The 68,196-nt window shown below is 34.7% G+C and overlaps 1 protein-coding gene across 4 annotated transcripts; it reads right to left on the reverse strand.

Annotated features, from left to right (window-relative positions):
* Nucleotides 1-1,739: 1,739 nt before the first annotated feature.
* On the reverse strand, nt 1,740-59,555 carry LOC110463600 (serine/arginine repetitive matrix protein 2-like). Of its 4 annotated transcripts, none has more exons than XM_021518339.1 (5): nt 59,494-59,555; nt 22,518-22,687; nt 13,545-13,712; nt 5,522-5,575; nt 1,740-4,760 (listed from the first exon to the last, which is right to left on the reverse strand). In XM_021518339.1, the coding sequence occupies exons 1-5, from the start codon at nt 59,528-59,530 to the stop codon at nt 2,790-2,792; spliced, it is 2,400 nt and encodes a 799-aa protein (XP_021374014.1). In that variant the 5' UTR covers nt 59,531-59,555; the 3' UTR covers nt 1,740-2,789. The 4 variants fall into 4 exon arrangements, with proteins under 4 accessions (XP_021374014.1, XP_021374015.1, XP_021374016.1 ...); XM_021518340.1 differs by lacking the exon at nt 59,494-59,555 and adding an exon at nt 41,577-41,926; XM_021518341.1 differs by lacking the exon at nt 59,494-59,555 and adding an exon at nt 35,888-35,949.
* Between the last annotated feature and the right edge of the window lie 8,641 nt (nt 59,556-68,196).

Below are 68,196 nucleotides of genomic sequence, written 5' to 3' on the forward strand. Positions count from 1 at the left end.
ATTCGTGTAAATTCGTGCAATTCGACGCGTGAAATGATGCAGTTCCATGGTTAAATCAATAAAGAAATTGTCTGTGGTCGATGATCAGCAAAATATATTTGTTATTTCATAGCCACATTGTTTGGGTCTGGTATTCCCAGTTTGCTACACCACCTGAAAAGTATCAACTAAGCCAAATGAACATACTTCGCTGATCTTCAACCACAAATAATTTCTTTAAACGAACTTCAAATTTCCGTAGTTTTATACCGGCATCGCAGACACTATACTTTGATAGTAACCGGAGACGACGAAAATTTTGTGCTCAACATTTGGCAAAGCAGACTGCTCATCCAAGCCGTGTATAATGTGTATCATGCAACAGCAACGAGTGAAAAACATAGACACTTTTACATATAAAATGTTTATAAAGAATTCATCTATTCGCTTGAATAATTTTGATTTATAAAAGAAATAGTCGAAAAAATAACAATGTATGTTTTCTTACAGCTTTGAAAAAAAAATCAAAATTTGGTCTACTGTCAAGTAACAACACAATAAGTCAACAATAATACCTGTTTTAACTTTCAAATCGCCTTATGTCGAAGTCTTACATGCAAACATATTTCGAAATAAAGAGTTTTTTTTCTAAATATTGGGACTAAAAACAGCGATTACCCTTCTATTAAGGGACTAGATACCGACTTCGCTTAAACTGGCTGATAGACAGTCGATCTCGTGATAACGAAGTTCGACTTAGTAATATAAGAAAGACACAAGATATATATAACTCTTGCACACACAAATTCAATGCATATCAATCGCGATAAATATTACAATAACAAGTGTGAATGTAAAACCGTCTCTTGTGTGTTTTGAAACAGTAATAATTTGTTTTGCAGTGCAAATATATTTTTCGTTTTAAAGATACTTAGACATATAAAAATAATTCAGCTTTGTACCCCCACCCACTCCACCAAACTGGGTAATTGTAGTGTCCGTATTAGAGCTGTTTTGCCGAGTAACATGAATCACCAAATGTTGACTCCGCCAGCAAAACGGTCGACTAGAGTATAATATAGACTATATATAAATACCGACAGATCTAAAATCAAACCTTATTGTATAATATCACAGAAGCATCGAACTTCATCATTTCCACAAAACTACATTTTCTCTATCAGTAAACACAAACACAATATTTACTATAGCTAAAATTCTGAAGTTTTTATCAATTGAAAGCTGAACAGCTCATCAGTACGTAATTGCGCCGTGAAAAAATATCAGTACGAACATATTATGACATTCCGTATAGTATTACAGTAGACCAAATAAACAGTAGTCACAGCAATGTTATAGTATTGATTGTATCATGTAAGTACATATATTCATTAATTCAAAACACTCAACCCTTTCATATTTAATTTACTTAAAAATACCTCCCCCCCCCCCCCCCCTGATAAAATAAAATAAAATAAAATAAGATACACGTGTAATATATACCATTGTGACGTCAAAATGATAAGGTAAACGAAAACAATACAGTGTTTTCCCTTGATTTTTCCACTCTAAATATTAACAAAGGGTGCAATTGTAATGATTTTGGTAAAATATATCATAAAATAATCTCTCAAAGTTTTTTCTCATAATAAAAATCACAATTCTAGCGTCACGTTTGAGATCATGTACACAACTATTTCTATGATAAAATATTAATACATTTACAAGTACCACTTATATATCTATAATATATTCATCTTATAAACAGTTATATCTCATATTTCATTTTATTACAGGACTGCTCCAGATACTGTATAAATAATCAAATTTTTTTATGATCGCACACACGTCTAAGTAGATAATGTTATTTAAGCAAATTGCGTAATTGTTTGATACGATCACAACAAACCACCACCATTATGACGTCATCATATAATACTGCAGTTTTGTCACGCTAGAACTAGAAAGTACTAGAGTGTACTGACTTCTATAACACTGTAGACTTGTCTTCTTTGATATGTAATGTTTGAAACATGTCAAACTAAATTTCTGTTCCAATTTTTTTTAGCCATTACTCTGCCCATTTATGGCCATTCTGCAGACTTTTACATAAACGTATTACTAAAATCCACACTGTAATACACTTTGTAACATGCTAATACAATGTCAGTCATACAATTTACATAAGAACGAATTTCTGTCACTTTCATTTACGACGTAATATCCAATCGAGTTACCGTGAAAATAGCAATCTCACAAAAGGTAAGTGGATTTCATTATCCACCTTTAAATATTACACCATTTCCAAAGCAAATAATCACAAATTTAATCCTGTTACTTAGACCATTGTTTGTATCACACATATAAGTAATTGTTTGTTTTTGACATCATCGCGAACACAACAAATTGAAGTTTGACCGTATATCACAACGGCAGGGCGACGTCATTTGATCGTAAATACTAGTTTATGTTCATCCAATGATACATCAGTGAGGAAAACTGACCAACCGTCACTTGAAGAGTCAGCTTCATATTTACAGAGAAATTATCGTTTTAAATTGACACGTGCAGTCAACAACTAGTGCATAATTTCAGAAGAATTCCTGGCACTGATCAAAATATTTAAAATCGGGCAAAACCAGATAGCTGATAGCTTTGCTGTTGAATTCATTCATCTATAACACCTGTCATCTACCGACATCACAGCTTCAAGCATATTCAACGCTGATTGGGTAGCCCATTCCCCCGAACCTACGACGACAGAGTCTATAATTTAGAAATACACATGCAGTTAACACGATCTCCTAAACTCATGACGTCAGAAACGCATTAAGATCTTTCTGAAAGTCTGGATCGTTCATTTTGTCAAGATATTTCTTGTCTACCTCTGGTGCCTCAGCCTCTCCGCCGTTCCCAGACAGGTTTTTGAGGTTAAAGTCTGTTAATTTGTCCAGTTGTGCTATCATATTTTCCATATCATCTTTGCCTTTGGATTTTTTAGGCGGCGCTTTCTCTTTCTTTGGTTTAGGTGTCTGTTGCATGCTTGTTGAAGGAGGAGGTGAACCCACATCACTCGGGGATTTACCCGATAAAGATTCAGGTAAATCATTTTCCTTTTTATCCGACGGTGGACGTTTTGACGGAGGGCGGGACCGAGAAGGTGCAGCTTCTGCAGCAGCCGCGACAGCCGCCTTCACTGGACCAGCGGGAGAGTCTGCCTTGTCAGGTTTTGCTGCCGGCGGTGGGGCTGGAGAAGGTTTAGGTGTCTTGCTTTTTCTTGGGCTTTCTTTTGGAGATGATCGCCTGGGATCCGGAGAATCTGGTGGTGTTGGCGACCTGTTTTTGGGACTAGACCGTCTGCTCGACTTTCTTGATTCTCTTTCTGGTGACCTATTGTTAGCAGATGCAGCAACTGCAGTTGCTGCTGATACGGCTATATCTGGTGACCGTGTTTTAGCTGGACGTGCAGCCGGGGGTGGTTTTGGTGTTTTACTCTTTCGCTCTGGTGTTCGAGATCGACTTTTAGGGGTTGGTGATCGAATTTTCTTTGGACTAGATCGCCTACTTGACTTTCTTGATTGTCGTTCCGGGGTTCGAGATCGACTTTTAGGGGTTGGTGATCGATTTTTCTTTGGACTAGATCGCCTACTTGACTTTCTTGATTGTCGTTCCGGGGTTCGAGATCTACTTTTCTTCGGACTCGACCGTCTACTAGACCGCGTAGGAGTTGGACTCTTCCGTCGTTTTTTCTCCGGCGTCCTCGAGCGATCTCTTCTTGATGATGGAGCAGCAACCAACGTAACACTTAAACTACGAGATCTTGACCTTGAACGTGACCGGGACTTCTTTCGTGACCTTGAATGAGACCTATGATGCCTGCTCTTAGACCTGCTCCTTGACTTACGTTTTGGAGTCCTTGAACGAGATCTCGGCCTTGATCGTTCAGTGGGAGCAGCAACTACCACTACTTTCGATCGTGAATGTGACCTTTTTCGTGATCGTGACCTTGACGGACTCTTATGTTTATTTTTAGAACGACCTCTGGAGGGACTTCTTCTTCTGTCATGAGAGCGAGAGCGACTTTTTCTGCCTCGCGAATTACTCTGTGCCATGACGACATGCACATCTCGTGATCTTGATCGAGATTTTCGCCGTCTTGATCTTGACCTTGACCTCGATCTTGACCGTGATCTCCTTCTAGGGGACCTAGTGCGACTTCTTGACCTCGACTTGTCACGAACATTGTGAATAATGACGTTCTTATTTCGCGATCTGGATCTGGATCTTGATTTTGACCTTCGGGATCTACTATGAGACCTTCTCCGTTTATCATCAACAGGTTTTCTCCTTTCCCGGGAATCAGAACTGTGATGTCGTACGTGGTTTATCACGTGCACGTCTACGTTACTTCGTCGTCTAGAATGTGACCTTGATCTCCTTCTTGGACTTGGCGACCTTGATTTTCGCCTCCTTTCTGTGTGAGCTGGAGGTGGAGTGTTACTCTTCAACCTCTCATTTCCGACAACCATCACACCAACTCCAACATCCGGGTCAAAATTACTTGTGTCACGAGGTGGTGTTATGCCATCACGTGACTGATCGTCATAGTCCCGTTGTATCGAACCCTGTGATTTTATTGGGGGAAGGACGGTGCGTGGTTGCTGTTTCTGTTCCGACGACTGGGATCGTCTTCGGGATGACTTCGGGGTCATTGACCTGATCGGTGGTAAGGGTGGTGTTGATGAAACTGAGTGTCTAGAATCTGTTCTTGTTGGCTTTCTCTGAAATACAAACGGAAAACGGTTATATTTTACGTGTTAATATTCTGTTTTGAATTGCCAAGAATGACGTCCCCTAGTAACTAATACAACTTAATTACACCGGAAGAGACCTACCATAAGACGCATACATCAATGTCTGCCTGTGGACATAGCAATGTACGATTTTCCCTTAACGTTGTGTAATTCTCATTATTTCTACGTCAGAAGAATTTCTGACAATAGCTATGACGTCATGTCATTATGGTGTCTCATAAAACAATATATATATCATTGAATATTGCTAAATGAAAAACTTTATCATGGTAAGAGAAAAACAGATCACCTTTCAAATATTCACAAACATATTTAGGAGTGATATAAAAGAGATGAATTTTAAATTTGGTTTCCATTGTATTTGGTATTGATGAAACTCATTCAATCAGTTTTTTAAGATAGGCACTGCCTGGCTAACAGAAAAAAATCTTGACTATAGACACGTTTCAGAAATTTTATATAAAACAAAAACTTTTAAGGATATTTGAGACATTTTAGCGGGGTCTATGTGCAGTTTCACCCAATTGGTTATGTGTTGCATAACCATGCAACGTCTTCATAGTCAAAGAGCTATAAACGTGATGTTTTTTGCTAGTATATTCACTCATCCTGTGTGGAATTATAAACGTCAAAATACTATAGCAGTAAGTATATGTAACGAAGTTAGAGGGCATGTGATGGTTTTACAATATAATGTTCAAAAATTATTCTTCAATAGTAAAACTTACCCTATTTTTTGGCGTCCCCTCCATGTCCTGTTGACGGGATGTCGAGGGAGAGGCCTATAAAAGAAAAATAGAAAACACATAACATTTAAAAGACGTGCATTAACTAGTAGGGTTGTTCGGTTAGGGGTTTGCATCCCCCAACAGCTATCGTCGCAAAGACAACGGGACCATCCAACGGCAAATTTCAAATGACATCTCACTGAACTGTCATAACATCGACACGGTAGCATGATACTGCATCCGTTCACTATAATGTCATATCATGGACAATATGTAGCATGACACTGCAACCGGTCACTAAAATATCATATAATGACCAATGTAGCATGACACTTCACCCGGTCATTCAAAAGACATAATCTGGACACGGTAGTATGACACTCGACCAAGTAACTGGACACTTATTACACTGCAACCGGTCACATTATTCTACTATATGCTTGACAGATGTGCGTAGGGAGACAGCGCTGAGAACAAAGAGTAGATGAAAATGATAAGAAATGATATAGGCTCTAAGTGTTGAAATAATGTAAGCAGATTAGTTTTCCTCTTTTGTGTTCCAAAGAATTAGAAACAAAAATGATTTTACTTAACTCCAATTACTCACACGGTCATGCAATGGGATAAACTGTATCAAATATTTTCTGATGTCACTGATTCTGTTGGGCCTGATAAGCTCCTTTTTTTGTTTCATGCAAATGTTTCATTGAAGCATTTTCTCGTAAGTACTAGAAACGTGAACGTTAAAACCATTTGTTCACTGACTATTGTACACATTAATGAGCGAACACGTCCTTTTACAATTTGTTACAAAGGTTCTGAAATTGATACATTTGATACAACGCGTTCGGTTCTACTACAACGTTTATTAAGGGGATGTATGCATTGTTTTCAGAATATGTTATCAGAAAAGACCGTGCCTGTATCAATCAAAATAACACTAAGTTTTAAATTTCTATCACCTGAATTAGTGAATATTTTATTCCTTATCTATATCACATAAACTATTTTCATGCTTGAGAACAAAATGTCAGTGTCATGTAGTCGTATTAAAACCAGCTAAATTCTTTATACACCTAAATACTCTCTCACACACACATATATACACACATATACATATAAATATCTATATAATACACATCAGTGATAACATTTTAAAGAGCTATGCTAACAATAAACATCAATAATATAATGTTGCAGAGCTGCCTTGATTATAAAAGGTCTATAACTCTATTGGTTTATTATGGCCGAGTAAGTCTAGAGGACTGTATCAGAATACCTCTCTGGATTTTTAAGCAGTCTCGGAAACTGCCGTGGGCAACGTACGTCAGTTCAATGGCGCGTTACGGAGAATGAGAATAATGGTCCCGACTTATTGATCTAACTGTACTTAATTTACACTGCCATCAAACAATTGGCATATACATACATCTGTATTCTGTGAAAAACAAAGGGTTCATTACTGTTTGTATTCCTTTTGTTTATTTAATGGTAGCGAATACGAATTCTATTATTAAATATAAAGTTTCTGTCATGGAAATACATTTATATTTTATCACCAAAGTGAAAAGTTTTTTTTTTTTTTTTTGGAAAGGTAGACTACATTCTAATAACTCTCATATTAACAGGGTGTTATAAACAGATTTATAGATTAACAACACCGTCATATACTCTGGATACTATACAATTTTACAACACCGTCATATACTCTGGATACTATACAATTTTACAACATCGTCATATACTCAGGATACTATACAATTTTACAACACCGTCATATATACTGATACTATACAATTTTACAACACCGTCATATACTCTGGATACTATACAATTTTGCAACACCGTCATATACTCTGGATACTATACAATTTTGCAACACCGTCATATACTCTGGATACTATACAATTTTACAACGCCGTCATATACTCTGGATACTATACAATTTTACAACGCCGTCATATACTCTGGATACTATACAATTTTACAACATGGTCATATACTCAGGATATTATACAATTTTACAACACCGTCATACACTCAGGATACTATACAGTTTTACAACACCGTCATATAGTCAAGATACTATACAATTTTACAACATCGTCATATACTCAGGATACTATACAATTTTACAACACCGTCATATACTCAGGATACTATACACTTTTACAACACCGTCATATACTCTGGATACTATACAATTTTGCAACACCGTCATATACTCTGGATACTATACAATTTTGCAACACCGTCATATACTCTGGATACTATACAGTTTTACAACACCGTCATATAGTCAAGAAACTATACAATTTTACAACATCGTCATATACTCAGGATACTATAAAATTTTACAACACCGTCATATACTCAGGATACTATACAATTTTACAACACCGTCATACACTCAGGATACTATACAGTTTTACAACATCGTCATATACTCAGGATACTATACAATTTTACAACACCGTCATATACTCTGGATACTATACAGTTTTACAACACCGTCATACAATTAGGGTGTTATACAAAGTGATAATGCAATATATGTATTCAATTATGAAAATGCAATATCTATTATATCACCCGCTGTAAAGTTTCGGGGGTAAAAAAAAGATGCCGTTACAAATTCATGGTGAGAGTAAAACTGATAGTGTTGTCCCATTTTGCTGAATTGCCTTTGATATTTATTCCAAATAAAATAACAACAATCACTGAAGCTCATTTCCTGAAACTGAAATTGGTCCTCCGGGTATGCAAATTTTCATATTTTATTTATTTTGATGTTCCAGGGTAAACATTCTGATGACAAAATAATCTTATTATAATTCATAAATTACTCTTCACAAAAACAATTGATGTCCAAACAATCAAGAGCATATCAGTAATAGGCTTGACTTCCTTTCATTGAGATAATTAATTGATGATTTTAATGGAATCTGGCATTCATTGAATGGGAAGATTGACGTCAAATTAATATCTTAATGATAATTAGATTACATTTTATTCATGAATATTATGTCATCACTACAATAAAACACCACGAACCGAGGAGACACCAAACCAAAGTCGTTATGAACGCCCTTAAACCAGAAGAAACAAGGAACTCATAACGGGAAGCCATAACGGGAAGACATTTCATGCGCTACATGTGGCATGTGGCATATTTACTGCCAAATACAGGAAAATATAAATGTATTTAAGGAATGACCAAGATTTTGTCTTGGTATCACCGGTATATACCGAAAACAAATTGTGCACTTTGCATAAATCCGCGAAGCGGTTTATGCAAAAAAGTGCACATTTTTTTCCGGTATATACCGTATATACCAAAACAAAATCTTGGGCATTCTTTATAATTTAATTTAAAAAAGTAGACAAACACGTTGTAAATGCACAGTTAAAGATTTATTTAATTTTAACGTAAACTAAACAATTGCTCTAAAAAAAAAGCTGCGTTGTAATTTTGTATTCTGAAGTGTAAAAAGTAGTTCCGTCATCAGTTGTTTTTCTTTTTAGGTATATACGATATATACCAAAAAACATATTATGGGGGAGATAGGCAAAATTAAATTATTAAAAAATCTGAGGCAAAGTGAACAGTTCTTTGAATACAACTGTAAAATATCATAGGCGTAAATTGGAGGGAATTGATGACCGTATATTTTAATTAATCTTGATTAAAACCTTTCACATAACGTGGCGAAGAAAACTAGAGAAATATGTATCCTATAATTTATTTCTAAGATGCTTAAACTATTTTCTTCAACATGGTTCCGTATATTCTTTAGTAAATATTATATATTGATTGGCGAATTTCAATATTTACAAATTAAGATCGTGAATGTGACGAACAATTGTTTTTTTTTATATATGCAAAATAGTATTTAGATAGAAGTCGTTGGGAAACAAAAGATGTATACAATAAAACCTAGGAAAATAAGTGTGAGTAGATACATAACATGACATGACAGTTTCGCATGGCAATAAACAATAAACTTAAAATTTGTTTTGCCTTCGTGTACATCATATTAAACAAAAATTAAAGTGTCAAATCCGATGACATTTACATTGATATTATACTTGTCAACACGTCACATTAAACATCAATACATAAGCAACATACATGGATTGTAAATAAATATGAACTTAACTTCAGTGTAATATATAACGATTGTAAAACAGTATTTTTTCCCCTTGTTTATTCAACAGAGAAAAACCACACTGACTTTCCTATGTTAACTGACGAAGAACATCGACATACACTTAGTTCAATGTATTTAACTCGATATCACTTTCTTTGAAAAAGACTGTTTCTTTCGTGTTCATTTCATAGGCTACTAGGGAAATTCCCAAAGGCTTGTCAAAAGTGAAATGCTGAATATTTTTAAATTATATATTCGTGTTATTCTAAAGCAACATCCTGCAAACCCAAATACGTTACTACAACAGAAGAACACAATTCTTAATTAACTTATTGCTAAAGTATAACCATGTATACTCTTAATATAGTATTTTATATGAGCAATATGGACTACAACAAATACAGATGTTCTGTAGTGAAACATGCTATACTCTTCATCGTCCCTTACCGCCATAAATGACCAAATCACACTCTACCCAAACACTATACCATAGACGGTCTTCGTCCTCTGTTCAGAAAGTAGGAGATCTACAAACATCACAGACACCACATTGAAACCCATTACCGGTGATAAACCAGTATATAGTAAAAACCCATGCATTTTAACGGAAATATGTTCATACCCATGGCTTGTAAACACTTACCTAAGCTGTGTGTGTGTTCCTCTATAAGGTTCCAATATTTCAGTCAAACGTACCCACTACCTAACCAACATCGAGTGGTCGGTCGGTTTTGTCTAACTTGTCATTATTGAATGATCAGGATTCCCTTGATGTTCATATCTCCGGTACGGATCAATAAGGAATATCAGATACTGTGTAACGGCAAATTCTCGCCCAATTAAACTTCATATGAAAGTGTCGTATTCGCCCACTGTTATTTTCTTTCTCCACATGTATGTTTTATAATCTAGTATAATGAATATTAATATTCGCTCTCATGATAAAAAAAAAAAAAAGTCAAAATGTGGCAAACATGTCCGGTCCACAGAGATTCTCGTACTGGTTGTGTTTATAAGGAGATAAACGTGGAAAATTAACACATAGCATTATTTCAATTTCACGAAGACAACTACATCTTAGCGACTATAACGTATCTCTATTTTATGTTTAACAGCAAACACAAGGATTTTGGTTTGTGTGTTCAAAATATATATCTATGTATAAATTCTATTTTTAAATGCGTTTAATCCCTCAAATATATTTTTCTGTATCGGATATCACGAGAATGGTTGTCTATATCGAATTTCCCGGACATTTTTACCTATATCGAATTTCCCGTACACGTTTTTACTTGGCGAGGGGCATGAACATGTTCGTGTGGTATAGGTTCTGAACAATGCTATATATTTATGTTCATTTGTCTCGATAGCTCGGTACTTTAATCACTCATTATATGTGTACATAGTTATACAGCGAAAGTCCATCAACATTATTTGAAGCAGTTCGATCTGATAAGTATTGATATCATAGCGTCGGTGAGGCAATCGATGTAAACTTGGAGAGTGTAAGATATAACTGGCCACGCTTGTGTGTATATATATTGAATGCAATGAGGAGAATGAAAGATATAACTGGACACGTGTGTGTACTACAGTTTGTATACGTATCCTGTTTGTTATGGGTATGTATTTTAAATCGGTTATATACTATTTTTGTACTTGTTATAGTACCATACGACGTAACTACTACACCATAGATGTGAATGAATTATATTCAGTGAGTTCTGTATTATCGCTTTCATTTGAGACCAATATATCCTATATTCAGATATCATACTCAGACAAAAATATTAGAAAACAAATCGTTTATTTTGTTTTTATGATCTCAAAGAAACCAGGTTTGTTTAACGACAAAAAAAGCAACAGCTAGGGCCAAATGTAGACGGTATGCTTAACATTCATTTGTGACTTGAAATTATCTCGTCAGTTTTATTAAGAAATAACCTATTTGCTATGATTAAACAACCTTTTTGCCGCGTCCTATCTGATCTTAAAGAAATTACTGAACATTCAAGGGATAGCATACACTCAATGCAATGAGGAGAGTGTAAGCTTTTACTAGCCACGTGTGTGTACTACAGTTTGTATACGTATCCTGTTTGTTATGGGTCTGTATTTTCAATGGATTATATACTATTTATATACTTTTATAGTACCATACGGCTTAACTACTACAGCATAGAAAATGTTATACCGACCTAGATCATATAATTCTCCATATCAGGTAGTTGCACTTGGGCATTAAGGTGAACTTTTCAAATACACAACACCATATCCGAGTCTTCAGAATGACTGCGGTAAATAGGTTGATGCAACTGAGATACACAACCTTTTGTATATCTCTGTTTCCGCGCTCTCTTTACTGTACTGAATAGCTATTGTATTTTGACTTTTTTTTTTTATTATATTCTATATTCCTGCTACAGGAAATGTGTTGTTAATAGTAGTATAATGTAGTTTATCGTACGATATATATACTGCTGACAAATTCACAGTAATATTTATCAAGGGTTCGAAAATCATATCACGTGGTCTATTTTTGTGCAACACACCTAGACAAATTAGAATTTATCGACTGTAATTGTAGAGTTTTGTAAATTCTCAATAATTTAAATTGTGTAGCTTACTTCCTCTACGAAATGAATCAGTAGTTGAAATAAATACTTGGAAAACAAAGCCAACGTGATGTATGGCGCTTTAAGTGTTACAGTTCACCTATTCGTGGGGTAATGAATTCTTTTGTCATTATGTGTCAACAATGTTTAGAATTGGGTTTGGTTTTATGAATGAATAATTAAACAGATATTTAATATTGTGCAATTGAAATAAAAACTTTCGATATTTTTTACATGATTTAGACAGTTGAATTCATCGATTTAGCATACGTTGCTTCATGAACTGTTTTCAGCTTGTTGATAACAACACCACTCATGTCTACCCTTTAGCTTGACAATGTGAAAAGGTGTTAAGGAAATATCACCCAAAATAGTTTTATGATGTTTGTGTATAAAATAAACACCACGTTTGTCTCCTCAGTGGTATATTGTTGTTTTGATACGTCCGGAGTATTATACTTTGCTGTCTTCTGACAAGTTTTTCTGTTTAAATTGACACGGACCAAATGTGTTTGGTGTAATGGGTTCTTCTACATGACTTAAACTATGTTGGACTGAGCCGTTTTCATGTGAGAATTGTGTTTGATGAAGTCTTCCAATACACTTACACTTTACATTTGTTCTGCATCCTTCCATTGTGATGCACTGAGAAGGCAAATGTTGTTATGAGACTATAACAACATTTGATATTGTAACGTCATCAATCTCTAGTGTGACGTGATTCATATCATTGTTGTCAAGACTTAATTTGCTGTTCAAAGAACTGTTCGAAATAACTAAATAAAGCGTAACTACTCTATCAAAATGTAAACATAAATAATGATTTTTTCGCAAATATTGTTATGATCCCATAAAACATATTTCTATTGCTGACAAACGTACATAAAGCACTGCCGAGCTGTATTAAGTTTGTCATCAAATGCAAATATAGTTTCACTAGTCTCTGTATTTGATCTGGCGTCTTTTCATCTCTTGTTGGTGTATTTCTACTTCGACTTTCAAGCTTGCTATAGCATTTTCTCGTAAAGCACTTAATCATTTGTCGATTGACAATAGTGACGCTGACTGTTTTAGAACAAATGTCATGCAGTTTTTCTTATTTATTCAGTTCAAAATACCAAAGATATTTTCTATGAGCTCTTTATAACCATTGGTCAAGAACACCGATAAATCACAAATATCCCGCTTCCTATGTAACAACAGCGAGTTAATTTCATGGTAAATTAACTAAACTATTTTAATATTCCCACGACTCACCTTGTGGTGGCTAGCCGGTCGTCGTTGGGGTGCTGTGGGTTCCGGCGTTGGGGTTCTCTTTCCGTCGTCGATATCAGCATAATCCGCTATATCTACACTGGAGAAGGAGCTATCGTTTCTCTCACTATAGTTAGCATCACCATTGCCGTACGAGTCATCACTACCACTCTGAAAAAAGGGAAATTCGTATATCAGAACTCGGTCACATTGTCCATTGAAGTTTGGAGAAAATGCTATGTAAGTACTACAGTTAATTGCTAGTGTCACTTAGGAGACTAGTATTGAACCACTCTTCTTCGATGCTACTTTGACGACAGCATATACAATGATATTAATGTTTTGTTGTTGATTTATAAGTTATTTTGATGGAGAGATAACGAACCAGCTTGTACACGTTTCACTACACATCTTCCTCTCGTCCCTGAAATATTTATCATGGCTTATCCTGTCGGTGAAATTACATGGCGGATTTACTTCATTTGAGGAAAACATACATAACATCGCATATATTCAGAATGGATTTATTCCGCTCGGCATGCTTATTGATCCGCATCACGTGTTAAACTGAAAATCATTGGATGATGCTGACCCGATAACGATTCGTTATCCAAATAGAATTTTAACGGGCGTTCCGTCCGCGATATATTGATTTGCCACATTCTCTTGTAATAAATACCTGTGTTTTTGCTAATGTGGAAAATCATGTCAATAAGTATATTTACAATTATTTCTTACGTGTTTACACATCAAGCTGATTTATTATGAAATTGTAATGATAAAATTGTTAATATATGATTTAATTTCTTATATTGACAATATAATTATTTTTTGTTAATTTATTCATAACTGATCTGTCATAGTTATAAAAAAAAAGTATGAAGCATTAAGATATATGATACTACAATTGATTTTGTTCTGGTTGGTGATATAAATAATTCATGTCACGTGGTCCAAAAACAATGCGCCAATGTTTCAAAAAATATTGATCGTCGTCAAAACACTTTAATAAACAAATATTGCACGTGTATCAGAAAAAATAACGTATCCTGTATTGGATTATATTTCTATGTCATTTTTTTATATATACTGTTGAATAATTGAAGGTTTGTAAGTAATGTGCCCCATTGATGTTAAAACGAGTGCTTTTCTGTAAACCCATGAAAAAAACTGCCGTTTCCATTATACAAGAAAACATTTGAACGCACCGAGAATTTATTTTACTCTTTGTTCTACTAAACCATCCATTCAGTTGAGAGAATTTTGCAAATTATTTATTCGGATTTGTATTATTTCTTAAAAGTCACTCGATATTAATTAGTTCTGAACGGTGACTTTTCTTTAATTTTTAATTTTTATAAATTAGCTTATACACCGTGAAAAGTGATTGATTCTTGTTTCAAATATGGCGCTGTTCACGGTTCAGCGAGATTATTGTTCGATGACAGCCATTGATTGGTTTCTTCAACATTTGGGGACATAGAATATATTTGGGATCCATTAAGTCTAATTGCATAGCAAAGGGATGCTTCTTCTTTGACGGTTAAGTGAACAATGGCGGCTTCGTTCCGGAATATGAGAACGCGTCACTATAAGAGCAGTGTGTCAATTCGCGTACATAACGATCGTTACGTTATAAATGAATAAAGGCGTGCTAAGGTCTACTCAGATTAACTATGAAAAGAAGACAAACAGTGTTGTTCACTGTGTATTTTTCTAAATTTAGTCGTTGCTTACTGCATTCATACTACCGTATACGCCATCAAAATGAAGGCCAATCCTTATATGAACACAATATATTCACCAACGGTTGGGCCCTCACGCTAGGTCCAAATTAGTGTTCAACACACAATTAAATGTCGTAACTTCGACATGGCTACGCAGTAACTGAAAACGGACTTACATGTACCAGGTACACCTCCTATAAATCCGAGACAGATATTCATTCACTTAAAAGCAAAAACAAATTCCCAGAAAAACAGGTATACCCTTTCAAAAAATCTGTATCATTTTGTATTCATTTCAAAGATCATCGAAAAGAAGTGATACATAAGCAACGATATCATCACAGGAACCACAAGAAAAAGATAATCAAGAGTAAATAAGTACGAGTATAAAATGCTTAAATGGGACTCAGCACCACTTTCAGGTAATATGGGCTTGATGTACTAGGAATATGATAAGAGGCGAGGTGGGTCATTTATGGAACATATTTTCCTTATGACCTAGGTTTTTTAAAACTATTCAACTACCATAAAATGAATATAGGCAAACACTTTGATAAAGACTGCTCGCCTACTGTTAGTTGTTCACGATAAGGTTTGGTTTTGTACACCGTAAACCGTATTTATGCTGGTATAGTTAACCTTTACGCATATAAGGTAACATCAATTAATTGAAAAACAAGTTAAACAAAAGCAAATCCAGATACCCTCGAAACATGTATTGAAATAACCAACAACAAGACAGAGAAAAGTAATATAAAAATGAATATCATGATAAACCTTTATCTGAATAACTTAAAAATCAATATGTTTGCCTATTTGCCCCCAACATGAAGGCGATTCAGTGCCGACTACGTAATGTTTTAGCCATTTTAGTTACCGTGCCCTTTCTGTTCTTATTAGATAACGTAATACCACATGTCAATGTATTTTCTTTTAGAACATTTCTCCACCATTACCTTGTTACAATGTCATTAGCTGATAGACACTTTTAAATATCAAAATATATGTACAAATAGACAAAGTAATAAAAAACACTTTTGGAAATCTCCTGATATAAACACTTTCACAACAAAACATATAACAACATTGCAAATATAATTACCGCCATTTCGGTTTCCTTGTTAAATTGAGTAATCCTCAGGCGTCCAGCGTTGTTAATACTGTGCCCAGAACAAGTTTCTTCCACACGAGTTTTTTTTTTACCTCATATAGATGGCACGTCGTCTAGTTTTATATCAAGCTTATGTCGAGCTATATATAGAATCTTTATTGTGTATTTGAAAGTTAAGCTAGTCGGTGTTATTTCAAAGCTCATGTATTTTCTATCAAATCCCAAACGGGACCATTTTGTGTTGAAAAATTGATGGCATCGTCATGGTTTTATGGCCGGTGCCTGGGTCACGCTTCACTGGACACATCTAACATGTGAACGGTATACAGTAGGATTGTCACATGCTGCCATTGTGTATGAGAAAAATATCTGCATGTAAGGTCTCAATACATTTATTTATTCTACCCATGTTCAGCCTCAAAATCAATGAGTAATATTATATCACACAAATACAAAGGGACTGCATGAATATGCTATTATTTTGTTTAATGATCGCTGCCTCAATGGTTATGGATTTTATGAAGATGGTGTTAGTGGTTTTATGTTTGATAGTGATGTTGTAAGTGGTTGTATGTTTGAAAGTGATGTTGTGAGTGGTTGTGGGTTTGATAGTGGTGTTGTGAGTGGTTGTAGGTTTGATAGTGATGTTGTGAGTGGTTGTATGTTTGATAGTGGTGTTGTAAGTGGTTGAATGTTTGAAAGTGGTGTTGTGAGTGGTTGTAGGTTTGATAGTAGTGTTGTGAGTGGTTGTTTGTTTGATAGTGATGTTGTGAGTGGTTGTATGTTTGATAGTGATGTTGTGAGTGGTTGTATATATGATAGTGATGTTGTGAGTGCTTGTTTGTTTGATAGTGATGTTGTGAGTGGTAGTATGTTTGATAGTGGTGTTATGAGTGGTTGTATGTTTGATAGTGGTGTTGTGAGTGGTTGTAGGTTTGTTAGTGGTGCTGTAAGTGGTTGTAGGTTTGATAGTGATGGTGTGAGTGGTTGTAGGTTTGATGGTGGTGTTGTGAGTGGTTGTTTGTTTGATAGTGGTGTTGTGAGTGGTTACAGGTTTGATAGTGATGGTGTGAGGGGTTGTAGGTTTGATAGTGGTGTTGTGAGTGGTTACAGGTTTGATAGTGACGGTGTGAGTGGTTGTAGGTTTGATAGTGGTGTTGTTAGTGGTTGTAGGTTTGATGGTAGTGTTGTGAGTTGTTGTTTGTTTGATGGTGGTGTTGTGAGTGGTTACAGGGTTGATAGTGATGGTGTGAGTGGTTGTAGGTTTGATGGTGGTGTTGTGAGTGGTTGTTTGTTTGATAGTGGTGTTGTTAGTGGTTGTAGGTTTGATGGTAGTGTTGTGAGTTGTTGTTTGTTTGATGGTGGTGTTGTGAGTTGTTGTTTGTTTGATGGAGGTGTTGTGAGTGGTTACAGGTTTGATAGTGATGGTGTGAGGGGTTGTAGGTTTGATAGTGGTGTTGTGAGTGGTTGTTTGTTTGATAGTGGTGTTGTGAGTGGTTGTTTGTTTGATAGTGGTGTTGTTAGTGGTTGTAGGTTTGATGGTAGTGTTGTGAGTTGTTGTTTGTTTGATGGTGGTGTTGTGAGTGGTTGTTTGTTTGATAGTGGTGTTGTTAGTGGTTGTAGGTTTGATGGTAGTGTTGTGAGTTGTTGTTTGTTTGATGGTGGTGTTGTGAGTGGTTACAGGTTTGATAGTGACGGTGTGAGTGGTTGTAGGTTTGATAGTGGTGTTGTGGGTGGTTGTAGGTTTGATAGTGGGGTTGTGAGTGGTTGAAGGTTTGATGGTGGCGGTGTTAGTGGTTGTAGGTTTGATGGTGGTGTTGTGAGTGGTTGTTTGTTTGATAGTGGTGTTGTTAGTGGTTGTAGGTTTGATAGTGGTGTTGTTAGTGGTTGTAGGTTTGATGGTAGTGTTGTGAGTTGTTGTTTGTTTGATGGTGGTGTTGTGAGTGGTTACAGGTTCGATAGTGATGGTGTGAGTGGTTGTATGTTTGATAGTGGTGTTGTGGGTGGTTGTTTGTTTGATAGTGATGTTGTGAGTGGTTGTAGGTTTGATAGTGGTGTTGTGAGTGGTTGAAGGTTTGATGGTGGCGGTGTGATTGGTTGTCGGTTCGATAGTGGTGCTGTAAGTGGTTGTATGTTTAATAGTGGTGTTGTGAGTGGTTGTAGGTTCGGTTGTGTTGGTGTAGGTGGTTGTAGGTTTGATGGTGGTGGTGTAAGTGGTTGTAGGTTTGATGGTGGTGTTGTGAGTGGTTGTCAGTGTGCTTGTGGTTGTGTTAGCGGTTTGATGGTAATTTGATGGTAGTGGTGGTGGTGTTGTTAGTGGTTGTAGCTTTGATAGTGATGTTGTGAGTGGTTGTATATATGATAGTGATGTTGTTAGTGGTTTTAGGTTTGATAGTGATGTTGTGAGTGGTTGTAGGTTTGATAATGTTGTTGTGAGTGGTTGTAGAATTGATGGTGGTGGTTTAAGAGGTGGTAGGTTTGATGGTGTCGTTGTGAGTGGTTGTAGGTTTGGTAGTGTTAGTGTAAGTGGTTGTCAGTGTGCTTGTGGTTGTGTTAGCGTTTTGATGGTAATTTGATGGTAGTGGTGGTGGTGGCGTTAGCGGTTGTAGGTTTGGTAGTGTTGGTGTAAGTGGTTGTTAGTGTGATGGTGTTAGTGGTGGTAGTTGTGAATGTGGTTTGATACTGGTGCTGCTGGTGTTAGCAGTTGGATGGTTGTGGTGATGTTGACTAGATGATTGAGATGCAGAGTGGTTGTAGGTTTGGGGTATTGTGGTCGTGATGATGTTAGTGGCTCAGGTGTGCAATTGATAGTTGTACAGTTGTGTTGCACCTGGTAAGAGTCAGCAGTCAGACATCTTTTGTTTATTATACTCTTCCATATATTGTTTTGATATTGCGATCAATGAAATGTTTATTTTGTTATTTTATTTTTAAATTTCACATCATTATATCACATAAGCTTCTGATAACCTGCCTCACATAATCAATACACGTTTCGCTTAGTAATCGATCCGTTAGAAACTTAATCCAATGAAACAGGTTTACAATTCTTCGCACATAATAATTCAATATCAAAGAATTCATTAATATTGAATTGAAACTTTCAGTGCAATAAACACAATAAGGCTGGTGAATCGATGTCCTATATTGCTGTTTGGGTGTACTTGATTGTACACCATTGCTATTATATCGCTATGCTTTACACGAGCCTGGCATTTTTTTACACGGCGTAATGTAATCCCCTTATGAACAGAATTGAGGATTATTGGAATAACCTTTGTATTTATGGATGAAAGCTCCACAAGACACGCGTACACATATTCAGCTAAGTGATTACCGTAGAACATGGTGATATGATATTTTCGCGCTGAGAGCAGATAAGTGTCATTCTCGCATTTTAAACTTTGCGGTATCACGACAGGTAAAATGATATATCAAATATCATTCTTGACCATACAAATTCCAAAGATTAATTAGAAACTTGCCCGGAAATTTTGGCTTTGCGGCTTCTATCTGACGCGAAATCGGCAAAATAAAAAAAGTAGATAAATCGTTATACCACATCTAGATAAGGAGAATATGGTAGATCATATTTTTCTAAACGTTTAAAATATGCTATGTAAAATTAATGCGGTTGGTGAATAAAGAAAATTATTGGTTTTGGTCAAAAATGGTTTAAGATAATGATGATTTTGTTTTCAACTCCACAACTCTACAAACTACAAGAAAACATAATCATTGTTTTTTTTTCAAAATAAGTTATAAAATGGACAAAATGTCTCTATGACGCCAAATAATCAAATGTTTCTTTTTGACAAAGTTTGATTCAACTTTAATTCCGACAAAATTTTATACTATGTATTTACCTTGTTGCATATCTGGTTTTGGGGAAATGTTTGAAATGATCGGATTCTGAATATAAAATCTGCCTCGTCAGAAATGATTTTTAAACAAAAGAGAGAAGAGGTTCGTTTACGTCACGTTGTTCTTCAAAACGTTATCTCACACAAATCAAGCATGGAAATAGGAAATAGGAAAGAAAGAAGTCTAGTTTTAAATGATATCTCATAACATACAATACGATTTACATAATCTATTACATCATAATTATTTCTGCTGTTAAAATATCACTTTTCTTTTTGTACTTAGTGGATTGAGCCTCAAAGGGAATCCAAGAGGCTATAAATTTAAAAAAATTACCCGTTGGAAATATGGACTTTTTTGGGATTTGGAAAATATGTATAAAGGATAGAATGTATGAATTATGTTTTCTTCGTTTTCTCCTGCATAAGAGTAAAAAACTCATTTATTACAATAATTCCATTATTCTGTATCTGACGTGGTTATACAGAATACCATGAGAGAGCTTATTTATTATTCTTTTAGATACTGTATATTGCTGTTACTTAAACATCAATGTTATCTCTCTAATTGAACAAAAAACCAATAAAAAAACACGCAACTAACTGTTCACAGAACTGTTTGAGAGAATATGTATTGTGGCAACCCGACAAAGTAGGTCAAAGTGTCAATACCAAATACATAACATCAAGGACAGTCATTTTTTCACACGATAAATATTTTGTTTGCATAATTTTTGTTCATATTTATTTTTCGGTTTTTATATATTGATATACTTCTGTCATTTGTATCTCTATTTCAGTGAAGAAATATTCATCTGAATGATGATGCTTTGTTTAATAACTTTGAAAAAAAATTGGTTCTGTTACGAGTATAACTTGCTGTTGTGGTTTTTTTTCATCTTAGTTTATTAATGAATCACACCGGACAGTAAACGCTAGGCTGGTGATGTACGAGTTATCTTTCTTTTGCTACGTGACCAACAGTTACACAAGAAAAATCTTAAAAAAAAATCCACCGAAAAAGAAGATTATTAAGACTTTTATAATCATCCCCATCATTACGATGCGGAGAAAAATGTTGCTGGTGGTATTTTGATCTCTTAAGATAAATGCTGATATACAATTGAATTCAGTTAAGCTTCGACTGGATGTTTGATCATTCTTTTGTGATATTGATTAATGTATTGTGGTCGTGTTTCCTCGTACAGAGGATGAAACACAGCCAGTTGTACGTTACATGGGTGTACTGTAGGAGTTCAGAACGTCTCCTAAAGACCACGTGTCTATGCTACTATATGTCTTATAACGACTGACTTCACTTTCTTGACTGGATAGCCTTCTTTCATATAGGTTCAATTATAAATGCAACAGATGCATTTGGAAGTACATAGTTTTATCAACCTAGGTAAGCAATATTACCCGAGGACGCAGTCCGAGGTTAATATTGCTAACCTAGGTCGATAAAACCAGGTATCGACCGAAATCACAATGATACAATAGTTTTATTTTTTTAATTGATTTTTTCAAAATTGAAGAGAAAAAAAAGAAAAAAATATATTTTTTTTCCATTTTTTTTCTAGGATCTATTGATAGCAGGTTAATAACACTTTTTTCTACCAACCTTTTTGAACACCTGTTCCATAATCTATTTATAGCAGGTAAATAACACTTGGTCTACCAACTTTTTTTAACACCTGCAAACCACTCAGGTTTATAACTACTTTTACAGGTGGTCACATGATGTTGTTTCAGCCAATCAGAGTCAGCTCAAAATCAATTAAAATAATAATAATGTATTTTTTTCCCTACATCCTCGTTGGCTGGATAACCATCACGTGTTACGTTATTTTTGTTATATTAACTCGGTGTTACTATAAACATCAGGTCAATATTCGCTTTATGACGTCACTTCAAATGTAAACTTACAATGTTCTCTGCCAAATGTAGCATTGATTGCTTGGCGATTGTTATATCTAATATTACAATGAAGGACTTTTATTTCGGTGAATATGTGCTTTATGAACCTGAAAAGTGATATTGACTTCGACTTCATCTCGGTTAATATCACTTTTTCATGTCTATATAACCACATATTCACCTCAACATTTCATAATTGATTTTTTTTTTTTTTTTTTTTTACATTATCATTTAGACATCCATTAACAGGTACACAAGGTTTTGTATTAATTGTCTAAACACTTAGACACTAAAAATGTTCTTTTTATCTATATACTTACGGAATTTTCACGGAGCAAAGACAAGAATAGAAACATACCTGGCTGCCATATCGTCTGTTCTTGATCCTCTCTGCCAACGTGAGTCCGTCATTAGGGTTATGGCGACGGTATTTGTTGTTGAGGACCCGGCGAGCGTTCATATACTGCATTCCGTACACCTGATTAAACACCTCGTACAATGTATTTCCGTCCACTGGTCGCCGACCGTCTGTAACAGAAAACACTCTATATGTCATCAAACAGCATTAACATTATAACGGCCATCTACTAGTTGAAGGAATTACGTATAATTTCCCTACTATATCCGCCAATCTAATTAATTGAACAAACAAACAAGAAAAATTATCCGAACTCCAGTATTTTCGGCAATACCCAACAATAAACAAACGAGAAAATTGTCTGAACTCAAATTCTATTTGGTTTTCGCACAAACACTGTGCATTGTATCTAAAACTGCATAATATTGATATTTTCGTTAAGAATAATATAGCGATGTTCTGACTTTGGAGTGTTCAGTCCGTACAACTGGACAGAGGTGCCACACAGCTGTTTGTGACTGCCTTTCAAAAACTTTTATCGAAACAAATTAAGTGTAAACTGAAAAGTTGATATACAAAACAAGTTTTATAATGGTTTTATTCATAAAAAATAAGCTGTGCCTTGGTTGGGGCATTCTAATAATCGTTACATTTGAGAATATATATATATAAAAAAAGTAAATGGCCGTTTTCGGATATACACTTTTATTACTCTCCTTTTAGCATTGTATTCAGTTTCAGAAACTCACAAGTCTTTCCAAAATTTTGGCGCCAATTTATTGTGACGTCATCTTTTGACGCTTTGAGATGGACACCATGTTGGTTCAATCAACATTTCTGATTTGATAAAAAAAATGTGTGAATCTATTACTGCTACTGTATGAGCGTTGGAAAAGTTGTTTAATATCCCATAACCCCGCAAAAAGTTCAACCCTAACTCTAAACCCTAAACTTCAAACCCGTAACCCCTACGAACATAAAACCTGACCCTGACGCTAAACTAAACCAAATTCTAAGTTGCTTGTGATGGAACTACTTTTCCATATACTATACACCAGACTCAACCACTTTTGATTATATGTTATAAATTTAGAGCTCTTGAAGTTTGTGTATTCGCATGGGAAAAGTTCAGATTATCAAATGATCATTTACGTCCCTTAATGGAAAGAAATGACTTAACTTTGAAAGGCGCAAGTAAAGGAACTCCTTTAAACTAAGGTATATTCGCGACACTAGGACATGTAAGTGCAAACTTAGCACTGAAATACGGCTGTGTGCCTAGTGACATCATGTGCTTTTAAAAGAAAAACAATATTTTGAATTACATTTCAAAATTGGATTTACTGTTGGTAAGTAAGAAAAATACATTTTCCACAAAGATTCGTAGAATATTTTGACCTATAGGATTTAAAATCATTTGATTTCAGCTCATCCAAACACAGTCTAATTCAAATCAAAACTTCATTGTGTCTTCGAACATGTTTTTGTCTCTCGGTTTCTCCGATGTTCATCTAGTCTAGATTCAAAGCTCATGGCAGTTTGTACCTCTATCACGTAAGCTGAAAGTGTGTAATCCGGAATTTCTAATGTGCATTTTGCAAAAAAAAGTAATCTCTGGTAGATGAGCCCTTACTTAATTGGATAACATTGCATTATTTGTGTCGTTATCCCCGGTAGTAATCGTATAACGTTTTATCTTGTCCCAACTTGATCTTTGAACTTCTATACGCAAAACTACGATCAAATCATTTTTTTAGACATTTTTTTCGTACGATAATGTTGGACAACTCTGTCTTTTGTGTTGCTTTGTGTTTTGCGTATTCAGTTGCTTCGATTTGTTTGACTATATGAAAGCACCGCACTTGTTCCGCGTATTCAACTTAAGGTTTTACTAAAGAATGAATGGTGTTCGGTCCAGTCCATTGTTTCCGATTTAACAAAATTTAAAGTAGTTGGATTTTTATTTCTTTAGTTGATATGAGCTCTTATCTGCTTTAGAATGGCCAATTATCACCATTTTGCTTTTAGTCTGATGATATACAAGTCACCAAGTTTTCGGTTATTTCTGACGAAAATGTATATCTCTTCGTAAAAATTAACAAAAAAAGTTCTTTTAAAAATTTCTCTGAATGCTTTTGTAGCGCAAGCAAAGAGAAGAGTTTTGATTTTGAACAATTAGCTTCAGGCATACATATGATAGAAGAAACACAAGCTGCCCTAGCACAGAACCTTGGGGTATCCCACTCTTCATTTTTATTTATCATCTATTACGACTCGTTGTTTGCTACCGATCAAGAAAGCTTTCATATAAGTTGTATTGTTTGTCTGGCAGAGGTAATTCAAACAAACACGAGAAGTTTTTAAGGAAAAAATAAATTTAAATTTCAACCCTCCCGACATAACATAACAAAATATTACCACATTGTCAATATTCAGGGCAAGTTCGATAATTGATACAAACTACAAAAACAGAGATTCTGAAAAAGGTGGAAGACGAAATAAGATGATAATATGATAAAAAAAAAATTAACGGAAAAAGGGGAAAATGAGCGTATTTTTTAAATATTGATGTTATGAAATAATGCGGTGTTTGTGGTACTTTTTAAACACGTGACTTGAACATGAATTTCTGTTAATATCAAACTGTCGCGAAAGAACAGAGAGTACAGTAAAGTAAACTGATCTGTACCAGTATGACTTATTTCTAAAAATCTAAGGATATATAGGATCTTACATGAGTTTCCATTTCATATGAGATTTATGAATTGAGTCTAAGCATTTTTCAATTTAGCGAAAAATTCGTGACGAGTTTCATAAAGTTCATATGAAACGAAAACTAGTGTATTATCATTTTTATCACATACTCAAGATTTTTGGCATTTATTCGTGTAAAACGACAGTTTTCATGCAACCTTGAAACGTAAAAAGCCGCCATTTTGACCCCAGTGCGTGAGTCTGTGACGTCATGTCCTTGTCCTTGTCCCGTTTTTGAAATCAATTATTTTCATGAAACTATTTTTCACAATAAATTTTGATGGAACCACCATTAATACGTGTTTCAGGAATGAGGTCATTGCTCGCCATTGTAACACGGACTGGAGCATTGTATGAGTACAATACAATCTATCGATGTTTCAGGCTTAGAAACACAGAGCTTGTTTATCCCAATCTTTCTAGCTGGGTAACCTACAAGTGCTGTATGGGAGGTGAAGCATCTAGCGCGCCAACACGTTTATAGTTAGCTTGGCACTCTATTCGAGAAATCATTTGTCACTGATTAAAAAATTGCCTTAAATTGATCAATGAAACACATTTTATGTAAGTAATTACGTAATCAACAGTGATATTACATACATAGCTGATTTTGATATCGATATTAAAACAACATAAATATAAACTATTTTATTTGTCGTACACTGACCCAAGCTTTAAAACCTTACATACCTCCCAGCTACCTGGCCGTCATCATACGGCCCGATCCTAAGGTATATCATTGATTTTATCTTAAATCGTTGTCATTGTGTTTTCTGTGTGAATAGTCTTAACAAAAACGTCAGCATTTCCCTGAATGTTTCAATTCCATTTACCATCATTGATTTCAGCTAGACACTAATGAGCCACTCAATGTGATCCCCGCAATCTCTCAACACAACAGGCCAATAACACAAAAATATGTCCTTTCAACCACACAAAGCCAAAAAGCTTAGCGCCTAGATAGTCCAAACACCGCCTTGTTCCAACGTCATCCCTCAGGAATCTGACGCAAAACAAGAACTTGTCTTCTGCATCCATTGTAATACTCGGGACCCTGTATCTTTTTCTCTTTACACCCTTTTGAAATCTGCAACAATTTTTTGCTTTATGTGTCTCTCTTAGTAAGCTTTTTGAAACAATGTTGTTGTACAAGGCTTCTCTATTACCTGCACGCATGGATGTTCGTTCTAGATTAATATAATCTTCCTCTACCTTGAGAGTGTGATAGGGAAATCTCCAACCCGAGGAGTGATGCTTTTTGTTTGTCTAACCCGAGGCTCTGCCGAGGGTTAGACAACCAAGAATATCACCCCGAGCGTTATAGATTTCTCTGTCACACCCTCAACGTAGGGGATGATTGTTTATCTCCCATCCCATTATTTCAGTCACAACTCCACCGACAGTAGTGTAAACAAAAACACATGTGGGGTATGAATATCGTCATTCACTTTTGATGACGTCACAATTAACGGTGACACATTTCAATGACGTCACAATTGAACACGTGCTAATCGGCACGAGACTATCTCCCCCTAGGGGGTGACAAGCTGATCTTTCCCGGCTAAAACGGTATACACACCTGTGAAAGGTGGGAGAAAGTTATCACCCTTCGGTTGAGAACGTTGCAGGTTTGGGAATGCTATTAAAATATTAGTCACTGCATAATTGTAGGAGACAACCAAAGTTGGAGGTCCAGCACGGTCAGTTATCTCCTTCTCCGTCCTCTGTTTTGGGAACACAGATGAAATTGAAGAATTTGTCTGCATCAATACTTGGGTGCTATTTTCGCCTTTTACCATTCACTTTCACTTCTCCCTTTGCAAACCTATCCTAACATAATATTATTGTCATGATGATGATGATGAAGATGACGCTGTAATGTTCTTCAGGATAAATATTAAGCACTGACTTTACAAACAGTATTTGTGTTCGTTTTCATTCACCAAATATACATTTTACCACGTTAAAAAACACACAGCTACAACAGTGCAAGCATGTCTTTCACAGAGAAAATAGAAAATGGTATTTTCGTTTAATACCCGAGTCTTTCGTACATACACATGGAAAACTCAAATAGCAAATATCTGTCCAAACGAATGCTGAAAGATGATCATATCAACATTCCATAGGAAACTTTTCTATAGATCTGTTGGATGATTTGCTAGTCTTATCCAAATATGTATTTGAAAAAAACAATAAGAAAAAATGGCGAGAAACGTCTAAAAATAGCAACACCTAGGTCTATAGCCAGCTCGGCTACGAGGCACAATTTTGTAGGTTTATTAACCAATCATGGCATAATGATGTGTGACGCTGTTAGTCCCTGCCCAAAGAGACAGGGATCATCTAATGTACTCTCAAGTATGACAATTTGTGTACAACCAACAGCTTCCTGAGTGTGTTATGCTGGTTCATGATGATTTGATTCCCAAACAACTTGGAAGATATATTTACTCCTGCTTTTCTTCGCACCAATTTTATTATAATGCATTTCTCGGTTGTGATTCACGAGATTTTTCACAGCAAATTACATCCCATAAAAAAATCCTGAAGTTGCAAAGGCGTGAAGTGGGTAAAATACTAAATATTAAATGACGAATATGAGTTATTCACTTTGCTTCCAAAACCTGTATTGGTTTGATGGAAACAAACGAACACATTTCATAAAACACGAAGCTCTTAAAAATAATCAATGATACAAGCGAACAGTATTAACAACAAAACTTCACCTAATGCTGTATAACCATACACAAGTTATTTATCTCTATATATTCAAGCATGGGAACGCTGTGCTAAACTCCACAATTTCCTGTCATTTTTCATAATCAATTTAAACATCAAAAGTGTTTGAAGCCCAGGTCAGTCGTGAAGTTTAGAACGTTTAACAGCCCCAGAGGACAGTGAGGCCTGGAGAGTTTAACAGTCCTGGACAACAATATAGAGTGTCAAACAGTACCGGTCGGTCGTGAAGTCTTAAGCGTTTGACATACATGGAGGGCAGTGAAATCTGCAGAGTTTAACAGCCATTGGCAACAGTAAGGTTTAGAGTGTCAAACAGCACAAGTTGGTCGTGCAATCTTAAGCAATTGACAGGCGCGTATGGAAGTCTAGATATTGTGTCTTGAGTCTTGGTCTTGCTTTTCTGACATTGTTGAAATCCTGGGGTACAGGCAGATACGGATTCGTCTGCTGACGAGGGAGCCAATTTCAGACAGACCTACCACAGTACTGGGTCTTAAAATGATAGCGAATATTTTATCTACCCATTGATTGTCGACATCATTTGGTGTTATATATTTGTATGCACAACAAATGTTCTATTCAGTTGCATATGTTTTATTTGAAATAAATCAAAATTAAGAGCACTCGGACAGATACCTTCGGTAATGTGCTTAAAAATTCATCAAGTTGATTTGACCTATTTACCTCATATGATTCTTATGTCAGTATTGCAGCCTGATATCAATGTCATATATTTTTCCATATTTCAGTCATAATTCCTTGGGTGCCACCAAACAGTGATTATGTAGAAAAAAATTACCAGGACGATAATTGAACCGGTTTCCATAGACATATAAGGTAATTACACCTAAGTAGAAAATAACATGCGTGCATGCCAGGTAGACCAATATTTGTACAACCATATCAAGAGGCAATGATTTCCGTAATTTTCCAATGAACCGATCTGCCAGACGATAAGAGGAATGCAGGGTGTTTCGTTACCGGATACATCAGTGGATAGCTCTGATAGCGGGGACCATTACAGGGTGGCACGAACGTCTGTTGAGTGTTAGAGATCTGTTGATTGGGTTACGACATGTTTATGACTTGATGAAGCAGCCGATAGATTGTGAGTTGACACTGACTAATCAGTTAAATGAGTTATTAAATGCCAAATTATTTCAGAATATATGAATGAATATGAACGTTGACCCAGTTAGGGCTCTATATTGAATTGATATAATATTTACAGGCATATAATACGTTAGCCGAGTAAAAAACATATCTCATGTTCGCAGAAAAGGCAGGCAGAAAGTACACAAGATAAGACCGTGGATATATATACTTACAGGCAACAAAGAAAAGAAATTTTCTAAATGTCTACAGGAAGGGTCAGACTTACAGACATTTAAAATGTCAGTGGAGACAAAAGTGCCAAATATCTGCAAAAACGGAACAGAAATACACAGAATACTAACAGGCATAGTAAACCCCAACGGAGAAAAACAGCATTGTCTAATGTCTACAGGAATGGCTAGAAATACACTAGGGAACAGAATGAAGCATTACAGCCATATAAAACGTCAGAGGAGAAATCAAAATCTTGCCAAATGTGCACAAAAAGGGCCAGAAATACACTTACAGAAAAATAGTTACAGGTATTAAAAACAAGATATACATAAGGTGACATAATGAAACATTGCAGCCAAGTAAAAGGTTAGCAGAGAAGGAAAATCTCGACAAATGTCCACAGGAAAGCCCAGAAATACACTTATAGAAAGAATACTTTCAGGCATCTAAAACATAAGCGGTGAAGAAAAACTTTTTCGAAATAAATTCAGGCATATAAAAAAGAAAACCTTATCAAAAGATGACGGAAAGGTTCATAAAACACTAAGTTGACCTCAAATAAATATTTTACTCACTGGCATACAAAACGTCAGCAGATGGGAAAAAACCCGTATTATATATGTTGACAGGATAGGCTATTAATACACAGATATATTTAGATATTACGTAAAACGTGAAATAATGAATGGTGCTTTTTTGGATGGTAGGAAAAATCCATTTAAATGTGTTGACTGTGTTGAGCATGAATGAGCTTTAACCTCATTGAAGTAAAATATGAAGTAGCATAATTTCAGAATGGCGTCATCATTGACGACAATATCGAAAAAAATATGTACACAAAAATAGAAATGTAGCTAAGGCAATTTCATAATCGCTGCTTTTTCTATATAGGGATCGTTTACAAAAGGTGTATTAGGATGTTGAATACTGCAGCAAATGATATGTCGTTGAATCGAACAAATGGTGAATAATATTTTAAAGTTATGAACATTTTTGTATGCCTTATTTTCAGCTGATTTATTTTGAATTCCCATATATTACGAGTTAGCTTTTCATTTTTCTAATACAAATTACTTCCTAGTAGATGCGTAAAATTGTCCTTAATCATATTGAACGGGTATTGAACAACTGTGTCTTGTTATCATTTTAAAGCCCATTACATATCAATGTGTAATTTATCTACCTGACAGTATACAAGAAAAAACATAATCAATATTAAAAACTGACGTTTTGTTATGTTTCCATTGTAAATTAAATAATTAACAAAACATTCTCATTTTAGTCAAAGAATCTATCGCAGGCCTTAAACCATCTCTGAGTCATCGTATATCCATATTGATAACATATATCACTTTTCACGTTTTTGTTTAACATCTCTAAATAATAGCATGAAAACAAATATTGATCAAAAACGTTCTGGAATAAATTATTGATTTTATAGTTCAGCTCATTGTATACTTCATTTGCTAAAGAATTCACGTCGCTAGCACTTGGTGACCACATAAACATAAGCTAACGGTGCATCGCATGAATTGTCACGAATTTCCTGAAAACCATATTGAGAAGGCCTCAGGGACCTGGAGATGAATGGCAGTATACTTAACATACACATGTAAGTAATCAATCGTCACGAATACCCTGATAAATAATGTACACATGACTCCAACAAGATCTACTAATTTGTAAGTGTACTCGGTAGATATTCTATACGGTGGTTAAGTAACAGATCAGATATGAGTACCTTCATACATAATAAACGGGAAAAAACAGTAACATTTTACCAATGTTTAATTATTTTTCTGATATCTTCTCCTTTAGAGATAAGGAATGTTCCGCATTATCATGCCATTTAATACCGATATACATGTATGTTATGAGAATGTGTCTTGAATATTTTTCCCAAGGGGATTGATTGTTGAGATAAAACACGAGGAAGAAAAAAACATTCTATCCACCTATTATAACATTTGAAGAAGTTTTTCTTTCTTTCTTTCTTTCTTTCTTTCCTTCTTTCTTTCTTTCTTTTCTTTCTTTCTTTCTTTCTTTCTTTCTTTCTTTCTTTCTTTCTTTCAACTCTCAAAAACAAAACAAAAATAGTTTCTTCAACACTACCCAGCGGTCGCCATCTTACAATATCTTTAAAAAGAATTTCTTAAATTTTGTTTACTTATATAAGAATCTTTTTCAACATAAATACAAAAATACAAACATAAATTGGAATGAAAGACTTGTGACATATGGAGATGAGAGAAATAGGGTGTATTATTGTAAACAAAATAAGGTATGGTGAAAGAAAAAAGAAATATAAGACGGGAAGGTATAGGATGTAACGTTGGTATGAGAGCGGTATGGAGTATACAATACCTCTTACGTGAGGACAATAGATTGTAGGGGAAGCTGAATGAACGGTCTCTCAACCCTAGCAGTTTCCATATATACATATATACATCCATACAGACTGAGTGAATACACATTGTGTCGTTAAAAACTTTCTGAGGTGATTTTTCAAGTAAGTTAATCTACGAATTTACTCTGAACTCCTTGAAACTTTTACATTTGTACTCGTAAAAAACAGATCCTTTATATGAAATCTCAGGGTTTTTTAGTGATTCGTCACGCTGTATATGGACGTCTAATTTGATTGATGTGCAGACGAATATAGTTCCTTTGTACATGTACTCTATAATTCAATATAACCATTTTTGTCAAATTATTCTCTAATTCTGAAATCGTGTTCACATCTACATGAATGAATAGTCCTCCACCGAAACCATAATAAATATCTTTTTACATTATGTTTTAACTCATTTGCCTATCATTAATATTTTTTATCTTTACGTGTTTGAAATCCTTAAGCTTTAAAAACAGGTTTTCAGATTGTACAGAAACATAACAATGCCTATATGTTACCCATAAATTCATAGTACATATTACACCTAGTGTGATGGGGATATTGATTTCGCTACTTAAGTATCTTACAGAGTTATTGTCGAATCGATGTGACAAGCCCGGCCGTAATAATTAACAATTAGCGAATGACAAACGATGTTAATAACCCTGCTCGATATTAAGCGCTCGTTGTAAAATTGTCGAGACAAATTTACTTAACATGAAAAAATGTGGAAATATTTGGGTTGTCCGTCCTATTAACAGCTATGGTCATTTGATGACGTGCCAGGTTTTAGAGGTGGAGGAAAGCTGGAGTACCCGGAGAAAAAACATCGACCTGGGGACAGCACCTTGCGACTGCCCGAAGTAGGTTTAGAGCTCACAACCCATTGGAGTAGGGCTAGTGATCGTAAAAGTTCAGACGCCCCAACTACTCAACATGAAATAGATCAATATGGCATTATTTTTACACAGGACAAAAATCAACGTCAGTACACACCAACAGCAATAGGAGCTAAAGAGACGCATACATAATAACGTATGTTAAGGTGAAGGGTCCAAGCTCTCTTTACATATACAACAAAGGAGAGTTCCACTTCGGTGGGAATTTTTCAGACGCACTTAATTGTCCATCCAATAAAGAAAAGAACAAAAAACGAACGACATATATTTAGGGAACAACCCTGCTGTGTTTTGAAAATTTTAGTCGGTATATCGTAATTATACTGCCATACTGAAACTAAAATTAAGAAATAAAGCTGATACAGAGAAGCAAGTTATACACTAGTGTACTTCATAATGTAAGAATACTGCAGATAATCTGTGTATAAAGACAGCAAAGTTTGGCATCAGCTCCATCTTTCACTTGCAATTAAAAAAAGTGGACACATTTAACTGTGTCATAGTACAACATGTGAGGTACATTGGGATGCATATTGACTGGGAAAGGGCCAAACTTCTTGATATGGAGAGGAAGACGATTCCATAGAAAAGACTCCCTCGAAAGGTACCAGGGGAGATACCGGGTACCATCCATGTACATGTTGCTTTAAAACCATGTGACCAATAAGTCTGATATGGTACCATCTATACAAGTTTTCGTCTGAAGTATATCAAGGATCAAGTCCTCGTGCAGACAGGGCTATAGTTGTTTTTTAAAATTCAATATGTAAATGCAAAAATAACTATACACACTACTAAAAATATTACTCAATTCCAGCATCTTAAATCCAAATTGGTTTCCAAAAAAAATCCATAAAAGTATTCAACTATTCAAACGTGTTCTTTTCACGTTGTTCGAATTTGGGTATAAAACAATTTTCTATTTTTAACTTCGAAACATTATATTTTAAAGACATTAGTCAACACCAGGAACGGATTTTAAGAATTCGTATTACAGTACGTTAGAATTTAACACACTAACAAATAATTAATACTTCGGAACAAGATCAATGTGTTTTAAAAAAAAGCTATAAAATCAATTTCAAATTTTCATTAAAATATATGTTTATAAAAATAAATTAGCTAAAATCTCCAAGTTGCCGACGTTATCTCAAAAACAGCAATACATATTCCGCTTCGAGATCATGGTAAACTATTGTAATTTAATTCTTGAATCTATTGGTTTGCGAAAAGTTCGAGCATTCAATTCCGGTTCTCACAGACCACCATTGTTATGGAGTCTATTTATAACAGAGGTGCATGTTTTAAGTTATATAATACTACACAAGACTTCATTATATAGTAATAACTTTCTCTGTGGAAAATTGAATGTTACATACACCCACATATGAAACTTTGTATTGCTTCCAAAACGCTTATTTTCAGACATTTCTCTTTTTCGAACATCTTACCACATGTATCAGACAAATATCTGAACAAAATACAATTTATACAGTTACAAAAAAAGAGCGATAATGAATAAAAATTGTTGAAATGGACATAAAGAAATCACAGGAAAACCTTTACATGATGTGTGTTCCATTCAAGTATTAGTTTAGTCTATAGATATTGTCGAAATCTAGAACTACGTCCTTTTGAATTATGTTTTAGAAATGTCACATAACCGTCATTAATTGGGAAACATTCAAAGTTTGTCATAATAGTCATCTTAATGTGACAGGTCCAGGAGCGTTTTGGAAATGAGAACGGATAAGCATTTGTTGCATAAAAATAAATATGTGTTTATAACAACCAAGTTATGCATATCTGTTAATGGTATGCTGGGCGATCTAACATGTATGATTGCATAAGTACATCAGAATCGCACAGAAGTCAAACTTTGATCGATTTCATGTCTGTATCAATATTTTTGCATATATTGAGTATGGATCATAATTAATTTCCTTATGTCTTAGACGTTTTGACGTTGGTATGGAAACTCCTTCTTGTGAACTGATGCTTCGGTAATATCTTTGTTCTATTTGTTGTCATATAACCTGATCAATTCAATAGACAGACAAAGGCTATTTCCCCTGTTAAAATTACCTTGCAGATATGAAGTGATTTAATACAAAGGACCCTTTCCCCTAGAAATTATCGTCTAATTGAATTTACAATCTACAGAAATTTCTTTGAACCTCTGGATTTGATCAAATTGTCATGAGTGCTTTCTCCTTAAAAAGGCGTCCATTAATTAAACGACAGGCTTTCGTAAAGTAAATGCGCATCCTTATTGACTATGAAAAGGACAAAGAAAACCGAAGCGTAAGGAAATCGTAATTTGATTTCGAAATTGATGAAACAAAACAAATCCTGAATAAAGGAAATTTATAACTTTAGATCATTCATTAAGTACAGAAGGAGTAAGACCATGTGTTCCAGAAGAGTAAGTGTCTCTATCGTCATCGTCACACCGCTGACATTTAAATCTAGGTTAAGTAATACTAGAAACACTAATAAGCATACAAAAACTAAGGAATTGCCGAAGGAATTTAAATAGATCCTGACTGCAGCCATTACTCTTGCAAATAGGCTTCATAACCCTGCCTATCTCAACATATTGAGTGGTAATTTTGTCTGTCAGTATGCGACAGCTATCACGGAAAACTGATATTGTGAAATCGTGACATCGTTGGATAACATATCTTCTGAAGGGAATTAAGGAAACTGGAAAAAATACCTTCATTATTTCATTCTGCAGGTTCCAAAACGAATTGATTTAAACTGTTTATGGATACATGTTTTGCAAATGAAGTTGTCTGAACGATGAATGACGTTCTGGCGTCACAAGAAGTGGGTATATATTTATTTTTTTATTAATAACAGCGACACGCTTCTTTATAAGAACTCCTAATGACGAGTTTCACGCAGCAAGAGTTTCTGAACCATATTTGTTAATAAAGTTTCTCTCGCTGATAACAAGTATGTATTATCATTAAGTGGTAGCTATTGACCTTGATGTATGAAACTATCAGCGAAATTGCATTTAAAAAAAAGGCCAAATACAAGAATTAGTAAAATGTGTTCGACAGAATAGGAAAAAACAGAAATCGAACAATCATAATAACAATCTTTTGTCGAACAATGTACGTTAATCAGATGAATACATATTCAGACTGATGATCTATCAATGGAAAGAGAATATGAAAGAGAACAATTGAGAGTGACATTGGTAATTAAGTGTACAAGAATGTGATATATAGTGATATACTTACATATAAGTTATTTCAAACCCTTGTGAAATCATCGTTTCAGCATGTTTCAGAGGTTGTTTCGTTAAAACAAAAATGTCCTCATGACAACAAATCTTCTTATTTCAATCCTTTTGTGTTGTCCTCATAAAATCGTTTTCCTGTATCCAGTATACTTCATAGCTCACCTTACTTACACATGTTTAACTATATTGTATTTCAGTGGATACCTGGGAATGTGTATCAATATATTTAACAATACCCTGCGGGCTCCAATAAGTACGCTTACTAAGTGTCAATAATTAAACAGCCTTTGTTAATACTAACGCCAGAAAAATCAACACCCTTCACATTCGACTTTCCATGGAAAATCAGCATCACGTCAACACAGTCTGAAAATGGTTCACAATAAGAAATGACCCGTTCGAAAATGGACATCGTTTTGTAGTGTCAATAACTATCGCCGTTGTTTGATGAAACAAACATTCCAGTGCTGTTTTCAAATGTTGCTTGTAGAATGTTGGTCAGCGTTTGGTGTCAACGGACAGTAAACTCTACTGTCAGTTCTTTGTGAACAACTTCGTGTCATGAACGGATCCGGTAACAAGTATGCCATGTGAAACGGACGGATTCACCCCAACACTCTCTATTTGCTAAATGTATTTTGTTTTTTCAGAATAATAGCCATGGCAGACAATGAGATGGATAATAAACTTGTTCCGATACATCACGCCGGACAGTTTCATTTGTGATCTGTGGCACTGTGGTACCGAGAAATCGTGCCAGATACATATTTTCAGGAAATTTCTATACAGAAATATATCGATTTTCCATGTTATAAGTTATTAACACCCATAATACAGTTGACAACAATGTTTTATTCTATTCCGACATATTTTAGGACAGTTTCACACAATATGATACAGATGTACGAGGAGGTAGCACATCTGGTTTTTACCTTAGTTTGTTTGCACATCAAAGAGTATTGGTAAAGTTAATGTATGTCCATCTCTTTACATAAGGCAGACACGCCCAGTCTACTGTTGTGTACAGACTAGAGTAGATACCTTTAACCTCAATTGTTTTTGCCTGTTGTTATATTGTTTGACTTTATTGAATTATTGACAGTTACACGAGTCACCACCCACTCAATGACAGTATTGATGTTAAAGTGTATGTTTACCTTACCATATACCTAGGCCCGGATACTCAAAGCTTAGTTAGAGTAAACCAGAGGTTAGGGGAAAAGTAAAAATAGGAATACTAAAAACAATCAAGAACATTTGATGTTTCTTCATCGCTATAGATATGTTGAGACAAATAAGATTAATGAATTTTGAGAATTCATTTTGCTACGACAGTTCTTGCCTAGTATTTACGATAATTTTGAATTTTTCACTAGCCATTGGTTAAAGTTAACTATCCTTTGAGTAGCTAGGGCCGATACTCTGCTGGATTCGTGTTGTATAGGTTGTCATAACCTTAATTAAACGTTCAATCACATTTGAAAATCCAATCGCTTGAAACATTTGCGGAATCATGGGTACTTGTGTGTATATTTTATCTCAGTGTGACTCATTCAGCCAATAAAGTATTGAGAAACCGAAACTTGTTGTATGAAGCTTAAACACGTCTTCAGTTTCTATCAAGTGATTTTTATAAAAGGCTTTCGGTAAAAGTAAAAATATGACGTATATTATTTGTTGATGATGAGCCATATAATAATGTGTGTGCTAAATTTTAGTTTTCATAATTGAAATAAAACTAGAATTCTAAAATTTAATTCTAAATATGTGTTAAAGCTTATGCCCTAGTAAGAAGTTGAGTCGGGTTAATATGATAGAATCAATAATGATTCGTGTACAATGGCTTCCAACATCGGCGGTTTCTTTGATGTCCCTAACAGATCGATTGTACGTGCTAAAAGAGGATGCCTTTGAATTTAGCTATTTTCATTCAGTGAATTGTTATGTAAATTTGTAGTAAATTTTAAATGTAAAATGATACTTAGTCGTGTGAGCTGTACTGAGTATTCTCCCTTGAAATCGATATCGAGAACCTATTTGTTATATATTTAAGAAAATTAATTAAGTCGCCTAGTACTAATATTGATTGACGTATTGGTAAGACGTATCGATATGGTAAACACGGCTAGTATTTTGGTCAATGTTTTGAATGTTGTTGCACTTCATCGCCCGATGAGTATTGACTTTATACACAGCAGGAGATATCCAAGAAATGTTCATGAGAAATTTAGGAAAGCTGAGACCTGTGTAAGTTTGCTCAGATACTGAATTTAATTAATAAATATACGCTTAAAGAAAGAATATATGCGTTTTTGTGAAATCAAATCTTTGAAAACGTTGTTTTAAGCTGTCTTTTAAAGAAGTATGTGCGAAAATTTAGTGGTCTATAGTTGTATGTTACTATGAACTATTTCAGACAGTGAGATATGGGTCATGTATTGGATTTGTTTGAAAAGTCACATGACCCCATTCTTCGTGGAAAATCGCAAAGAATTCATGGGAACGTTATTTATTAAGATTAGATTAGATATCTATTTCAATGGAAAAATGGAATAAAGTCTCTGTTTTAGTTCAAATCGTCCATTCAACTTTAAATGTTTTGACGAAGGACTCAAACACTTGTGATCTTTTCAAAAACTACTGGTAAAAACGGCGATTTAGGATTTGATCTTAGGTGAATGAGAGAGATCCCCCCATTTTTTCTTTTTACCCATAGTCCACTGAGAAATCAGGCAACTGAACCTCAAGAAATATATTGTCCATCAGGAACTCTTTAGGACCATTTAGCATGTCCTTTGTCGTATTCATTGCATTTTTACAAAGTAGTTTATCGAAGTTTGCCTTTCTCGGAAAAGAAGCTCTCACAATCAAGAACGGCATCTTCATTACTTCATTATGATTAAGAAAATATGAAAATAAGATATTTGTTTCCCAGCTTGACTTTGTCCACATGTGCAAAGAAATAAAAGTACACGAATTAGTTTTTCAATTGTCATGGACTCTTCAGTGGATATTTTGGTAACAGGAAGCAGCACATTTTTATGAAAAGCTCCTATTGTTTCAATGTTTGAAGCATTAAACCATTGAGCCTAGTTTTATATTATAGGTCTTTACTTAAATTAATGATTAAGGGAGAAGTGCTTCACCCTGTTGCAGACAGTGAGCACATATTATAATTACAAGGAGTTTGCATGCTACAAGGCGCTTCACTGTAACCTTTCTTTTTATTTCTAAATTATTGACATTTAAATTGGATCTCTTGTATGTCCTTCTGTTGCAAGGATGTTATATTGAGCTTTTGTCTTTCAAAGCTCCCATGTAATTACTTTTTGTTTTGTAAATATCCGTTTTTTAATATGATCTGAAGTGTTTGCATCATTTTCAAATTAAAACAGAGAGAACCGACAATCTAAAGTTTACACTCTAATAGTATATGATACTCCTGCTTATTTAAACACGATCTTTTTTCGACCTGTTCAAATCGACCCGGTTACCATAGTACCCAGCAATGCCTAGTTTTGAATAAGAAAATCTATTCTTACTCAGTGTATTTGACCAACTGTAACAAGGGAAAAAACGAGTTCAATACTGGTCAAAATTTAAATGTACATTTTGTTTAGAGTTAGGACGTATTTTTTGTAGTAATCCATGACAACGTTGGGAATCCAAAGCAAAGCAGATTAGTATTCCTGAAGCGCATCACGTGGTAAATCGAACATTTAACTTTAGACAAAAAAAAGCTAAAAAAAAAATGTATTTTTTTTGTATTTACACATTACTCTAAGCACCTTATGTCTCGACAAGATACAGTTATATAAAAATAGGTTACAACAGACTTCACGACCTTATGAAATAAAATAAAAATTGTCGTTGTTCTGAGTTTTAATTGACTTTATCATTACCAACTACTTCATATTGACTTACACAAACCAAGCTTATAACGGTGATGTCTTTTCATTTGTCCTTTGCATTGGTTATACACTGCGTGTTAAGCCAAATACTTTCGTACGTGCAAAATTCAAAATACCTTATCGTCTAGGTTTTTTTCTTTAAAAGTTAACAGCAATGCAAAATAATATTACATGTAAATAAACAAAACTATGATGGTAATATTTTTTAAAAGAGTCGTTATAAAACACATTAGGTGGATGTTTTTAGTAGTGTCGCATATCTTGGGTATTTATTTTGTTATGCTTTATAATATTTGCGCCTAAATTTTCATATACTGGACACATGAATCTTGGAGAGAATAACGATATAGAATTGCATTTCAAATAAGATAAAGCCGATTAAACTTGTTGTAATAAAATTAATCTGTTATTTTATTGGAAGTTTCTGATCTGCTTTCTGTTTTTAATTGGCTTTCTCCAGTAACCAATGACCAATAACAACACTTATTGGTTGTGTAACAAGAACATTTTCATTATCTCTCTAGTTTATGGATGATTATACTTTCTTTGCTTGCCATCAAAACGTTACGGTTGTTCTATCAATCGTTGTATAATAGGTTTAAGGAATGAAAAACAATAGATGATGTTCATGTTTGTACTTCCTACTGCGATAATACAATATATAAAACAACTAAAAACGTCTGAAAGACATAAATGCCCCCGCTCATGGATGGGACGCGAAGCGACGCAACGCGACAGGACGGGACGGACATGGGCGGGGACATAACAAGTAGTAGACATCACTGCATCAATTATAAGCTTGAAGAAGAGTTCCATTGTTTTCGACTTCGAGAATGCTCCCATATAAAAAGATATGAAGCGACAAATATGAGGTTTCTGGCTTAATGCTATTAATGACTTCACCCCCCGTTTTGAGTAGGAGTAGGCATGGCATGATGTAAGTCGCAAGCAATTTCTGTAATTTTGGTTTTCAATTAATTAACTTTAAACGACTTTATTCCATAAAATTCATGGCGAGACGTAATTCATATTGTACAATACTGCGGCACGTCAATTTGTAACCGATAACCGATATTGCAATGCCAGATGGTTATCATTAAAGACAAACAGTAGCAAAAAAAACCATTGTTTTCTCCTTCATTCGATCATATCAATGTCTATGTTATGTTTAAACAATAAGTTATAAAAAAGTAATACGGACAGTAAGTGAAAACAATTCATGTATGCTGATGTTGTTTTGGCTATACAAAATATCCCGACAAATTGTATAACTAATAGCTTTCCTTATCATGCTGTAAAATCAAATTACATCCTATGTATAAGCAATAAATTTACACATGACTGTAAGCGAAATGTATCGTTTCCGATAATCAATTAACCAGGAGTTCATGTTTAATTAAAACAATGAAAATGGTAATATGATTAGGATACAAAACATGATGTTATAAGAAATTATTTATATATCTATATACTTATTTACCATCAAGCACACCACATCGTTAAATTTAAAGACCAATTCCAAACTAAAAAATCAAGGTAAAAAACAATAGATACTGAGGAAACATCACAGAAATGGAAAGACAAAAAAGGAATAAAATACAAAAAAAACGCACATATAAACAAACAAACAAAAAAACAAAACAAAAACATGAACCTGAGATTTCATTTAAACATTGGTTTCATCAGCCAAATTGACTATCTTCTCCACCAATAAATGTATATGACTAACAGCTTGTCAAAGCATAGTTAAACCGTAATTTATGAACCTTCTCTTACCTTTGCAGGACAGGACAAGCTTGGGGTCCTTGCGTTAGTATCACACGTGGAGCAATAATTCCACTGGGACGAATTTGTTCTATAATACAATGTTTGTCGGTAAACTCACTCAGATAGACTTGTACTTTCTATTACACGAGAGCTATTGATTCCATCTTCTCCTGTTATTGAAGTTGAGTCCATCCTTAGAGTCGACTACCAGCCACTCGATAAAAACGTGTTTATTCAACTGAGGTACCAACCGTTATTACACAGCTAAACAAATCTATTGCGGAGGGCTTGTTTGTGTCATGTGTATCCATGTCCGCGTTCCATATTAGCTCATGGTTATTCTCATCAACCATATGTCAGTGCCCTGCCACCCGGACGCAATAACATCTTGTCACAGGAGAGGCATATGCTTTTAAACGACCCTGACCAATCCGAAAGAGGACCCCACAGTAATAAGCACTTAAAGTATATGTAATCCACGTGCACAGTTTAAAGGCAAAGCCACGCGCTGTATCAATCCTTATCATGCAGCGCTTTGTGTCGTTTTACTTAATTTACTTACATAATAAGTTTCATGGAGTCTCATTAATAATCTGACGCGGATGTCGGCTGTTTGAGTAGCTCTCATAACATTAAGTGAGTGTCCCAGGGAAACAGGAACGATATATATAACCAGGTAACTAGCTAACCAACAAATCATAGTCTATCAACATTAAATTATAATACACATCTATCGCTTCGCCCTTCATACCTTATCAATAGACACAAAATCGTTTTTCTGTTATCCCATTAATAATAGGAGGATAACTTGTTCACACGAGCATAGGCGACGCTGGTAGAGATTAATCAATATTATATTTGATAATCGATGCAGATCAATACTGTGTAATTACGGTTAACTAGAATGACTTTTCATTGTATGAAAACAGTTTTATAATTAATTCAGTACCTAGAAAGTTACAAATCATCGTGTGATTTCAAAAGAATGCTGTTAAAGGCTTAAAGTACAGGAATAAGGGGAAATTATTGCAGGCGAGAGTAATTCGTTAATGTTTAAGATTGCTAGTTCAACTTATAATGGCTCTTTTCAAAGACACTAAACTTGACACACAGATGATATAAAACTGAATTACAGTTTTTTAAGTTCTTATTCAGATATATTTTACATAGCAAAAGATAATAAACAAAAGTTTACAAAATGTTAAGCATTTTGGACAGAAACTACTCATTTAATTCATTATTTAAATTTGAATAGTTCGCATTCATATGCGTCTTGTTAATATTGATTTTGGACAACGAGGTCATTGGGACAATTCTATGCAGCAAGCGTTTACGTTTATACATCAATAGTGGCATTCTTTGACAACGTTTTTAAAGCTGTCTGACGAGCCAGCGAACAACACGATCACCGATGACTAACGCTGACCAGAATTCGATCATTTCCTTTCAGACATTCGAGAGACGAAGCATATATTTATTATGTCTCTCTGGTCATTCCAACAACTTGGGGTTGCTTTTAAGATATTGTCCTCACTGCTAATGGCTTGCGTGATTGTTCCGGCAACCGTGAAGATTTCTGTAGGCTGGCGCGATCGTTATTGTACCAGCAACCAGGACATTTCAAACCTTCCACATTTGATAGATTTCTAGCGTTGCTGCTATGTTCGGTATTATTTAATATCATTTACATGTTTATATCATTTAAACATAATAAAATGAACTTATGCGTTGAAAAACACACAAAAAACAGCCGACATGTCAGCCAGTCCAGATAAGCTCTCGACTCTGTAAAAACTTGACGTCAACGAAATGTGTCAATTCAAACAATGTACCGTTTATATTAATATACACTAATGAGCAACAGACTGTGGCGCAACTTGAACTCCCATGTATTATTACAGTGTGATTGGATGTAACCGAATAGCGATTGGTTGACGGCCTGTCAACAGGAATTCATGGTTCGTATAGCATTTACTATATTTGCCGAGTAGTTTAAGGGGAAAGTGTTAAAGGAAGGTCTAAGATATGATAGGGAGTGTAAAGGTCTAAGATAAGATAGGGAGTGTAAAGGTATAAGATATGATAGGGAGTGTAAAGGTATAAGATAAGATAGGGAGTGTAATGGTATAAGATATGATAGGGAGTGTAAAGGTCAAAGCTAAATTAGGTAGTGTAAATGTCTAAGATATGATAGGGAGTGTAAAGGTCTAAGATATGATAGGGAGTGTAAAGGTCTAAGATAAGATAGGGAGTGTAAAGGTCTAAGATGAGATAGGGAGTGTACAGGTATAAGATAAGATAGGGAGTGTAAAGGTATAAGATAAGATAGGGAGTGTAAAGGTCTAAGATACGATAGGGAGTGTAATGGTATAAGATATGATAGGGAGTGTAAAGGTCAAAGATAAATTAGGTAGTGTAAATGTCTAAGATATGATAGGGAGTGTAAAGGTCTAAGATGAGATAGGGAGTGTACAGGTATAAGATAAGATAGGGAGTGTAAAGGTATAAGATATGATAGGGAGTGTAAAGGTCTAATATACGATAGGGAGTGTAAAGGTCTAAGATATGATAGGTAGTGTAAAGGTCTAAGATATAATAGGTAGTGTAAATGTCTAAGATAAGATAGGGAGTGTAAAGGTATAAGATATGATAGGGAGTGTAAAGGTCTAAGATACGATAGGGAGTGTAAAGGTCTAAAATATCATAGGGAGTGTAAAGGTCTAAGATATGATAGGGAGTGTAAAGGTCAAAGATATAATAGGTAGTGTAAATGTCTAAGATATGATAGGGAGTGTAAAAATCATTTACCTCACACGTTTTTTCTGTTATATCTGCTGACGTTATACGCATATTTTATTTATCGTAAAAAGGCTTTAGGTTATATAGACGAATACAGTACGTAATATATTTGTGTGTGCAAGATGCAAGGTAACTCCGTCACTGTTCTGATCTACTTGATGGATGCATTGGTGTTTTCAGGAATCGAAATCCTCGAAAGCAATCCAATCAATTATGTTAGTACATTATGTTTAATATGCATTGATAAACCATTCAAAATGAGTCTACGAGACGAGTGTGAAATGAAGTAGTGAACTACACTGGTGTCATGCAATCGAAGAGATAGAATAGCAATTATTTGCCATGAAAATCACCGTATTGGGTTAAAGATATTTGGCAACCTTTAGTTCCAATGCCATGTGTTAAGAATAAATACTTGTTAATTGTTCGATCGCAGTCATTCTTACTTAAAAAACGGAATTATTTAAGTATGTTTCAATCAATAAAAAATGTAAGGGTTTCAAACGGAAATTGATTGATTTCAAGAAAAGCGTTTCTTTGTATTTGACATTTGAACTTTGGTGTAAAACTGTGTCATTATGTTAGGGACAGATATGTATGATTAATGACTATTCTATGTCACACTTTCCATTGAAATCTACAAAAAAGGTGACAATGTGCTAAAGCAAAACCGATTACATTCTTTAATATCTATTTCATCTTTGCACCTTAAGCAGCGTTCAGTGTGAATGAACAGCATTGTAACAACGATTAAATACCTTAATCTATTCATTATACCACAGGAAATGCGCCACTGAAACCATTTTGAAGAGTATGGACGATTAATCATCGAATGTATTTATCAACACCTTGAATATTTCATTGATATCAGACTGGTAAGGTTAATGTTTAACAGTACCGATAGAAGGAATTAATCGTTACAGTAAACCTTAATGCATAATTAAAAAAAAAAATGTTAACTGTTCGTCTTGTAATAAACTTTCTTAACTCATGCATTGTTCAAAATATAACCGCACAAATGTTCCAAATTCACATTTACATTGTGATTTTTCAATATACACCTACTTCTATTCGGGTGGTGTTCAGAAAACGCGAACCTCATCTAATATAAATCTTTATCAACCGTAAGACTATGAGGTTGATTTCTACATAGCGTCCGTCACTACAAAAATGCAACAAAGGGATGACAGAAATATCCAAATCAACCGAATGTTGATATTTTTTATTCATTAAAACGATAATGTTAACAAAGATTAAAATACTCTTTCCTACCAATTGGCGTAGGATAGGAAAAGTCCACCCAAGGGGTTTTCAAACTGGATAGCCGAGGGTTTTGCATCAATTTGTAAAATATTGAGGGTAAAATTTCCCTTTTCTACGACACGTGGCATGAAAGCGTACTTTTCTCCCATTTCAACCCATAGAATCAGCTCAGAAACCACAAAAAGAGTCATCGCAATTTCCGCATCGCGGCATCGCAATATTTCCGATTTCATTGTTGTCCCATTGTGACGTCACGCACGTGAAATGGGATGTAAGATAGAATTTCGTACACCCTTTCTTACCCTGGACAGTTCTGCCATATACGCACTCGATGAGATTTTTTTTTATGTTTCTAAACTGTCGCAGCGGCGTTTTAATTTTCGTCCTGGTGGAAAACAGACAGTTAACTATCTAGCTATATACATTCAACGATTTGTTTGACGGGTTTATGTCATTTGTAGTTCTAAAAATCAGGGCATTTTAAACTCCGTATCGGTTTGATTTTAAATAAGTGAAACTGGGATCAATACAATCCAAAAGTGGTAATAAACAAACAAGATAGGGATTAATTGTTGACGCAGAAATATTGAATAGAAAATTATTATAGTTTGTAAACAACAACGGCCCATTCATGAATAAAACAAACTACATTTGTTTATAAAATAAGGCTTGGTTTAATTTATTCACGGCATTTTTTCGATGCCCGATTAATGTATAACAATATAATACCAATATAATACCAAACATTAGATAATTATATATATTCTACCACGTCAATCTGTATCGAAATGCGATTGGTTGTATTCCTAAGTACAAGTGACAAGGATCATCAAGTTTTATTCTTTTTCATGCAAACATTTATCATTTTTTCATGTTTAATGTGGAATATAAGTGGAGATGGTTAGATATTTACATGCATGCGTGTACCCTAAATCGAAAAATCAAACTTGTTCAAAGCCAGTCAAGAACAGGTTATCGGTTTACATTACCAAAACAAGAGAGGCTTTAGAAATAGTTTTGCATGTGTATGGTCTATTGGGACAAAAACATGGTGAATCCGTGTTCTCTTTTATCCAATAGCACAATTTTATGAAGCAATGAAATGCGACCATACGTTAGTAGAGTCAAATATATAGATCTATAAATTTTTAAAAAATGTACAGAATTATATTTCAAACTAGAAAAAACAAACTTAATCAAATATGGCTATGGCCTTCAACAACTAAATATCCCAGACATTGAAGATAAATTTCAAATGGCATCATATACCTGATTTATTTGGGATTTCGTTTGTTGTGCTTTACGTCCTATTAACAGATATGTTTTGATAAGGACAAGCTATGTTGTTATGGTGGTGAAAGAAAACCGGAGTATCTGGAGGAAAACACACCGACCTGCAGCATTTATATGGAACACGGTGAGAACTGTGATGGATATTGGATAAAGACCACAGCGTCATCACACACAAAACAGAATCGAAATTCAAATGTAAAGAAGACGGTGAACAACGAGACACCATACACGCACATAAAATGACGGAAGTACAATGACGTAAACGCTTCTTGCACCACGCGCGGCATATGACGTGTCTGGTCATGTGTATGCATGCAGTAGTGTTAAAGGAAAACTGCAGTCACCGGAAATCAATCGACTAGAGCCACCTGTATGTTGGCAAAACATTTAAAAGTATTTCCTAGAACATATAAACCTGTATCGCCCGCACGGTAATTACGTAGGCAAAGTATTCTGTTATTGGTCTTCCATAGCCTTCGATAACGACAACTTCGTGATTGGAAACGTCAATAAAGGTGATGTATGTAAATTGATATCTTCAAATTCACATAGACTTGCCTTTGAGAAAAACTATCAATTACCATTAATAGGGGTTTTATATTACTTCCCATACGGATATTGACGAGCTACAAAATGAAACAAACCTAGTCAGGCAGCTATGAAAAAGAAATCTCCTGGTTCAAGGTCTTGCCCAAACAGTCTTAAATGACATTCATACATTGTTCACCTGCATTGGTTTAAACAAATTACAGACGCTTTTAAAGTATCCATGTTTAACTTCCGAGTGTAATTTTTTAAACCAATTAGTAAAAGAATACTATTTACCACGGTTTTAAGTAATGGGCATCCCTCTGAAACCCATCAAGGGAAGGATTTGTTTTTCAATGTTTGAAATTATTTGCAATATCCTTTATGTTATCTTTTGTCATCCTAAACATTGATTACACCGACAACCTACATACAATGAATACCTGATCACTATCTACAGTATTACAACTGTATTGAAAACGCCATTGATGACGTTGTTGCAGAGACTGATATAGATAGAGAAAGGTCACTCTAAATAACAAACAGCCTTCTTTTTATTGCAGCTAATGAAAGTACGCAGTCATCACGCAAGCAAGCTATCTCTTCGATGTCAAATAATACATTGTTCTCAATTAGGTTACATGTATCAAAACTGGCATCGTCACGAAATGCCAAGTCTGTTTTGTTTGGTTCAAAGTTCTCATTTTTTTCTTTTTTTTAAGGAAGCTTCCTAGCGTGGCAGACTTGACATTTTGATATAAGTGATACCAAATTCATGTTTAAGTTCTTTAACTTACTTATTTAACGGTGAAAAGAGTACAAATACTAGATAATGTGTCTTCGTTGATCTTTTCATAATTGCATTAAGTTTTGTTTATGCATAGATATTTGTCAATAATGAGACTACACATGATTCCAGAGAAAAAGTGAAGAAAACAAGCTAAGAGCTTACATTTATTCACTTCTCTGTTGCGTTATAAGACATTTCACCTAGTTGTTTTGTGAAAATGATTGGTCAAATAGTATCATATGACATGTCATACGGATTAAATCGATGTTTATCGCAAGTTTTTTGTATAAACTACAATCACCCCCACCCCCTCATCATTGTGGTCAGTTTATAAAATCCCTCCACTACAGTTAACACCTAATATGTCACTATAATGCAGTTAATATATGTTCAGTGTATGCCAACTCTACAATGTCCCTCCACTGCAGTAAATATCTGTTCAGTGTATGTCATCTCTACAATGTCCCTCCACTGCAGTTAACATCTGGTCAGTGTATGCCATCACTACAATGTCCCTCCACTGCAGTAAATATCTGTTCGGTGTATGCCAACTCTATAAAATCCCGCCACTGCAGTTAACATCTGGTCAGTGTATGCCAACTCTACAATGTCCCCCAATGCAGTCAATATCTTCTCAGTGTATGCCAACTCTATAATGTCCCTCCACTGAAGTAAATATCTGGTCAGTGTATACCATCTCTACAATGTCCCTCCACTGCAGTAAATATCTGTTCAGTGTATGCCAGCACTACNCCCCCCCCCCCCTGAAATAAAATATCTGTTCAGTGTATGCCAACTCTACAATGTCCCTCCACTGCAGTAAATATATGTTAAGTGTATATGCCAACTCTACAATGTCCCTCCACTGAAGTTAATATCTATTCAGTGTATGCAAACTCTACAATGTCCCTCCACTGCAGTAAATATCTGTTCGGTGTATGCCAACTCTATAAAATCCCGCCACTGCAGTTAACATCTGACCAGTGTATGCCAACTCTATAAAATCCCTCCACTGCAGTTAACATCTGGCCAGTGTATGCCAACTTTACAATGTCCCTCCACTGCAGTAAATATCTTTTCAGTGTATGCCAAGTCTACAATTTCCCTCCATTACAGGTTATATCTGGAGAGGGCGTTTCTAAGTTGAGATTACTTGTGCCTTATCCTTTTTGTTGAATGACAAATAAAATATGTTTAAATCAAGTTAATATCTATTCAGTGTATGCCAACTCTTCAATGTCCCTCCACTGCAGTTAACATCTATTCAGTGTATGCCATCTCTACAATGTCCCTCCACTGAAGTAAATATCTGGTCAGTGTACGCCATCTCTAAAATGTCCCTCCATTTAAGTAAATATCTGGTCAGTGTATGCCAACTCTATAAAATCCCTCCACTGCAGTTAACATCTGTTCAGTGTATGCCAACTCTACAATGTCCCTCCACTGCAGTTAACATCTGTTCAGTGTATGCCAACTCTATAATGTCCCTCCACTGAAGTAAATATCTGGTCAGTGTATGCCAACTCTATAAAATCCCTCCACTGCAGTTAACATCTGTTCAGTGTATGCCAACTCTACAATGTCCCTCCACTGAAGTAAATATCTGGTCAGTGTATGTCATCTCTACAATGTCCCTTCACTGCAGTTAACGTCTGTTCAGTATATGCCAACTCTACAATGTCCCTCCACTGCAGTTAACATCTGTTCAGTGTATGCCAACTCTATAATGTCCCTCCACTGAAGTTAACATCTGATCAGTGTATGCCAACTCTACAATGTCCCTCCACTGCAGTTAACATCTGTTCAGTGTATGTCATCTCTACAATGTCCCTTCACTGCAGTAAATATCTGGTCAGTGTATGCCATCTCTACAATGTCACTGTATTGCAGTTAACATCTGATCAGTGTATGCCAACTCTACAATGCCCCCCCCCCCTCCCGCAGCAACAGATATTTACACATGCCTAACTGCATGGCGCTTTACAAATCGACGTCGATACATCAACCCAGAGACAGCAAACAAGTGTTCTAATTTTGAAATTGACACGATCGAGTTTTTTTTTTTTGATAATGACATTTTAATTTCAGTCTGACTAATTATAAACAAGCTTCAAAGAGACCCGCGGTCTTGTTTTGCCACTCGATAACACGAAAGTTGCTGTGGTAGCCGATATAGCGTTCACGGTCGACCCAATCACGTAAATCTATCTAAACACAAAGCAACGTGATAGAATCGATAGCGATATTGGCGAGACATGATATATGATTATTTCTCGATTGGTTTCGAATGGTGCATTATTATTCTACTGGAAATCGATGAGTTTTCACGAGTAATTGGTTTAACGAAATGAATACCATGTACTATTTTACTTGTTGAATTATGAAGGAATTAATGATATACCTACTTATTATTACTGTGGATGGATTAAACGTGAACACCTTTACAATAAGAAATGGTTATCAGTTAAAATAAAAGCAATTAGTCGTTAAAAAAAAATTCTATACAGATACATCTTTACGAAGGGGTTAACAAATAAAATTAATAAATAAATCACAACATTCGTATGCAAGGACAATTAGAAGCCACAAGTAAATTCGAGAGAAAAATCGCCGCCAACATTTTGTCACAATGTAGCTTATAGAAATGCTACATTTACTCCAAGGTATGTGTATACAAAATACCTACCATTTCTGCCATAATTAGCCATTTAAGTAACATTATGCATCTGTGACCTATGACCTTTGACCTCATGACCTTGGAAGTTTGTCATAATATAGCTTGCATAAGTGGCTACGATACTCTTATGTTTATGTGTATACAAAATACCTACTGTTTCCGAGATAGTTAGCCATTTCGGTAACGTAATTCATTCGTAACCTTTGACCTCTGACGCCAGGACATCGGAAGTTGTCAGTAAAGTAGATTGAATCAATGCCTACATGCATATGTGTATACAAAATACCTTCCGTTTCCGAGATATTTATTCATTTCAGTAACGTAATTCATTCGTGACCTTTGACCTTTCAAAACGCGGAAAGTTGAAATCTGACAAAAAACGTTACATATGTTAAACATTATTGCTTGTAGTATTACCTTACAAAATTTTGAAGGAATTGAATAAAACATAAAAAAAAGTTCTTGCGTTTTCTACACAATGTCATAGTCTAGAGAAGGTTTATGAACCAAGGGCCATAACTTCGTAAAAAGGGGAGATAACCGAATGAAAAGTACTTTACGCACATCTCCAAATGCAAGGATTGTTAACAGCAAATTATTGAAATCAATCCAGTAGTTTAGGAGGAGTACACGGTACTACATTGTGTCCACAGACGGACAGACAGACTGACAGACGGACAACCTGATTCCAGTATACCCCTAACTTTGTTGCGGAGGGTTTAAAAAGACCTGAAGCTCCGAAAGGAAAAGCGACTTCTACAATATCACGAAATCTTCACTAAAAACAGAAACTTAACCATGAAAATCAGTTAGTACTGCACCATTCAAAATGCTCTCTGCCAAATCCGGAGAAACTATTTATAACAAAAACCTGTTCATGTAAACATTTTTTTAAATAAGCTGATGAATTATTTATTTGTCAATAATCTGTCACTAACTGTTTCAATTTTTATTTTTGGTGGCCCATGGTCATCTACCCCAGTTTGATAACTTTGGTATACTCCAATTGTATTTATTTTTGCAGTAATATTTGTAATAGGTTTTCTTCCTTGTTTAAAAACTTATTAAAATTGTCCTATTGCATGTGAGACCTATGCAATAAAACATTCTGAACCAAAAACGAGTATGCTTTTATAGATAGAATTACAGTATACTCTTCAGAAATTTGTATAACGACACCCCTGTGATTATTTCTTTAAATTGGTATTAATCGGGCTTGCCCTCTTTTTAAAATATTTACGGTAATTGTAAAACAATACCCTGATCAAATTAACGATGATAGTTCTCAAGTAACCGTATCATTTCCTCTACACTACTGCATTATCTATACTTCAGTCACTCGTCAACATAGGGTAATGCATTATTTATTAGTCCCACGTTACCCCTATACTATGTGCCGTGTTCAATCGATTTCTGACTATATGACCCGAGTATGGTAATTAGAATAGATGACAATCGTTTTGAAGCTTATCTGGGTAGAATATTTATCAATTATCGCTCGGTTATTGAATTGAGAATCAATACAAAATATCCCATTCGCACTGACAGTCGACTCGTGTGAACAAAAACACTTCAACGTGATGAAAACGACGAGAAGAAAAAAAAATATATATATATATATACGAGTACCACAGCATCAAAAAATATATATACGAGTACCACAGCATCAACATATTCTGACAAAAACCTTGAGAGAAATTTATATGACAAAAACGAGAACTATAAACAAAACCAATAGTTAAGACACTATAAAACACATTTCATGAATTCTATAAGAAAATGTGTCATTTCTGCCTTCCAATATTCACTTAGTAAACTACCATCAAGTCTTATTGAAATAGCCACATCTTATACGGTTACCTAACTCATATTGACAATGAAAGTTATTGCATTGTCAATGTTCACAGGATGTTCCAGTATGACACACATTGCACATGACAACCATACATCTATAGCACAACCATTGGTTTATCATTGTGAAAGTTTACTTTGATACCACAAGTTTTCATTAAGATTGAGTATCAAAGAAAAAAAAAATAAAATAATAATATGTCTTCATTAAACACTTTAGCTCCTTAAATACGGGTAGGTGTATGTTTTGATTGGAAATAATGTATTTTCATAAGCGATATATGAATACCAACTATTTCTTTATACTCATTTGCGTACATTGTTGTTTGATCCTAACTGGTTCAGTTCTCGTTTTGAGGACATGCCTCTCAGATTCGATCTAGATTTGCATGACGGTTAATGTCAATAAAACAGAAGACGCTTGCTTTCCCGAAACACCTGGTCGTATTCTCTTCGGTTTCCCACCATGGTTTCATTGTAAGTTTCATTCATTTTGCGTTCCAATTGCAATTGTGTGTTTACTTCAATATTCGTTTCAACTTTTGGTTATTTGTTTTTTATGTTCCTAAAATTCTTACAATACGATCGAACATCGTTATAATTGTTAAAATCACTTTTATTTCAATCCATATTGTTGGTCCTTTCCTACATTTACGTTCTAAACCCGCCATTTGCTATCTGCTGATGGCAGCTAGTTTGTTGCCCCCCGCCGATGTATACATGCTAAATTTATTATCGACTTTCCAGGACACTAGAGTCAGCTAACCTCGATGACACTGGAATACCATTAGTGTCCATGCTCTAAGCTAGTAATTGTCCGTGGGTTTTTTTCGATAAAAAGGACAATGTTTTTGCTTTCTTGTATGCCTTGTTCTACCATGGGTATATAAACAATACAACTAATTCTGAGTATACGTGATAGACCATTGTACGATACACTGCCATATAGTGAATACCTATTCGCAGTTCCGGTTCGTTTCAAAACTATTGACGCACAGCAAGAAATTCCCCTGACACAGGGTTCCGATGACACTGGAATGTCATTAGTTAAAGTGTCAGTCGTATGGAATATAAAGATTAACACTCTCAACAGAATCAATCTTTCATTGATCATGTTGGTTTTACAATATCACTTCCGTAAAAGAAGTATTTTGTACGCATCAGACTAAGGGTCAATTGTAAATATTATCGAGTGTATGTATGTCAAATGGTTCTACTCGATACTGTTAACGATGTCGAGGTAGTAAATCGAAGTATATGACACTAATAAGTATGCTCGGTTTAGTTGGGACTCTTTTGGCGTCTTATGCACACCAGTATAACAAAACACCAGATTACTGAAACATTGACAGAAGGTCCATTTGTATATGTAAACATATGTATATAGCAAATCAAGATTGTCGAATGACCAGAGTCCGGATTAATGAATTTTACTGTACTAAATTTAGATCATATGTTATAAATAATCCCACATTGTTATTAAATACACATCACACAACTATGGGAAGACACACTTCAAGGTCTTATAAATATATATCGGTCTTTTTGTAAATCAATATGTCTCTTTTATGCATCTGTCTTACTTTTGTAAACTATTATCTTTATCTTTTATCACTTTCTCGGCCATTTTTCCATAAATCCTTTCCCCATATTTTACAAATTTATTACATAGCTACCGTATTATGCTGACCATAACATCAAATATATAAATTTGGTTATAAACACACATTAGATTTCCCAAAGAGGAGCTGTGCTTGACGAGTGACGTCACTATATTAGCCTACCGTCAAATCATCAAAACTTATATCTCAATTCTGGGTAATTTGAAGTCTAAAATCTGACATTAGCGCCATCATTTTAACTGCAGTTTACCAGATGTTCGCTTAAATAAAAAATTCTTAGACTTGCGTCAAAAACCTCAAATGAAATGATTATTCAAATAAGACATTCTACGGCGACCACGTTTTTGTATTTGGATACATATTACTGTTCAGAAGCTTACAGTGTGTCTGGTGGTGTATTATCACTATCGGCAATATATGGCTGACCATACTTGATCTGTTAGCTTGCCTTCTGATTGATTGACTGGTTAGTTGTAAAGGGTTTTACGTCCTAACATTAGCCAAGTTCGTTAAAGGACATGCATCCATGTGTTGTGTAAGCGTGCATGTGTGTTTGTGTGCTGGCGGCAGGGTATGTTTGTATAACTTCCTCCTTGTGATAGCGCAGGTCTGATGCCGACTTATAATGCTGTCTCACTGAAATACCATTCCGCCCAGTTAATTATACTAACAACGGGTGAATCAGTTGTTGTCATTACCCTATATGCTGAACGTTAAGCAGGGAGTAACAACTACAATTTTTAAGGACTTTGGTATGTACTGGCCTTGTTGACAGAACCCATTGTCTTCCTCATCTGGAAGAACGCTCAACGTTAAAGCCAAATTTAAGGTGTTGCCAAGCAAAATGAAAGGTGGTGAGAAGTAGAGAAAAATATAAGATATAAAACATTGCAAAGGATTCAGCAACTTTCTTTTGTGTTCCCTAGTGGAGGGCACAAAAGCAAATCCTCAATTCTGCAGGGGGTTCCCACTTTAGTCTCCTCTTACAATACGTGCATTGAATAACAGCAGGTGTATTCTCTTCTCGATCCCCGACCTGCAGGGATGCCTTTTGATGGACATAATGTTGTGCAGTCGCTATAAAAGTCACGTATCATAGCCTTGTGATTGTTGCCAACATACAAACAAAACTTCACATTGCTGCTAAAGTAGTTAGATATAAAAATAAATTTGTTTTACTATTGAATTTTAAAGAGGCTTTTAAATTTCTGTATGAATTTATCCCATTAGGAAGTGAAGTTTTACGTGACCAAATAATGTAACTTTGATAATAGTTGACATTAACTTAAATCGTCTTTGATGTATGAATAAATTATTATGTTTCATGTTTCAGCTAATGATTTCTAACAGAGCTGGCCTCCGTCAGTTGCTTCCGGGTTTCTACGTTAGAAATTGTTGACAGTTTTATAATCCAGTTGTACACATCGTGATATTAAATTAGTCCATCAGAAGTCATTTTAAACGCACTTGAATGCGCAATGAAGCGGATGTTTTTCAGTACATCTCAAACTGATAACTGAATTATTCACACAAAGTGTTTTTTTCTGTAATCAATGCACATTGAATACAAATGGTGTTTTTTTTAACATATAATGGATCGATTTATTTTTTATTTTTCCCTCTTAAAGCTGTTTGTAGGATTTTTTCTGAGTTGATTTACACATCGGTAAACTTTCTTTGTTATATTAATTTTATAAGAATCATAACTCGAAATACGGTTCATTTTCAAAATCAAGGCTATACGAAGAGGCAACAACTGGAACCTAGAAAATATGAACGCCAAAATAAAGTAAGTCATCATATAAACATCATCAACGGGTAGAAATTAATTGTACACACAATTTGTACTTCCTGTAACATACGTTGCATTGTTAGGATTACCATGTTAAATCAGGATTTTTTTGTCACCTTTACCTATTATAGTAAATATGACACTAAAATCTCCATGTTGGAAATCGGATCGTGATAACGACCGGATCATTTGGAAGACATCGATATATATATATAGGTAAAGTAAAATAAACAGGTATAACTTTATGTCAAAGATTAAAAGTTATCGATTTTAACCTTTTGAAAATATTTGAATATGTGCAAATACAGTTTGTTGACTCTGCTTGCTTGTAGACCCTCATTCCTGGAGGTTTGCCGAAAACCTGATAGCTGGAATCTTGTTATTGTACGGTTAGCTTGAAATACTCGTTTGGAATATATTATCTGTTGCAATAAAAAGCTATATTTTTTAACGTTTTAAAGGGTTTCTTTCAAATGCACCTTTCCCTTTTTGCACCATTTATACATAAGCATTTAAGCACTTTAGACATAGATTTTTATCCTTTTCATTTGAAGTACCCCTGATTAAACCTCTTTGAACAAAATATCCATAAAATAAGTAAATCGACAAACAACATTTCTACATAAGTACTTCCTTATTTTTCACTCTATTGGTTATTTTACGTCAAAGTAGTTGACTTGGCTGCTATTGTTAGTTTCGTACTTTTCAAATTGCGTCAGGAAAGGTGTAGAGAGCTACTCAATTTCTCTTTGTCTTCGTTTCTGTCTGTTTATATATATACTATTGGAATTGCGTGTGAACATGTCTAGCTAGTTCACAAAAAGGCCTGCTGTCACTATGTTACCAACGAAATATTGAAATCCTTTTTCAAGGTAAAAAAAAAAAGTAACATCCGTAGTCGGCGTGTTCTGTCTTTGTTGTCTCAGACACAGACGCCGTCACTCCAGACCACATACATCGGATATTATCGATTACTGATAGAATGTCAGGGTTTAGCTTTGCAGCTTCATTGAGTCATTAAAATTAATTTTTTCAATTAACTTTTGTACTTATTAACAGTAACATAAATAGGAGAATTGGTTCAATATACCTAAAGGTAGATCACATATACGGTAACACTTTCCTAGTGATAAACACACATAAAACGTGTAAGGCACAATACATACTTTTAAGTAGAATCGTCCGGTAAGATAACTATACGCAGAGATCAGTACAGGTAAATCATATTCGACCAAAGACCCATCATATATCAGGTGAAAAACTCGTATGTTGAAACATGGTAACTGTTTAAAAGACCTATAACAGTTTTCTCCCTTTTTTAGATGTGCGTGAAAAAACATGTATATTTATTACAATTCCGGAATTTCAGAATTTCAGAATGTACATCCCCTAACCACCTTTAATATTTATGTGACTTTGTTTTATTATAGTAGCTATGTACTGCATATACGTGTGGAAAATATAAAATGTGATTCCTTGATATGCAGATAGATTTGTCCCATTTTTTAAGGCGTTGTAACACATACATATCATAAAAATTATATCTCTCATTGCACTACGTTTTCTGCATTATGTACACGTAAGTATATTTGTATACCTACGTCATCGTGGTTTTTAACAGTTTGCTAGAAATCTTGATCTATAAATCAGTGTTTGTGAGAATAAGCATCTCCCTGTATTTACCTGGTCAAGTTTGGCCCTCTTTATCATGCTTTAAGTATGCTATTTTCACAAAATATGAGTCGGATCAAGATGTTACACTATATTATAGTGTTATATATCAATTCCGAATATGTTCATTTCTGTCAAACTTATTATAATGTAAAGGACTCAAAACGGCGTTGTATTACAAATTATGAATTATTTCAATCGATCTTAACCAGGACCGAAAAAAACCCAGTATTTAAATTTACATTTTATATACAGTAAACACATTCCATTTTTAATTATCTATTTTAAATACAAATATGTAATGCAGTTTTTCATTTCAATTATTGTATGAAAATATAACATGGACATTCTCGCAGTCATAACTGTCTCAGAAATTTCAGGTCTACTAGTATTTGCAACGTTGTTTTACACTAAGAAACGATTGTGATAGTTTGGTAAAGTGATTTGTTACCTCGAAAGAGCAGGACGTGCCAGGGACGAGGCGGGAAAGTGTTTTATGGACTTATATTTGATAAGTGTGATGGCTAGTATGTGAACTGCAACGTTTTTAATAATCATGGCGGTGCTTTGTGTCATTCTAATTTTGTCAATAGTTGATTTAGTGGTGATTTATTCTATGTTACTTGTATATACATTTTTACTTTTATCGTGTGTCCATTTACAGCATTGCTGAAATTGTCATCTACTATTGCATAGTTATATTTTACAGAATCGTGTTCTACATAATCATTGCAATAAAGCAATATGATATTACCATCTGATGATCATTTGTATATTGATATATTATTCATTCCTGGTTTCCACTGCATACCAATCCATTACCACCTCCCCATTTTCCCCACACACATACCGTATTACTATTTATCAAAATATATATCTATTCTGTCTTTACGATAGAAAATTTCCTGTTTCAAATTAGTAAATTAATCATTTCCTTACATATATATATTTAAAAAACAAAAACAAAAACAACCCGTAATTACCGCTTATGGGAGGGATGTCTTAATTATTAGCCAGATACAAAATTAACCATATTCTCATCTGTCTTAAACCATAACATACATATATGTTAACAAGCCTTACCGAATATTGAAAATACACAACATCTTATAATTCCAATTTCACATAATTTCTAACCCTAGGTTCATAACCTAACCCTATATAAGAATGTATACCATTATTTTTATCTTAGAGAATCAGTTAATATATAACTGGTCAAATCCATATATCCACATTATCCCTTATCCATTCATGTATTCCTTGAAAACCTTCACCTATTTCACGAAATTCCTAATATATATATAATCCGAGGCGTGAGTGCCAAAATAAGGGAAAAAAACATAGATGTATGATTAAAAAATATTTACAAAACTTAAAAATCTCTTAGTACATAACAAAATATGATATAATTCATGTTACAAGGGAGATAATTCTTTCAATGTCAATGCTCTTCTCAACCGATGCAGGAACGCGAGATAACTCTTCTATCTTTAAACAGGTGCAACAAAACAATACATCAAAAGTACATGCAGAAATATCGTATGGTGTATGCAATAGCCATGGTTTTGATAGGGAACGTATAAAACATTTTAAGATAATTCAGAAATAAATATTCATGCAATGAAATTTGAGATGCTTACCTCCGCGACCTTTTGCTACGTTGCCTGTCGCTGTCATTTTGTGTCCTTAGTTTACATGCACGAATCAACCGGCAAATTTAACTGTTACTTTTCTGAAAGAATAAAAGTTAAACATCTTAATGTCTGTCTGTAATTTGTCATATGATTAGTTAACGTTAGAGCAACAATTACGTAACACAACCAGCGTTAATGTTTTGAGACATGTAACGTTTGTGCACTAAACATTGTAATTTCTTTGCCATTCTTAACAATACATAAGCTAACATAAACATATCAAGGCTCAAATGTGCTTCACTTGTTAGAAATATCTCAAAATTTACTTTAACTAAAAATAGGGCTTTCTCGAATAATATTTTAATATTTTCCACAACCCCTGGATATGTTTGGCCACTCGTCATTTCGAAACACCGAGTCAGTCTACTGGTAGTGAAATAATGGTAAAGTATACATGGATACTTCCTAAACCGATATATCTTATAAATCAAAAATATAAATATCCACATTCATATTTATCTTAAAAATAAGCTGTTTGAAATGTAGAATTCTATTACCAAATCCATATCCATCAATATCACTGTAATAATTTGAAGAAAATACTATTTTATACTTCATTTGAATCATCTATTAAATTAATTTCACCAATAGTAACCTATCATCCATTTACTCTTTGACGGACCTAGAAATTATTCAGCAGCAGCAGATGGCCGTGTCAAATTTACTAAAAAGATATATGTTTGACTACTTGACCCAAGTTCAAATGAATAAAAAGTGTGTCACAGATATTTACCTTGTCTACAATAATTACTAAACTGTGTCACGGGGTAGGTGAAATGTACAGGTATGATGTATTTCATCTATTTGTCAGCAGTGTCTTGAGTGGGTCCCATTACAACTTTTATATTGTGTATACTGACCATTGTCTTGGAGAGTTAAATATCGATACAAGCATTCTGTTACTTTTCAGTTATTTTTGAATACCGTTTTTGTAATATTACACATTATTTTGTTATGAATATGAACAACATATAACTAATACCAAAAGCTGACAGTTAAGATAGATTCTCATTTTTTTAAAATTTTACTTTGTAGTAAACAAACACTATGATGTTTTTTATCCTCTGACAAAGGTACCGTGTAGAGATGGCGAGTATGGTTACGTCTCTGGGTCTCCATTGATTATTTATTTTTGAACGAGTTCATCTTTACTCTATGAATTAAGACAAATGACAAAAGCAAAATGAAAGACAATAACATCACAAATACTAGCTACAGACAGTAAATAATAGCTTTACCTCCTATGCTGCCCTTAACCCAACACGGAGAAGATAAGCGTCTAGTGTATTTTTTAAGATAGCAGAAGTACCCATGCACAATTAACTGTACCTTAAAAGGGGTTTTGTTAATCATTTTTGTTGTTCTTTAATCATCAAAACTAAACTGCCGTTTGATGCAGTATTTACTTGTAATTGCTTATTGACAGGTCCACACTTTTGTTCAAAAATAGAAACTGCCACCATGTGACAAATAAACAAGATACTGTTTTGTTGAAACAATACGCAGTGCCCTGACGCTCCTTATATTTAATGTTTATCTTGCATCCTGACAAAAAAAAATCAATTTGGCTTTATTATAAAGCGGAATATTAAATATTTTGTTTCACAAAGGTGAAAAAACACTTGATACAGAAATGATACAGAATAGTATTAATGATGTGGATCCTAAGCAAGAAACTTCTAGAAACGTATTAAAGCTGCATAATCGTAATCAAAGTGTAACAACATAGAAAGAACTAAACACAATAATCATCTTCCTTCACCTTCGGATATCATTGAGATTTCAAAATATCACAGGTAATGAAATAACATAGGTTAGTATTGATTTTTCACCGACATGTTTCAACCATTCAGAGATGTTTTTTTTTAAAATGTCAAGTCCAATCTATCTAATTAAAAGCGCTGTTAATCTGAAGTATTGATTCTAAATTGTTGTTACCGAAGAAGCAATAAAGATGAATGCTAAGAGTACACAGTGTGGAGGCGTCGTAGTGACATAAACAGGCTGCTTTCAATTAAAACATCAAGTTTTTATCAATAATACGAAAGTAGAGATTTCTAGAATTGCAGCTAAGAACTAACTTAAAAACCAGAAAAACTTTGTGAGTGACATCGATAAGAAGAACCACTAAAGAAGATGATATGTCATAAACAAATATAGGAGGGTTAGTTTTTAATCATTTGGCACCTGCGTATACTAATTTCACAATGTATTGCCGAAAATGAACCCAGATTATCTTAGTGATTGATCTAATGCTAATCTTTTTCTTTAACTAAAACTCTCAATTAAAGCTAAGGAAGTATCATGATTCTGGAGTTTCGTCTACGTTCTGGTTATCAGGGGACTATCTTGACATAGAAATGTAATTCTAACTGGTGGTCTCGTGCATGCAACGAAGATTTGGTGAAATCGGTTGATATGTTATAATCTTCAGTCTAGTACTCACTGTATTTCACATGTATTTTATTTTCATCAATCGACTGACCAATCACTCACTTAATCTTGAAAGAATTACAAGGCAGAGATATTATATAAAGCTTTAAATTCAAACTGGATTTTAAAAAAGCTAGTTCAATATTTGTATTCGTTAAAGGGCGTTCAAGGTAAACTTCCAAAATTGATTAAGAAAAAAAATACCACATGGACAGTCTAATTAGTATCAACAATAATACTGCGACAGTTTAATTGATGTAAATTGCTAATTCAAAAATTAGAATCGATATTTTCGATCATCTAAATTCATCAACTCAATAATATCATTAATTATTCTATTGTAATAATGACAACTATTTGGTGTGTGAAATGGATTGCCCGAGGATTATTAAGTAGTGCATGTAATTGATTTATTGATTGAGTATGTGAGACTCAATACATTGGCGACCTCAATTTATAAACCCATTGATATAAGTAATTATTTATTTTAATAAAGACAGGTAATCGTTTTTGATATGGATTTCGCAACTGGATAATTAATATACAATTAGTTTATCAGGAAATATGTCAATGGTAAAATTTTGAAACAACGTTTTGTGTAATATAAATACCATAGTGTCGATATATTGACATCTACTATTTACCTATTATATATATATGCTGCTTGTTACATAGGTGTTTATTTACCAGGCTTGACCTTGGGGTTGTCGATGATATTTGTATATTGGCATGTCCTCAATTTTTTTTCGTTTATAACCTTTATTTAAAATCGAGACAAAAGTTTTGGTCACAGCCACGAAATGGAATATTGGTAAACCATTATTCACATTGTGTTTTGTAAATATTTGTCATACGTACATAAATGCCAGGGTCGTGTAACTCAGAAAAAAATGTTTTGTTGTCTTTACAATAATTTATCAGCAAACTGACCATACCATCGATTTTTGCATCTATTGTTTCAAAATACAAGTACTCCCCAATAACAAGTATTCCCTAGACAAACTTCATCTCTACAATGTCAGTGCAGACAAACTTCATCTCTACAATGTCAGTGCAGACAAACTTCATCTCTACAATGTCAGTACAGACAAACTTCATCTCTGCAATGCCAGTGCAGACAAACTTCATCTCTTCAATGTCAGTGCAGACAAACTTCATCTCTACTATGTCAGTGCAGACAAACTTCATCTCTACAATGTCAGTGCAGACAAACTTCATCTCTACAATGTCAGTGCAGACAAACTTCATCTCTACAATGTCAGTGCAGACAAACTTCATCTCTACAATGTCAGTGCAGACAAACTTCATCTCTACAATGTCAGTGCAGACAAACTTCATCTCTACAATGTCAGTGCAGACAAACTTCATCTCTACAATGTCAGTGCAGACAAACTTCATCTCTACAATGTCAGTGCAGACAAACTTCATCTCTACAATGTCAGTGCAGACAAACTTCATCTCTACAATGTCAGTGCAGACAAACTTCATCTCTACAATGTCAGTGCAGACAAACTTCATCTCTACAATGTCAGTGCAGACAAACTTCACCGAAACGATTGCTTCATTCGATGGTTTCACGTTTAGCGAGGCGGGAATGGAATTAAAAAAATACACTGATAGAATTATTGTTAATTCGTGCGCACGGTTTGGTAACTCGTGCGCACGGTTGGTTAATTTGTTCGCACGGTTTGGTAACTCGTGCGCACGGATTAGTAATCCGTGCACACGGTGTATTAATTCTTGCGCATGGATTAGTAAATATTTTACCATGTCCCTACGGGGGCTCCGTAAATTACATTAAAAAAAACTATGAATGTAATTTCTTCTCTTGGTGTTTATATTTGGATATGCAGTGGGAAATGTATTTATCATGATATAAAAAATGTAAACTTCGGTCAATTAAATTTGATATGAAAAGAAAGAAAGATAATAGCTTTTAACCTGTTTATTATATATGCGATTTAGATTAAAATAACAAGAAGAATAAGAAATGAGTGAAAACCTCTTGGAATATATATTCGTAAAGCAAAGAAATGAAACGATTTCCTCTCAAGATGATAGCTACACTTACAGGAACAAGGATAACATGGATCATCCTCTATTCAACCTTAACTCGAATAAACACCTGAGTATATGAATCGGCAATCACACATCATGTCACACAGCAAAAGCATACTATTGACTTGGATAATGCCAAATTGATGAACACACACAGTATCCGGAAAAGAAGAAATTCATCTGGATATGCCGTTCTGAATCGAAACGATGGGGCCAATATACTCTCTCACATATATAACTAGTTCATATATAACCCCTAACCGAATCGATTTGTCTGTTCGATGTCACACATTTTACACCTTAGTACATGTACACACACTGTAAGGATTATTATTGTGATGAAGGTGACATAATGCACTTTTTTTCTAGTCGTCAAAACATCATACGTAAATATTTCACTGGTAGTGCTTTACGTGTACACAACTCAGTGTATCAATGTAACACTATTTTACAAGGTAATGATTAAAACACGTTCACAGACATTTTGACCCCGTCATAACAACGTTGTTTATAAGCGAAAATACAATTACACACACTTGGAAATATATAGTAGTCGGGCTTATTTTCACTCTAAAACCAACATTGCATGGTTTAATACAGCCACTAATCAATAGCATCCTATACGTAGCTACATTCATTTCCTTTATGACTCAAACAATAAGATAGGATTCAAATGGGTAACGCCATTAAGTCATGAATAATATTGTTTCATTTCCAGATACATATGTTTCAAATGTGAAATGGCTTTTGCTTTCACGACTTCTGAATATCAATCTGGCATTGTATTTGAATATGATACAAACATCGGGCTTTTGAAACCAGCATATAGATTGTAGCTTTCAGTGTCATTAACATAGTTGTTGTGTGTTACCAGGGCTAACATTCAGTTTGGTTTACCTGGTTGTAAATATAGCATTTGAGGCAATCAAATCAATAGTTGAATTGATCGAATACCGTGTGAACGTGTTATATAGGAACGCTTGTAAAACAGGTGTTTATTGTGATGCCTACACATCAGGCGGGGTTGAAAACGTAATGAATCTGTTTCCATAGAGTCACGATGTTGCTAATATTTGATTCAGGGTCTAGACCTGATTGACATAAGCTTTCTGGAATTCCTATTGTAATTTATTTCTCCGTATATCTAGCAATTATTTTTGGTGACATGGTGGTTTGCTACGCTGGTGGACTATCAGCTCTCGAGGTTGGCCGTAGCCTTGTTGCTGCAGCATGGTTTTAATGAAATACTAGTTTTAAAAGTATACTTTGGCTATCACCGTAACATTGTAAAATAATTTAAATGCACATTTCCTTTTCGCTGTATCTCTACATGTGTTGATCGGGTCACTTTACACAAGGATTTTCATTTTCTTTATCGGTAGTACCTACTGATGCGTCTTCAACCGACAAAGAGGCCATATGGTGCAGAGAAATGGTTATTTTATTTGACTTTCTACATCTACAGGCAACATTTTTAAAAACGTGCCAGATTTCTTCGTATTTCTGGTGATTATTTTTTCTAAACAATTGTTTAAAATTAGACCCCGCACCCCTCCAAAATAAAAAAAAAATAAAAAATCCAAACCCCTCCAAAAACAATAAAAAATAAAAATAAAAAAAAATCCAAACCGATACATAGTAATGTTCACGGCTAATGACTTTCATTCGGGTGAACGCATACCGCTCATAACGTAATTTTTCGCTTGACATAAAACACAATTTTTTGTTTAATGACTTCTGAAAATTACAATAAATAACGATAACAACATGTATAATAAATGGTAATGTCGTGTAACATGTTACTACCATGCCAAGCTGAATGGTTTAACATATAAACCCCAAACTCGTATCCATAACAAAGGAACACTTCTTATAGGTATAGCACGGTCATATTGATCATTTTGGAATTATTCTAACATGTTAAAAGCATACTATGTTCAGAGTAAATTCGCTCTAGTGCTACGGATGAGATGCGCGTTTGTAGGGTAGGGTGGGGAGGGGGCAAATACTTATAAAGGTAATTTGAAGTGAAACTAAACTTAGAAAAGGGGTATTTTCGAGAAATTAATAATTAGGATGGGGGAGGGGAATATCGTCAAATACCCCCCCCCCCCCATATGTTTCGACAGGGCGAAGCAAAGCGTGAAGCGTGAACAAGGGATATATAATTATATGACCAGCGAAACTCGCTCGCGTGTTGCTGTTTTATCGCACCGTTATGTGATCAATTCAATTAAATCACATGCTGTTATAAAAAATGAGGTACAATGATATTTGCCAATTTTTTCATCATATGATCCACCTCTGCAGGTCGGGGATCGAGAAAAGAATATGCCTGCTGTTACCCACTGCATGTATCGTAAGAGGCGACTAATGCGGGAATCCCCTGCATCATTGGGTATTTGCTTTTGTGCCCTCTACTCGGGGACACAAAAGCGACCAATTTAATCTGCTGCACCCATTGCAACATTTGGGATCTTTATCTTTCTTTCTACTTCTAACTACCTTTAACTTACTAGTGCCTTGCTTGGCAATACCTCGCTTATGGCTTTAATGTTGAGCGTTTGCCCAGGCGAGGAAGGCAATGTGTTTTGTCCCAAGGCCGGGACAAACCAAAGTCCTTAAAAATGGTAGTTGTTGTTCCCTACTTAACTTTCGGCATTGAGGGTAATGGCAACAACTCGTTCGCCCGTTTTTATTATAATGTGACCGGACGAAATGCTCTGCTGGGTGTCTTCGGCATGGTGTTTCAGTGAGATAGCACTATAAAGTCGGCATAAGATCCGCGCTATCACAAGAAAACCAACATGCCCCGTCTCCGCCACACATACACACATGCACGCTTACACAACACACATGGAAGCACGTCCTTAAGTGACCTTGGTCGTTAATAGGACGTTAAACAAAATAAAACCAAACCATCATGTGATCAATTTAATCCAATCAGACACGCTGTTACATAGATAAATTTATATCAATATTTATTACTTGACCGTCATGTCATCAATTTAATCCAATCAGACACGCTGTTATATAGATAAATTTATACCAATATGTATTACTTGTCCATCACAAGATCAATTAATCCAATCAGTCACGCGGTTATATAGATGAAATAAACCAATATATTTCATTTGTCCGTCATGTCATCAATTAAATCAAATCAGACACGCTGTTATATAGATAAATGAATACCAATATGTATTACTTGTCCATCATATGATCAATTAATCCAATCAGTCACGCGATTATATAGATAAAATAAACCAATATTTCGCATTTGTCCGTCATGTGATCAATTTAATCCAATCAGACACGCGGTTATATAGATGAGGTATAATATTATATCTTATTTGTAAATGACAATCATACATGCTATTTCTTGTGAGAATTTCGTTTCATCTTAACGCCTTCTATGGGCAAACATAGAAATGTCTATCGGAATCAAGTTCACACTGATTGACAGTAAGGACAGCGATGTATCCGTGATTGGTATATTGCATTTTTTTTTATCAGTGCGGACACTAGGGAGTGCACTGGTGATACAGATTATGGATGTCAATTACACTGATACGTTATCAATAAAGGTTAGATTGATGAGAATTAAATTGATGAGTTTATGGCATTCTAACTAATCCCTGATCTTTATCATTTGTATTTATGATGAGTCGGTTCTATGATATTTAAATAAAAAAGATTTTAAAAAAGATTTCTAAACAATGAACACCACTGATATGAGTAATCCTGCTACTGAAATAAAACGATAAAAACGAATAGTTTTTTTCATAAAATTATATATATATATATATTTGGCACGTGTCTTATTGTCTCCTGGTGCTTGTGACGTCATTTATAGTGTAACATCATAAGTGTAACGTTGAATATCGGTGTTTTTAATGATTAAATAATCAAACACAATACAATGTTGTTCAATGCAGAACTAATTTCTGACGAGTAAGTGGTATATGGAGATAATTATAGAAATGCAAACAGCGACTTCAAATTTAATCAGAACGAATCGCTGATGCTCGCGCCATAGAATACGTGCGTCTGTTCGCCCCTGAGTGACCTACATTATGACACACCAATGGAACTACACCTTATTACTCAAACCCTATCTGAGATGAAACATTATGGGGAGTGGGGGTGGGGATGGGG

This window comes from Mizuhopecten yessoensis, unplaced genomic scaffold (assembly GCF_002113885.1).
Source record: "Mizuhopecten yessoensis strain PY_sf001 unplaced genomic scaffold, ASM211388v2 scaffold10917, whole genome shotgun sequence".
In the NCBI taxonomy this organism is placed as follows: Eukaryota; Metazoa; Mollusca; class Bivalvia; order Pectinida; family Pectinidae; genus Mizuhopecten; species Mizuhopecten yessoensis.

Bases quoted from the DNA above. Each gene is read 5' to 3' on its own strand.
- LOC110463600 (XM_021518339.1), bottom strand. From the start codon at position 59,530: ATGACAGCGACAGGCAACGTAGCAAAAGGTCGCGGAG. The intron at 5,576-13,544 runs GTGAGTCGTGGG...TTTCTTTTATAG, and splicing joins GACCGGCTAGCCACCACAAG to GCCTCTCCCTCGACATCCCG. The intron at 4,761-5,521 runs GTAAGTTTTACT...TTTGTATTTCAG, and splicing joins AGGGGACGCCAAAAAATAGG to AGAAAGCCAACAAGAACAGA.